The sequence below is a fragment of the Belonocnema kinseyi genome, chromosome 5, assembly GCF_010883055.1.
Source record: "Belonocnema kinseyi isolate 2016_QV_RU_SX_M_011 chromosome 5, B_treatae_v1, whole genome shotgun sequence".
NCBI lineage: Eukaryota > Metazoa > Arthropoda > Insecta > Hymenoptera > Cynipidae > Belonocnema > Belonocnema kinseyi.
The window spans coordinates 132,675,375-132,744,679 of NC_046661.1; the positions used below are offsets into that span (position 1 = coordinate 132,675,375).

Genomic DNA, 69,305 nt, shown 5'->3' on the forward strand with positions numbered 1-69,305 from the left:
ACGCTACGACTACGCATGCGCAGTAGCTTCAAGTCAAACATGTTTATTTTTCGAGGTACCTCTACACCCTCGGTTATTTTTTTTTCATATTTTGATCCTAAGACAATGAGGCCAACCATAAACTATTCATGACACTAATTGTAATAATTTAGTGATTATTGAAGAATTTATTGAATTTTTTATAAACAGATATTTAATTCATTAGTCCAAAATCCCAAAATTGTACGAAAATTTAACTTACTTATAAGTATTAGTTATCCAATCAGAATTGATGATTGTTCTATTACATTTATTTAATAAATGCACTGTTCATCTATTTGTTTATTGTTAAAAATGGCTTTTTATAACGAAATAAAGTGCGAATAACTAACTCTAAGACCTTTAACAAAATTATATAACAATAAAAAATTTGCATCATTGAAACAATTGTTTAAAATCATTCTTAGCACCTCAGGCATTTTAGACAAAATGCGTTTTCTCAAGGTATTAGCATTCTTTTATTTAGCAATCACTCTATGCTATAAATAAATAAGACTCGATAATTGCCTGCACAAACGTAATTACCAAATGCATTTTTTGGCGATTTTCCATTGTTAAAACTTGTTTTTTCAGCTAATAGCCCAAAAATAGATTTGTTAACAAAGTTTGATTAAACAATGATCAAGTATCATTCTTCGTTAGGAGAGAGCCATTACACAGGCTGACAAATTTCAAAGCCAGAGACGAGACCAAACATTGCCGAAGGATTTTGATGCGTTCAATCCGAATCCGAACTCAAAATCGCTCCTGTACGTCAGGTTTTCAAGATACCCTAACCTAAAAGTGCAAAAAACGCGTTTTCAGCTGTTTTTGAGGTGATGTAACTGAACAAGAAAAATGTCTACCACAAAAGCTAATATAGAATTTGAAAGTACTTATCTTCCCCTTTGCCGGTGTCAATTTTTTGTTATAACCCCTAGAAGATCCAATATGGCGGCCACAATTTAGGGCTTTAAAAAAGAACAAAGGATCCCGCACAAAATACCAACAAAAAAGCGTGCAGTCGTTTGGATCCAAACTTCGCACATTCATAAAACAAAAGAAGACGGTCTGCGCGGAATGTTACTGCGCACTCTGTGTGCATTCTAATGTTCACATTCGCTGTATGTGCGCGCCGTCCTACGGCGCAGGCAGTCTTCGATCCCTAGCTGGCTCACTGAGCTGCCGACGCTTTTATAACGTGTTATGCCTAGGTGATGAAATTCGTTTTTTTGCTACAAATCTTTCCGTGTTAGAGATCACGTTTTAGTGGCGGACTAACAGTTGGATGCGTAGATGATAAAATTTTTTTTGTATTTGAAATCTGTCTAGCGTTTACATTTCGTAGGATCGCGATTTTTGTATATAGTGAGTTTTAAACTTTCCACGTTACTGTTCATTATAAGAAAAAAATGAGTTCAAGAACTCCTTGCGCTAAGAAAGTTAATACGTTTTGTCACGTTTTTGAAAAGTATGAAACGGAGAAATACCGTCGATCAATTAATGATTCGACAAAAACGTCATACTTCAACTTTTATGGGACTTCAATGAAAAATTTGGATAAACCGTAGGTACCAACTTCAATTTGTCATGCCTGTAGATTAAATTTGTCAAACTGGGAAGATAAAAGTACCAAGACGCAGACTGTTATTCAACCACCTGTTTGGGGCTAGCCCAACGATCATGATACTGATTGTTACTTTTTCTTATGCAAAACAGGAGGTTTTTCTAAAAAAAATTTGGAGAAGATCGTTTACCCTGAAGTAAAAAGTGTTACACCAGCCAAGATTGGTATTAGAAATCACTCTGAAACCAAACGTGACGGATCAACTCACGAATAAATGGATAGTGGCGATTCTCATGCAACTGAAGATTCTTTTTGGGAAGAATCAGATGATGAAAGTTCTAAATTTTTTTAGCAAGACGGATTAGACGATTTTATGTGTGACCTTGATCTTCCAAAAGATAAAGCTGAGCTTTGCGCTTCAAGACTCAAAGAGAGGAAACTAATGTTACCTGGCACTAGAGTAACTGTTTACAGAAATAGGGAAAAAAAGTTTATCAAGTACTTTTCAATGGACTCATTAATTTATATAAAATAAACTTATATACGTCATAAAATTAGCTTCTTTTCATAAATTCGTCTACAGAAAGTCTTAAAGCAGTACTATTACATAATGGAAATAAGTACGCTGCAATTCCAGTAAGCCACTGAACTACACTGAAAGAATCTTATGATACATTCCAATTACTCTTTATAAAAATAAAATACAATATTCATAATTGACTTATTTGTGGTGACTTGAAAATGACAAATCTTATAATAGGTTTACAATCAGGAAATATTAAATACCCTTGTTTTCTTTGCCTTTGGAACAGTCGTACAAGGGATGAACATTAGATAACGGAGAAATGCCCAGACAGATGAGAGTGGCCAGTTGGTCAGTATAATGTTGTTTATGAAAGTCTTGTTGACAGAAAGAAAGCATCATTGCCACCACTCCATGTAAAACTAAGGTTAATGAAGCAATTTGCGAAAGCCCTAAACACCGAAGGAGAATGTTTCAATTATATCAGATTTATATTTCCGCATTTAAGTGATGGCAAACATAAGGAAGGTATTTTTGTTGGGCCTTATATAAGAAAACTTATCAAAGATGATGACTTTATCAAAACCATGACATCTATTGAAAAGGATGAATGTTTTAGTTTCAAAGATGTTGTACAGAGGTTTTTAGGGAACAATCGAGAACCAAAGTTTAGAACTATTGTATCTATTATGTTAAAGAATTTTAAAACATTAGGTTGTTTGACGAGTATGAAATTACATTTTCTCAAATCTCATTTGGATTATTTCTCAGAAAATGTTGGAGCATGCAGTGAAGAAATGAGCGAACGCTTTCATCAAGACTTTCACCAAAAAGAGCAACATTATTGAGGTCGATGCAATATAAGAATGATAGCCGACTATTGCTGGTCTCTGCAAGGAAATGATAATGACCCTGCTAGTCATAAACGAAAGTCTCTTCAATGATCGTTTGACATGAAGCGCGAACGTTTCCATACGAAAAGAAACAATTAGTTTCACCTTCATTGGACATACAATTATAAGTCTTCCCTTAACTGGCTAGGCAATCGTAAGTTTTGCCTTGACTGGCTGGACGATTCAAAGTCTTGCCTTGACTGGATAGCACAACAAAGTCTTGCCTTTATTTTGTGGGCAATTCAAAGTCTTTCATTGATTAGCTGAGCAATCTAAAGTCTTTCCTTGATTGGCTGGGCAATCTAAAGTCTTGCTTCAATTGGCTGGAAAATATTAAGTACTTCCTTGCGTAGCTGGACAATCCCAAGCGTTGCCTTCACTGGCTGGGCAATCGTAAGTCTTGCCTTGCCTCGCTGGACGATTTAAAGTCTTGTCTTGACTGGCTGGACGATACAAAGTCTTGCCTTTATGGGCTGGGAAATCCAAAGGCTTGCCATAATTGGCTGGGCAATCTAAAGTCTTGCCTTAATTCGCTGGAAAATATTAAGTACTTTTTTGCTTAGCTGGACAATCCCAAGTCCAGCCTTAAGTGGCTGGAAAATATTAAGTCTTGCCTTAGTAAGCTAGAAAATCCTGAGTAAATTTACAATAATAAATGAATCATAATAGTTAAATTTGTTTTTTTTAAAGCCCTAACTGTTTTCCATATTCGCTCTTCTAGGAGTTATAACAAAAAACTAAGCCAATCGAAAAAGAATCCCCGAAAACACCGCAGATAATATTTTCAAGGCACAATGGCATACCATCTCGGCATTTATGGGTTATACGCTAAATTGAAATTATCATTTGAAGGTTAGCCCACTTGTAGTGTGGAATTCCATTATTTTACGAAATGTAAACTACTAAATTCGCTGTTCCCAGGGTTAGGGTTAGCCTGCTTATGATTTGGTAGGGGTGATTTCTGGATTTAGGTGAATTAGCAGGTAGGTGGGAGACCCCACTTGTGGCATGGAACTTCATTATTCTATGAAAAATATGCGACTAAACTTATTGTTCCCAGAGTCAGGTGGGTTAGCATGCTTGTGGCTTGTTTCATAGAATTGGTTTCTACCCCTAGGAAACGCCTTCCGTAGTAATGAAAATACACGGGTTCCATATTTTTTGTTTTATCAATGTGCAAAGTTTAGTTCCAAACTACGGTACACTTTTTTCTTGGTATTTTGTGCGGGATCCTTTGTTCTTTTTTAAAGCTCTAAATTGTGGCCACCATATTGGATCTTCTATGGATTATAACAAGAAACTGACATCAGCAATAGAAAGGGCACCCTCGAAAACCCCTGAGATAATATTTTGAAGAATAATTCCATATTAGCTTTGTGGTAGACATTTTTCTTGCACAGTTACATAACCTCACAAACAGCTACAAAACGCGTTTTTTACTTTTAGGTTAGGATATCTTGAAAACCTGACGTACAGATGCAATTTTGAGTTCGGATTCGGATTCAGCGCATCAAAATCCTTCGGAAATGTGTGGTCTGCTTTCTGGGTTTTGACTTTTGTAAAATTTTGTCGGCCTGTGTAATTAATTTGAGCTGTCACGTGATGCGTAAGAGATAATTGCGCGGGCCTGAAATTGATATGCGACGGTTTCACGCGGCGAGAAGCTCATAAGAAAATTGAAAAGTGTCCTGATCACGGCTCTCTCAAAAAAAAATAATCTCCTTTTAATTTTTGGGAATTGTAAAACAAGGCAATTAATCGAAATACAAGACCTTTCTAGTAGTTCGCTGGTATGAGTCGAGATGAGACTAGATTTCATAAAAAAAGACGAGTGACTTTCTCGTAGTTGCTCATTTCTCGTATTCCTCGCTCAAATGCAACACAAGTTTCAAGATTGTCATTCCTGATTGTTATGCGATTGTATTTGTTGCAATTTTCCAAACAATTCAAATCAAAATATAGCTAAAAGTATGGCTCGGTACTACGTACATTGCGAGAGATAGCATTGTTATGTTTAAATGCATTTTACGTAATTGTTATTAATATATTGCAATTTTCTTTTTACGTATTTAGAGACAAAATATGAAAGAATCTGTAGCATCTACGAAAAACTCACGGTTTTCATTCTTTTGTGAAGGATATTTTCCGAACCCATTTTTTTACATAAACAAGTGGGGAATTATATCAAGCGCAATAAAGTAAGCTTTATTATAGTATCAGCTATATTTTTATGGGATTTTTTTCTTACAACTAAATCACAAAATTGTGTAGCTATTTTGGAAGGGCCTTCCTATCATGAACTGATAATAACCATGGGAAACAGATCAGAGCAAGGCTTGCGCCATGCTAGTGTTCAACCGTTAATCATGCTTCAGCCAAATATTTCCAATTGTCTTGCCATGATTGATTTATGCAAACTTCTATCAAGCGGGTTCTTAACAAAAATTGCACAATGTTCAATAAAAAAAATATTTTTCCACGAATCCTTTCTAAAGAGTAAGGAAAATTTAGTGGATTGTGTCCATCATCGAAAATGTTTCCGAAGTTTAATTTTCACCAAATCACATTCGACCGTGAGCTCAGCATGATAGAGGGGCCATCAGCCATGCTTGAACCATTGTTCATAACCATGGGACGACCATGGGTGAACATTGACCCAATCTTGAGCACTTCTTACTCCACGCTTACCCCGCGGTTAACCCACCCTCACTCCAGGGTTAACCCATGCTTATGCCACTATTGAGCCATGCTTCACCCATTTAACCTTTCCAACGTAAGCAGTCTCATCGCGTGCTACATGCTTGGCTCGCACGTTAGAGCGTATACATCTGTTACTTGGTTATTGTGAATTCTCTTTTGTTGATGCTTCTTCGGCTTTAACGAACAAATTCTCATTACGTATCTCATGCGTCCCACTTAGTTTCTTCGAATATACGAACTTTTCTACATTATGTTCAATTCTATTATATGAAGAAATTAATCAAGGATGTCGAGGTACACCAAACGATACAAAATAAATCTCTATGTCGTATTAAATCCATTTATTTCTTTAATCTACAAATAAATTTTTCTCATTACAAAAGATTATTTTTCAGGCGAATTCAAATTAAAATGTTAGAATTAATTTACAGGAAAATTGTTACAACTTGAAATTATACATTCAAAGAAAAGTCACATCTAATAAGAATTTAAGAAGTCGTTTGCACATAATTCATGGTACATATTTGTTTATATGGAAATTTATATGCACCTTCCTACTAGCACATCAGTTTTACCAATCGCTGGGACGAATGTTATGCATTCGTTTGGCATACTTGCTGCGCCGTTTAGCTATGTGATACTGAAGATGTTCCGGTGCACTACTGCGCATGCGTCAAGCAGTGCCAATAAAAGGCGTTTATTCACGCATGCTCATCAATACCCTAAAATCTAGTTGGGAGAACTAGTCTGGGGCGTCCTCTGCGCCAAAAGCGTATAACAGCTATGCGAAGCCTACTCATAATTGTTGTACCGTAGGTGGCGCTGCTGCTGTGCCGAAATTATTTCCATGAAACCAGTAAGCCGTGTAATAATTTATAAATAATTCCGTGTAAACAATAAAACCAATATATCCTGTTTTCCTACTATGAAATAATACTAACACTAGAAAATAATATTAATCAAACAGTGATTTCTCTCTCCTTGATAAAGGGCGGATGTCGGAATTAAAAAGGCTTTGCAGTCGGAAATTTAAAGTAATTTGTTATTCAAGCTCTTCGTTAAAATTGAGTTCATATAAGGCCGCATCATCGTCATCCCAATTGTAATAAAATCTGGAGTCCACCTTAACATGTTGTTTGTCTATCATTAATGGACGTACTATTTTTTTGTCCCCATCTATTTCTAATGCGCTAACCACTGTATCCCCATCTATGTCCGTAAGTACATGAGTTGGTTCTTTTTGCCCATTATTTAACTCTACCGTTCCATTATCCTTTATGTTGTACCAGACGCCAAATTCAGCTGGAAGATACCTAACGTCTTCCTTAAGTTGATCTTTATTGTACTGTGAACTTAATTCTGAAAAAAGAAAAATAATTAGATTTAGATTATAGATTTAAAATATATAGATTATAGATCTAAAAATCTATAAATCTGATCAAATTTTAAAAAAGGTGAATAGTTCAGATGCTTTTAAGTGACAAGCAACCTTACATATTACTTTATTTTCGATATTGGACTGTCATGTAGAAACCCGTTAAGTACTTGCTATGCGAGAAAGGGCATATTTATCTGGTGTTATAGAACTGATTAGTGAATGAGTTCGAAATCACTGATTAATCAGTAAAACGTCTAACTACTGTTTCAATCAGTGCATTTTTACTGGTTAATATTTCGATAGTAGATCGGGCATCTGAGTCTTTCCCCTCTTCCCCTGAGACTCCCTTTTTTGAATTTCCATGTTTTCTTTCAATAAACTAAAATTGAACATACTATATTGGAATTAAGCGGGTTGCAGACCATGAAGTTTCGAGCGGCGCTGGAAGCAATCCAAGCAAGCGCTCGAGTCTGAATCGTAACATTTTAAATTCCATTTGTAAAATCTATTGTATTTTCCATAAATCCTATGAACATTTTAAAAAACAGTAGAATTATGAATTAAATGCGTGCATTTTAAACGTAGTATGTGGATTTTTTAATAAAAAAATAAATTTTATACCAAATAGCTGGAGGTTTCGTGAAATACCAAGAACATCTAGTTTCCACAGTTTTATTTGAAGGGATGAATTTTTAACTAAAAGTATGATTGAATAATTGAAATTGTTTAATTTTCAATTAAAAATACATTAACACCAAAATGATAAAGTTTTTGTGACAAAATAGTTTATTTTTTACCAAATATATCAATTTTTAACGCAGAAAATTAAATTTCAAATTAATAGATTATTCTTAAACTATGAAAATAATAATCTTTGAACTAACAGGTACGATTTTTTTATCAAAGCAAGAAATTTAAAGTTTCAGTTAAAAAATTAATTCTCAACAAAATGCTTAACCAAATACTTATATGTTTGAACGAAAAAGATCAATTCTTAACGAAAAATGTAATACTTGCTATTTAAACCAAAAAATATTTTTATTTCACGTAAAAAACAGTGACATTGAACCGAAAATATGAATTTTTAACTAAAAAAAATAAATTTAAAACAAAAAATGATAAAAATGAATTTTTCGTAGAAAAAAAAAATATTTAAACAAATCGTAGAATTTTAGAATAAAAAGCTAAGTGCATTTGTAAATTTCCAGTTAAAAATATATTTTTAAACAAAAATAAAATTCAACAAAGTACATGAATTTTTAATCTAATATTTGAACTTTTACCAGAGAAAATAATTTTTAACAGAAAAAAAAAACAAATTTTCTACCGAAAAAAAGGAATTCTTATCAAAATATATCAATTTCCAACTCTTTGGTAGAATTTAAAACCAAAAATATTCTATTTAAAATTTAAAGAAAAAAATATTTACTAAAAAGCGAAGTTTTACTGAAATATTCAATTTTTTAATCTAAGAGGTTCATTTACAAAATTAAATTATAATAATTCAACTAGAATCTTTAAATTTCCAAACAAAAATAAATTGCTAACCAAAAACGAAAAAACTTGAATTTTTAGTTGATAAATCAATTTTCAACAAAAAAAATAAACTTTTAACAAAATACATAATATATTTATTTATTTACTTATTTATATTCACCAATAAAACTGAAGTAAATCGCTAGAGTGAGGAGAACAGCACAAACATGGATCTTCATTTTCGTTAAATCGATCATGATAAATGGAGTTAGCAGATTTTCGTATAATGAAATAAAAGCTTTCTGCAAAATAAAAAATAAAAACGAAAGTCAATGAAAATATTTTTAAAAAATTGCATTTCTTCCAACTCCATGAAAATGATTAAAACAAATAACTTTTCAAGTATTTTCAAAAACATTTTTTTATTTGATGTAATATTTACCTTGATAGTTGAAAATACATTTCTTTTTTAAAAATTTCAACTATTTTGTTGAACATTCTGTTTTTTGGTTGGTTAGAAGTGTATATTCTTATGTTGAAAATTATTATTTGTTTTAAAATTCATTGCAACAAGCCAATTTAACTGTCTGGTTAAAAATTTATATCCAATTAATTTTAAAATTGAACTATTTATTTTAAAGAACATTTTTTACTTTGCAATAATCGTATGCCGTTTCGTTGGTCTTTTTTAAATTCAAACTATTTCGTTAAAATACGTCTTGTTAATTAAAACATTATTCTCACTAATCATATGAAAATCATAAGACCATCAATAAACAATTTTAATATCGCTGGAAAAGATAAAAATTTTTTTGAGCATGCATACATTTTTCAAAAGCATCCATGGTCTTTTTTCTAAGCTTTATAGTAAGATAAAAAACTAAGATTAACATCGAATACTTACAATTAATTTAATTGGATTATATTAAAATTAAAATTATTTCAATATTTAAAGAAAACGCACCTTTTAGACTTGGGAAATTTCTTCTTTCATTTGCTGATTTTTGTTTTTTTATAGTAGGAAAATAATAAAAATAGTACTAGAACGCTCTAATAGCGTTGTAATAGATTCGTAAAATTTGCTATTACTCATATATTTTCTAGAAGTAAAAAGTTTTATTACACATAAATATTTCACAGAGATTCAGAATTTTAGAAAAAAGCGTATGTTTTCAGCACATTCGTTATTATTTTGCGTCCATTTTTTAGAATTAAACAATTTTGTCGTGTAATACAAATTTGTTTAAGAATACAAAGTATTCCGCTGCAGCAATTAAAAAAATTATCTAACTCACGACTTGGATATAGATTGGAAGAAAATTAAAGAAAATTTATTACGTACATATTTTTTTAAATTTTAACTATTTCATTGTACATTAAATTTTATTTGAAATATGTGAAGTATACGTTTGCAGGAATTTTAAAAATTGTTAACCTCAGCAAAAATTTTATTCTGCCGACAAAAATAAAGAAAAATGTTATCACGAAAATATTTTTTAGAAGTCAAAAAAATATCCTTCACAAATTTAAATTAGAACCCAGCAAATAAAATTGATAATTAAAAAAAAAATACCGAAACGTATCCATTCCTCAAGAACTGATTTTAATTGCTATTAGTCATGATGAAAAATGCAAGTTTTCTAGAAACAGATATTGCTCGTTCCGAAAACATTTTTCAAAAAAGTTCCAAAAATCGTTTTTGCAGAAACTGACCCGTTCCATTGCATTTCACAGCAATTAATTGTGAAGGGAAATGTTAAATTACAACCTGATTTGCCTGATGGTAACCATAATAATAAAATTTACCCTAATATGCAGTCTTAATTAAATTCATATTTTTCACTAAGCAATGTGTTGTTTTTCACTTTTGAACTTTGTTATTATTATTTTAAATAAACAACTTCATTTAAGATATGAGTAGGAGGGCAACAATTATTGTTTATAATTAGTAATGACAATTACAAGGGTAGGCCGTTGTCCATGTTTTTTTAAAAAAGTTTGAAAATTATTTTTTAACGGTTGGTCATGCTGAAAAAACCAAGCTTTTAACATTGAAAATGGCTGCAAAATCCATTTTCAATTAAGTTTTTAAAAATTTACTATCTTTATTATTATTAAACATATGTTTCTCTCAAATGATTGAGTAACGATCAAAAAATAGCTGATGAGTGAATTAATTAATTAAATGTATTCAAAAAAATCATTAATTCTTGTTGGATAACTAATAATTATAAGTAACTTACATTTTTGTATAACTTTTGTCTCATTCTAGAGGAAAACGAGATTTATTTTATTGTTAAATACTTCCTGCAGACTAATTCTAATAAAACAACAACTTCTTGATTATTTATCATTAATTTAAATTTTAAAAAACGGGTTTTGTCAGCAATTTCTCACATTTAGTGCGAATCAATTGACTTGCTGTTTATATAAAATTGAATTAATTTTTATATATTTACTAAGCTAATACAAATATCATCATAAATTGTTTATGGTTGGCCTTTTTTTAAGGATCAGAATGTAAAAAAATTACAAAGATTGTAGAGGTGCATCGGTAGATAAAAAATAAAGCTCTGTGTGGTATTAAATCCATTTATTTCTTTAATCCACAAATAAATTTTTATCATTACAAAATATTATTTTTCAGGTGTAGACGAATTAAAAGATCAAAATTTAAAAACTAATTTGCAGAAAAATTCTTCCTACTTGCAATTATAAACTTGAAGAAAAGTTACATCCAATCCAAATTTAAAAAGTCGCTTTTTAAATGTTTTGAAGTATAAATTTGTTTATATAAATATTAAATTTGTTAGATCGAAAAATGCTTTATTTGAAAAGAAAAGTATTTTTTATTCATGGCTAACAATAACAGTAGAATGAAAATCGACTTTTTTAAGTGCATTCAGAAATAAGCATCAATCCATAGATTTTTATTTTGTTAATCAACTTATTCTTTATTGCTTATTTTCAAATCTATTTGGTAGAGTGAAAAAAAATTTCAGAAATTCATTGGGTTCTGCAGACCAAATTATAGGCCATGCTTGATTTAAAAATAGAAAAGTCATTTAAAAGAAAACTAACTAAAGTAATGTTCGTTTGTTCTTTTTTTAAATTAATAATTGGCGGCTTAGCGAACGGAAACGATATTTCGACAGCAGACGTACATACTAGCATACCAGTTTTGCTAATCGCTGAAACGAATCTTATGTATTCGTTTGGCATACTTGCTGCGCCGGTTAGCTAAGTGATCACGAAGGTGGTCCCGTGCACTATTGCGCAGGCGTCAGGCAGAGCCAATAAACCGCTATTATTCACGCATTCGCATACACCGCCCAACACACAAACGGATGCAGAGCACTCGGTTCCCGAACATTGGCTCCCCCACCATTGACGCACAGCTTCCCCGTTATTAATTCAAATCGTTCCGATTCGAGGATACTGAATTCGTTCAAAATACAATCATTTCAATATAAAAAAGCCCAAAAAACGTAAATGTTTAATAACCCATTTAATATATTTAAGGTCGTTCCCATATAATCAAAAATATTTCCTCTTCTGAAAATTCATTAATTAATAGTAATTAAATCGTGATACAATATGTATCAAGAGATTTCGTTCTAAAACGTGTTTTCAAATAGTTTGTTCTTATTATAAGAACAAACTATTTGAAAATGCATTTTGTAACGAAATCTCTTCAAATTTTATGGATTTTGAAAAAATGACTTAAAACCTTTAGAATCGTTTTAAATCTATCGAATTCCGATATATTTCTTAAAATGACACTTTATTGACTACTTAAACTAGCTAGACATTCTAATCAGATAATTAAGGTCGTTTTGGTATTGAAATTAATTAATCTACAGGCCTCTCACTCACTTTAGAGACCAAAAATAGTATAAGCAGTATATTCGATTAACATTTGTATTTTTTTGTTAAAAATTAAATTTTCTTTAAAATTCAACAATTTTGTTAGAAAGTCATACTTCTTGTTTTAAAATTTAACAGCTTTGTGAAAATTCGTGCTTTTAACTTGCAAATTCAATGAATTTATTGAAATTTAATGAAAAAAAAACGAATTTAAAAAAAAACGAAGATTTATTGAAAAATAATGAATTTATTGTAGAAATTCCACCTTCTGTAGTAAAAATTGCAACATTTTGGTTAAAATTTTATCTTCTTTGGTAGAGAATCAATTTTTTCGCTCCAGATGCAACTGTTTATTTTACAATATCAAAAAAAAAACTATTTGAAAATGCATAATGACAAATTTTAGAATATTGAGAGTTCTAAAAATTTTTTAAACGAAACCTCTTAAAATTCTTTGGATTTTTTAAATATAACTTAAAAGTACATATAGTGAAATTGTACTTTTTAAAAATTAAAAAAGTACAATTTAAAATTTTGAATTTCAATCCATATATTTCAAATTTGCGTCGAATATTTTTTCAATATCATAAGATCTTTCTAAAAACATAAGTGTAAAGACAATTGGTCAAAATGAGTCTTGGTTTAGAAAATATATTTTTTAATATCAAAGCATATTAGTTTTTTATTACATTCTCATCATTTATGATTGAGAAAGTATTCGAATTGTCGGAAATTTAACATCACACTTTTTCAACGGATCTCCACGTTTCGAGATCGCCTGAATCCGAAAATCAGGTTTTCATGATGGCGTCTGTCTGTCTGTCTGTCCGTCCGTAAACACGATAACTCTCGAAAAAATGAACGAATCATATCCATCTTCAGCACACTTTTTCTAGGTCCTAAAAAAAGGATGAGTTCGTTCACCAGCTATTTTTGATAAAAATTCAAAAAGTGAGCGCATTTTGAACATTTTTGAGTTCACTTTTTTCTGAATTTGAAAATTCTATGTACGGATATTTATAGTATTGAAAAGAACAAACAATTTATCCTCATGACTTTTTTTGATAACAAGAAAATTCTCATAGTTATAGTGTTCTCAAAACTTTTTTAATCAACCGAAAATCAAAATTTGAAGCCGAAAAACGCACGATATGAAAAAAGTCAAGAAAAGAAAAAAATTTCTTTTTGAAATCCCTACAAGATTATCATAACCGATTTTTGGATTTTCTTCAAAAAGCGAAAATTCAAATTTTGATTGCACAAAAAATAATGAAAAATAAAAAATACCATTTGGTGGACAAACCTTTAGGATACAAAGAAGATGAATTAACAAAATTGTTTATCCCAAAAAAGATCTACAATTTCGTTAAGAACCACTTCTTGATAGGACGCGTACTTTTTCTTTTATTCGTAAAAAATAACGTTGAAAAAAGTAAAATAAAAAAAAATGTGTGGAAAGACGACGACAGTTACGAGAAAAAAATCAACCAAAACCTGTTTACAATTGTCTGTCGGAAATCGAGCGCACAGCGTGAGTGTCACGATGAGAATGCGTACCTCAAAGCCTTCAGAGCTTTGAGAAACTTAATCTTTGACTATACTTAATTAAGTAGACAATTCAGAATATGAAGATGCATATAAATACTGCCATCTAAAAGAGATCTTTTTGATAAAGTTTTTTTCAAGAATTCCAAATGCAAAGAAAAAATATCCGAGCAAGAAGCGCAAGGTAACCTATTGTCGAGCGCGAAGCGCGCGATTCTACCATCTTATATTATCTTTCTCAAAAGAACACAGAAAAAACATCAGATAAATTTTAAATCGATTTCCGACGAAAGATTCGCTGCAAAAAAAATGAACTTTACATGATAAACTTTAACGAACTATCGGTTAAACTTTCTTTTGTTTTTTCATAGCAACACATGTGTTTTGAAAAACGCGAAGTTTTCTGAATAAAACCTAATCCTTCTTAAAAATTTCCTACAACAAATTTTAACATTACTTTATTCTGTGAGAAGCGTCTAAACATTTGGTAAAAATAAGACTTGACTTACAAAATATATTTGTTAAAGTAAATATTGTTTGTAAAATATATAATTAAAAGTTTTATATAAAGAAAACCACAAGATTTCGCTGAGAGCGGGTGCTAATGTGAAGTTAAGTCCGAGTGTTTCGTCAGTCTCCTCCGCTGTTTTGTACAGAAACGTTCCTTCGCTCACTTCTTCGTGCTTTCTGAACATTTTAAGAAAAGAGTCTCTTTCATTTGTGACTGTATATGCTGTACCCAAAATAATCCTGTTGTGAAGACATTCAAGATTCAATATTCCGCGACCACCTTGACGGCGTGAGATGTCTAGTACAATAAACTAATTATTTACTGTAAAAACGGTGCTCATTGCTCAGGATCCCTTCCTTATCCTATACGTTTAAAGATTTCGGAATTTGTTACTCAATCAGCTGACTGTTACATCCTGAATGCGGCTATGTGGCACGCTAAGGTATGTATAAGTCTCTCCAGCGCGAGGTTGTCGTCTAGCGCTTCTATTAATGAGCTCAGGGTCTTCAGGGATGCCAGCAATTTTTTCCATTCCAATTTCCTTAGTATATCGTTCGGCAATCCCAAGAGCTAGATGTAGTTGCTCTTTGATTTTAGCATAGATCTTAAGATCATCTATGTAAAATACATAAGTGACCATTTACTTTCAGGCTGGACAACTCTCTTAGAAATCTTATTAGCTTTTCTTCCAATTTTCTTATGTCGAAAAATGTGAAGATTTGTGGGCTGTACGTTATTTTGATCCAAACAAGTCATCTTTTTCCCCAATGTGCGGCATCCCTTTAGGTACAAAAGCAAAAATTCTTTTTTTTGTTTTGTTTTAAATAATCGTGTAGGGGATTGAAAAATAAATATTTTTCTTGCCTTGACTTGTGTTATCTCGTGCGTTATTTGGCTTAAAATGTTGATTTGCATGTTTTTTTTTGTAATTTTGTAAATGCTATAACTCTGGTAAATTTTGGTTTTATGGCAAAAAGGGCATTAGGATAAATTTGTCCTCTGTTTGAATAATATGAATATCCGTATACAAAATTATTGAGCCTATCCAATTGGTCAATTCTTCCGAAAGTTATCGTGCTGACAATCTAAAAATCTACAGGCCCACATAGAAACACATACTCACCAACAGATAGACAGACACATTCGTAAAAACCTGTTTTCTTCAATTTCTCGACAGCAGACTTACTCCTAATATCCTAATTAATGAAGTTGCAGAATTTTGCAAATTAAAACAAAACTAAATAACCCTTTTACACGGTGTTTTCACACATATTCCTGATTCTTGAAGATTGCGGAATAAAATTCAGAAACTTTAAAACTATTTTTACATTCTTATCATTTATGGCTCAGAAAGTATTAGAATTGTCAGAAATTTGACATTACAATTTTTTAACGGATATCCACGTTTCGAAAACCCCTGAATCCGAAAATCAAGTTTTTATGATGGCGTCTGTCTGTTTGTCCGTCCGGCCGTCTGTCCGTAAACACAATAACTCTCGAAAAAAATGAACGGATCAAATCCATCTTTGGCATACTTTTTTTAGATTCTGAAACAAAGGACGAGTTCATTAACCAGCCATTTTTGATAAAAATTAAAAAAGTCCCGCGAGTAGCGCGCGATGAGAATATGCCCGCGAAACGGGCAGATGTTTAAAGGTATCAAGGTAATAAGAAATAAAATTTGAAAATCCGTGGAAAAACTTAAAATGATTTTTCATTGTGAAAAATTAATTTTAAGGCAATATTTGACAAAATCTGTGAACATTTTTAGAGTTTTGAACCTCATAAAAAAAGAATGTAAAGGACTTTAAAAAGGTTTCTTTCTGCTTACAATTTTTTTACCTTTTCATGAGTTATTCAAATTATTCAGCTTGAGATGTCTAATTATTTCGAAAAAAAATTGTGAAGGTTTTACAAAGTTTTAAAAGGTATCAAAAAAAGAATCAACTTTTCCTTCTGATTTCATGAACATTTTTAATGATTCCTTATTTCAAAAAATTAATTTTTTAAGACTTTAAAAAACTGTTAATGTGTTATAAGAATGTCGAAAAAATCTGTTATTTTCTTTTCCTAAATCAAATGATTAAGCTAGTCTCTTTAAAATCAAATAAAGAATTTCTCTCAAAGGAAATAAAGAACGTAATAGTTGATATTTTAATTTAAAATTTGTGTAATAATAAAAATCCGTTAAATTCTACCGAGAAAGGCAAATTTTCAACAAAAGAGCGGAATTATTAACGAAAAAAGGTCAATTTTCAGAAAAATCAATAAATGTTTCAGAAAATAATTAGATTTTCATCCTAAAAATTAATAGGTTTTAACAGAAATTATAAATCGTGATAAAAAAAAGTGAGCCGTTAAGGTAAACAGACTATTTTTCGACCAAACGATCAGCAATCAAAATGGGGGAGAAGGGGCTAGCGTCATTTTTCTAAAATAATTAAGTTTTTTTTAATTCATTATACCTATCTTTCATAACTTCAAATGCGCTAAAATGTGCCACCATTAAAAAATTTTGCTCTAGCTAATTAATAAAGATATCATAATATGAGAGGGGGGCAGTGTAGCGCAGATGTTAAACCTTCAACAGTGATGTGCAATATAAAGTTGCTACCGATCCACAACCCTTATGATATCTCCGAAGTACTTAAATTGCAATATAAAAATCTATAATGATCCCTTCGGATAAGATTTCAAATGCGGTCAAATGCGCCACTTTCTAAATTGGCAAACAACCATAATCAACCCCCTAATTAACACTTCTTACGATTCACTATTCGATGATATCTCCAAATAACTTGAATTACATTATAAAAATTTATAATGATCTTTTTCGATAGGATTTCAAATGCACTAATATGTGCCACTTTCGGAATTGACAAAAAACCATAATCAGCTCCCTCATTTTCAATTGTTACGATTTAATATTCGATAAAATCTCAAAATGACTTGAATTGCTGTATAAAAATTTAGATAATCATCACTTCATCATTTCGTTAAATATTGTTACCTCGATATCTTGCGCAATTTTAAAAATTTTCAAAAAAATTGATAGCTCATATGAGCGCATTTGAAGTCCAAAGAATCCATGTCGTCGACTTTATATTGCACATCACTGTTAAGGAGTAATCACCTGCGTTACACTGGCCCCTCCTCCAAACTATGATATATTTGTTAATTAGCTAGCTACACTGTTACACTATTAGATAGTGTACACACTTATTTACACTACGAGACACTATAAAAGCTTTAACTTTTAGTACACTGGGCAATTATTTAGCAAAACGCAAAAATTCTTTTTTCTCCGGGGAATTCAGTAGCGCAATCTACAATGGATTAGAGCCTGTAAGGCTTACCGCGGACCCGAAACAATCCTTTCGGACATCCTATAAGATGCATCTGAGCAAAAAGTTTAACGCATCTAAATTGGAATCCACCTTCAAGGTACGAGGTGTGTTCAAAAAATAAGGTGACTTTATGATTTTTTTAAAAAATATTCATTTATTCCTCAATATTTATGTTGTGCCCTTCAAAGTAATCCCCCTCAGATATAATACACTTGTGCCAACGCTTTTTCGAATCATCGAAGCATTTCTGATAATCATTTTAGGGTATAGCCTTGAGTTCTTTCAGCGATTCAGTTTTTATCTACTCAATCGTTGAAAATCGATGTCCTTTCATGGGTCTCTTCAGTTTTGGGAAAAGAAAAAAGTCTCTGGGGACCCAATTTGGTGAAAATGGAGGCTGAGGCATGACTGTGGTGCTGTGTTTGGTCAGAAAATCTTTCACAAGCAAGAATGAATGAGCACGTGCATTATCGTGATGCAAAAGGCACGAATTGTTTTTCCAAAGTGCCGGACGTTTTTTGCATGGCATGAGCCAACCGATATGCCAAAATCTTCAGCAACTTCTTTGGTGGTAATTCGGCGATTTTTCCATACCATTTCTTCCACTGCTTGAACGTTTTCATCTGTTGTTGACGTGCTGGGACGTCCAGGGAGAGGTTCGTCTTCGACATCCTCTCGGCCTTCTTGGAACAGCTTATACCACTTATACACATTTTTTTTACTCAGAGTAGACTCGCCGTATGCAACTGCCAACATTTCAAGAGTTTGAGAGCACTGGATTCCATTTTTCACACAAAATTTAATGCAAACTCTTTGCTCCATTTTTTTCAAAAGAAGAAAATCGCCGAGCACACCAAGCCCTTCTAACCTTTCACGCCTCTGTCAGAAAAACAAAACGAGCTATATAGTCAAAACTGTAAACATATGATCGTGACGAGTGCACCAACACATCAAAACAAAAAATTTAGAACTTGAATGTACGTAGCCAGCGAAAATTGAAAAGTCACCTTACTTTTTGAACACACCTCGTATTGCTGCTCTGTACAGTGTACGGGTCCTATATTCCATGCAACTTGAGAAGATGCTTTAGCTGCAGGACCCAATTAAACTTGAAGACTGCACTACCCGAGTGTGAAATTACCCGCAGACGTTTTAAACAAAATTCAGGAAGCCTCTCTTCTCTTTTACCTAAACTATTCAGAGCTAATTTATAGCCATCATCAGTATTTTGTATGCAAACCCAAAACTCTGTTGAAGAAACTAGTGTGGATAACCTCTATCTCCACACAATAACTCAAACTGCAGATCCCTATGGCGTAAAGAGGACGCTTGAGATAAGGTTCTGAAATGGAATTAGTTTACAGAGCCAAGATTCTGACTTGGACCCTCAAAAGACTTCCAAAGATGAACTCACGGCTATCTTAACGGCAGGAACCCTTTTTTTCAGGCCAAAGAAAAGGTACCGGAATTCCCAAATAGCTTGCAGAAGCAAGAATATTACTGGACCATCTCCAATTAAATGTTTCCAAACGTAAAATTTTCCATTAACGGTGGCCGACCCCTATGAAAAAACATGGTCTTTCTCTTGAATGTATTGACTTCCAAATAATTGAACCTTCCATATTCAGCAATAGAATTAATTTTTTACTGTAAATCAATCTTATTGTTTGGAAGTACAACTGTATCATTATCATATGCCAAAAGAGTTAAGGTAAAGAGTAACGTAAAGAGTTAATATTCTTCCACTAAAGCGGCGAATAACAAGAAAGAAAGAAAGGATCGTAACCTTAGTCTGGCTTGCTAGAATAAAGTAAAGAGTATCTTCGACATCATCCTTGTAGGATGACGAAATTGTTTCTTATTCAAAACATCCCTTGCGGTATACAAATGCCGACAATTTTGGACATAAGTCTGCGAAAATAGCGTTGTCACATTCCATATGACTTGTCACCTTAGACGCACAGATAGATAGTGGTTTTTTGCTCTTTCCACCTTCGCTCCACGTTCGTACAAAAGTGATCGAATCTTAGACCATTTGGATGTAGAATTAAAGAAAGCTGTACAGTCGTTTTACCACAATTTGATTGACGTGTTGCCAAATTAGAGGTTTTCCCCTATATTTGGGGGCTTTTCTGTCTCCCAGGGCGAATATTAGGGAAACAAAATCTTAAGGGGAAAACTTTAAAGGAAAAAGATTTTTAAGGAGACGCAAATGATACAATGTACCCTACTGCATTTTACATCATCTATTCATTCTTATGAATATTAAAGTAGTCTCGATGTACATTGAGACTCTCACTTATGTCTGAACTCACTTATGGTTTCGCCGAAAAACGTTCCATTTTTGTCCGAATTGTGCATAACAGCTCACGGTCAGCTTGTTGCCATTCAACACAACTGCTAGCTGTAATTCTTTAATATAGCGGCGTAGCTTGTATCAACGCTGATTGACTTCAATTTTTTACTTGTGCGTGGCTAGACATTGTGTAGGTTGAATCATGCTCTCACTCTCTTACAGCATTCGTTTGTTTGTCGATCTCGGTTCATGCTCGTATCCAAAGTTAAATGTGTCCGATTACCTTTTTTGTGATTCCAGCTAAAAATGGCTCCCATACAATCAAAAATGTATACTCAACATTATGTAAAAAGCTGGAAAAATGGGTAAGAATTTTTTGGTGAAGAAAATGATGCATGCAACTTTATATTTAGTTTACAGGAATCAACATAACTTTAAAATAATTGTCAAAACAATAAACAAAAATTATTTCCTGTAAAAATACATGACAAATGCTGAATTTTTTTTCTTATTGTGTTAAATCGTGTTAAATCGTTAAATCGAGTTCGTTGCCGAGAATTGCAGCATAAATGCTTTAAATCACTTGAGCGAATTGATCACTGATGTTGGTGATAGATACTATTTGCTGATCATAATAGATGAAAGCACTATGATTGATACGACGAAGGTCATTTTCTTGATAATTTACTATTTCAGCAAATCGTTTTGCAAAGTTTACACCACTTTTAATCGTTTGACTCAACTAGAGTCCGAAAAATAGAACACATCGAAACTTCTTTAAAACCCCAAATAAAACGAGACGGATTAAAAATGGAGCGCTTGCTATATATTGCAGTCGATGGGGCAAACGCAATGATTGACAAGCAGAATTCAGTATCCGCTGAACTCAAGGAAGAAGTTCCTCATTTAATAACCATAAAATATTTTTCCGAAGCGCATTAAACAATGCGCGACAATGTCGTTCATAACAAATTTAAAAATTATCTGGAATACGATGGTTGGCGCGATTACTTGAAATTGATGCGATTTTAAATAAGTGTCAAGAAAGGTCGATAAATCGGATCGCTACAAATATTAATTCAACAACTATCTAATGAGTGCTGATTGTATTAACTTTGAATAAAATTGCATCAAAGTGAGCAAGAACTGTAATTCCGAAAATTTTAACTAAGTCAAAGCTCGATGCAGAGAATTTTTGATGAAACTGTAGGAAGAATTAAAAAAAGAGTTCAGCAATATTAAAAAACTCGGAAAAGTTCGTCTCTTTTGTCCGGAAACAGCTTTGAGTCAGTTTAAAGTTGATAACTCGACGTTTATAGAACCGTAGAACAATGCAGTCTTCTTCATCGCTTTGAAATTACAGAAAAAAATCTTTAGATGAATATTGGGAAAAAGTTTTTGACGCAAAAGACACAAATAATGAATGGAGATTCAAAAATATCGATAAATTTAAGCGTCACGGGTTGTGACGATCTGAACCCACATGATATAATAATACCCAAAAATATGAATTTTCAATAAAACAGTTGAATTTAAAAAAAAGACTTCAACACGAAATTCTTTAATTTTAAACCAAACCGTTTCATTTTTATCGAAGAAAGATGCAATTTCTGGTAAAGTATATAACTTTTTGAAATAGAAGGAGAAATTTTCTAAAAATAGTTGAATTTTCAACCAAAAAAGATTTTTTTGACTTTTTAGCATTGAAATATAAGATTTAAAAAATAAGTTAATTTTCTATGAAACTAGTTGAATTTTTAACACAAAAATTCAATTTTAAACCAGAAAGGATGTATTTTCAGAAAAATTGATGAATTTTCAAACAAGTAATAAAATTTATAACTAAAAAGGTTCTGTTACCATTTAGGAGTGTTGAGAAAATATACTCAATTTTTGCAAACCGCACCTGAATTTAAATAAAAATTTAGTAAATTTACTATTAAAATTACGGAATTTCATTTTTAGCAAGCTAATTTCGTAAATTTCTCCGATTTAGTGCGAATAAATTGACTACTTGTTTATAAATATTCAATAAATTTTTTAATGACTGGACACTTATATCAGTGCTCCCAATTTTGGGAACTTTTGGAATTGCGCTTGTGTCGCGCCAGCAATATAATTGGTTGCTGTTGGCGGGCTGATTTTAAATAGTATCGATATTCGAAAATGATATTTATAATAAATAATTATTAGAAAATGCATTAACAGTAATTTCTTGATCCTAAAATAAAATTTTGAAGTAACAGATAAAAATTTAATTCGATTTTATTTAAAAAGACGTTGTGAATTCCGAGTTCAGGGAAAGAAAGCATTTTTTTAGCTCAATGATAGACCTTGTCTCTGTCGAGTTTCTCATTTTTATTTTTTTTATTCGCAACTATTTCGCCTGAAATAAAATCAATAAAGTTACTTAGAATAAATTGAAAATTTTTTTTTTCTGAAGTCAAAATTAAAAACGTTTTTTGTAATAGAATTACAATATTTTTTTCTCTGGCCCTAAAAAATTCTATTTTAGGATTAATAAATTACTTTTGAAGCATTTCCTAATAATCATTCATTATAAATATAATATTTGAATATTTATATAATTTAAAAAGCGCGCGCTAAAAGCAACAAATCGTGTTGCGGGCGTGAAGCATGCGCAGTTCAAAAAGTTTCCAAAATTGGGAGCACTGATGCATATGCCAGAAAATATTCGTCTTAAGTCATTGGTCGATAAACTTATTATGGATGCTCACATTTACAAATAAGTCATTATCAATAATATTCAATTATTAAAAAGGGAATCTTGCATTAACCCTTTTGAATTTATTTTTTTATTTCAAGAAAATACCCTAAGTATATTTTCAACATTATAAAGTCAGTATAACGAACTTAATGCATTTTGATACTGCATATGCAGTATCATTTTTCATAACTTTTGAGAGCAGGTTAAAAATGGGTTACCAGAGTAATGAATTTTCACCTAGAAACCATAAAATCGCATTACGAACCAATCCGACTTTGCATGCGGTTGGCTTGTGAATGGGCCTTGATGTTGTTGATGCTGTTCTTTTCAAGTGCGCTCTAAACGAACCCATTTAGGTCTCTACAGGTATCTATTGGAGCTCAAGTTCCAAATGACAACAACTTTCATTTGAGCCGCAACATGAATGAACCCCTAGTATTTTCTGTGTTATTAGGATCTGAATGTGAGAGGAATAACCAGGAGTGTAAGGGTACATCGGAAGATCTAAATTAAAGTTCTCAGTCATATAAAATCTGTTAATTTCTTTACTCCAAAAATACATTTTTGTCATTAGATAATATTATTTTTAGGCGAAGTCGTATTAAAATGTTAACACCAATTTAAATAATAGTTATTACTACTTGCAATTATACACTCGGAGAAATGTTACATTTAATTCAAATGCAAAAAGCGTTCAGTTTAATGCTACCGAAGATGTTCTGGTGCGCAACTGCGCATGCGTCAAGCAGACCCAATACAAAACGCTTATTAACGCTTGCGCATCAATACCCCAGACTCAAGTTGAGAGAACAAATTTGGGCGTCCGCTGCCCCAAAATCGGTATATATAACAACTGTTCCAAGCCTACGTACAACTGTCGACAGTAGTTGGCGTTGCTGCTGTGCCAAAATTCTTTCCGAGCAACCAGTAACCTTGAGCGAGGACGGGTATCGACATAAAAAAGGTGTGAAGTCAGAAATTTCAATTATTGTGTTACTGAATGGGTTGATCAAATATGAGACCATATTCGGCTGAGTCAGCTGGTGTCCATTTGATTACACGTCCAGTGGTCGCCTTAACTTGTTTGCCGCCTGCTAATAATGCACGCACATAAACAGGCGACCTAGTTGTATCTAATATGCAAACCAATACATTTTTGTCAAGTAGTCCATAAGCCGCTCGGTTTTTCCCATTCTTTACTTGTATCACTCCTCCAGCATATGTAGTGTATGAGATGTCCTTGTTATCTGGAAGAGTCAGATGGCCAGGCACAAGAACAGTCTTATTGTATTGTGAACTTAATTCTGCAAGAAGAAATAAAGATAGAATAATTTTGTTATTTGAAATACATAATCGGGCATCAATCTTTCCCCTTTTTCCCTGCCACTTCCTTTTTTGCAATTCCAATGGTTTGTTTAAATAAACTAAAACTGAAAGTACAATATTAGAATTAGGCGGACTGAACACCATAAAGTTCCGAGAGATGGCGCTGAAAGCAGTCCTCACATGCGCTCGAGTCTAAATCGCAAAATTTGAAATAGCATTTATAAGTCCTATTGTATTTTCAGAATTGATATGAACATTTAGACAAACAGTTGCATTATAAACAAAATACATGGATTTTTAACGAAGTGGGTGGATTTTAAACTAAAAAAATTAATTTTTGAATAAATAATTGGAGGTTCGCGTGAAAAAGATGCTTTTAAACAAAACTCCTTATTTTTATACAAATCAGCGAATTTTTAAGTAAATAAATTTTTAATCACATAGGTGGATTACCAACAAAAAGTATGATTAATTAACTGGAGTTATTATATTTTCAATCAAAAATACAATTTTAACCAAAAAAGAAAGTTTGTGTGACAAAATAGTTAAATTTTTACCAAATATATCAAATGAATCTGCAACTAAACAGTTTAAATTTTAAATTTTTAAAATTTTCTTTGTAAAAAGAGGAATTTATAACAAACCATTTTTATTTCCAACCATTTGGTTGAATTTTAAACTAAAAAATATTAATTTTTAATCAAAAATGTTACATTTAAAATTTTTTAAAATTTTTACTAAAAACGAATTTTTACCCAAATAGTCCGTTTGTTTAACAAATACGTCGATTTGCAACTATGATTATAATAGTTGAACTAGAATCGTTAAATTCTGATTTAAAAATAAATTTTTAACCAAAAAAGAAAGATTTTCTGAAAAAATAGTCAATTTTTTACCAAAGAAATCAATTTTTAATTAAAAAGATGATTTTTATTTAAAAAATGTATTCTTTAACACAAGAAAAATTAATTTTGATAAAATGGTTGAATTTTCAACAACTGAATATAACTGTGCAACAAAAAACGCAATATTTAATATGCAAACCAACGAATATTTCACTTTTAAATTAAGAAACTGTTGAATTTAAGCAAAAACGTGAAATTTTCACCAAAAACTAGAAAACTTTACTTTTTAGTTTTTAATTTAGTCTTCTACAAAAAAAAATTTAACAAAATACATTTAAAGTAAGGTATAATTATTATATATAGGTATATTTTTATATTTACCAATAAAACTGAAAAAAATTGCTAGAGTGAGGAGAGGAGCACCCACATTGGTTTTCATTTTCGTTAAATCGAGGATCCTGATAAATTGAGATTGCTAAATTTCGTTTAATGAAATTAAAACTTTCTGCAAGAAAAATAAAAGTCAATGAAAATATTAAAAGGAAAAAATTACCTATCTTCCAACTTAATAAAAATTCATGTTAAAAAATCCGCCGGATCGCGGGCACATTCTGATTGCGGGCTGCGCGTGTGGCGCGCTTCGCTTGCAAGTTTGAGAGCGCCGAGGGCACGTGACTATTGGTACTCGCGCTTCGCGCTCGACGATATATTTATCTCGCGCTCCGCGATCGGTCTTTGTATATTTCTTACACTTTTGCACAGATTTTTTAAAACTAAAGGTCAAACATCGCCAACAGTAATTTGGTGATAATGACTTCTTTTTCGTGAAAGCTCCTTCGGCTTTAACAAATAAAACCTACATCCCACAAATATTGAGCGATTTAAACAAAAATGTTTCAAAAAAGCTTTTAAGATTTCTAAGAGAGTTATCGAGCCTGATTTTTCAATTAGGTTTTCAATTTTTTATAAATAAACAAATATGACGAAAAAATGGCCATTTTATCTATCTGACGTTCACAGTGCTTGTCAATAACAGGAAAAGTGTTGTACTCAGGCATTTGTGGGTAGAAAAATTTGGTTTTTTCAATGCCAGTCTTTTTAGATGGGAACTTGATGAGAATTTCAGCAAGATTTATAAAAAGTTGATAAGTTTTATTATTTTTTTAAACATGTTTAATGAACAAGTGCATTAATCTGGCAGTTTTCTACAGAAAAATTCTTTTTTTTCTATGTTAGCAGTTTTAATTAGTATGTCGAAACAAAAAATTTTTTGGCATTGAAAACACCGAATTTTTCTTTCGACAAACGCCCAAATAATGCATTTGTTTTTAAATCTTTTTAAGTAATCATTAGATTAATCAACAAATTATTAATTTGGCTGAAATTATCATAAATTTCCCAATATTGGAATATCTTTAACTTTAAATACTCCGGCAAATTTTGCTTTTATAAAAAAAAGTAATTGCGATAAACTGTTTTCCTTTTCGAATGCTATGAATATCCGTAGAGAAAATTTAAAAAATTAAAAAATTAGTGATCTTCAAAATATTCAAATATGCTCATTTTTCAAATTTTTGTCCAAAATGGCTGTTTAACGAACTCGACCTTCATTTAAGATAGTAAAATAATTTGCGAAAGGAAAATCCAATCAGTCAATTTTTTCAAAAGTTATCGTGCTAACAAAAAACCATCCACGGATAGATAGACAGACAGACAAACTGACAGACTGACACATTCGTCAAAATTTTACGAAAGCTGGTGGGGGTCAAATTTTACACACATCTAATACCTTCTCTGATGAGAATTTAAAAAAGAAACAAAAAAGAGAGCCGCTTTTAAATTAGAGCAAATTTGAAAATAAAAAATTTTGTTCTTTCAGCCCAATTAAAACGTTAAAAATAAGGTTTATCCTTCATCCAATTCGTAGAAATTTGAAAACTAAAATTTGCTTCTTCCAAGCTCACTAAAAATCGTAAAAAATTCAAACTTGCTTGCCTTAAATCACTAAAAATAGAAAAAGAGAAGAAGCGTCCTCTTCCTATTTAAAGAAAACATTTTTACGATTTTTTTACATAAATTCCGGAGTATTGAATATTGGAGAATAAATTTGGAAACTTTAGAATCGGTTTGAAAGGTAGCAAGACAATAAGAACAGAATTTAAGATCCTTGGAAAAATTTTGTACGATTTATCATTTGGGAAAAATAATTTCAAGGCAGTTAATTTCAAGGCAAATATTAATATTACACGTATTACGATAGCCTAATAGTTTCACTTAAATTCAGAATATTATTAATAATTAGCATTTATATTTTCTCAAATAATTGAAATTTAAAAAAGACAATATTTATCAAATTAATTTTTGAACTAAAAATTTCATTTTATCATGCTGGTTTGAAAATCAATTTTCTTCCCTCAAAAATTCTATTATTTGTATTAAAACTTCTGTTTTTTGTTGATAACTAATTTATTCAACGAGAAAAGTAATTAACTTTGTTGTCGAATTGTATCGTTGTAATTTAATTGTTTTGTTTGAAAGTTCATTTGTTTGGCTTAAAATTGGACTATAATTTTTTTATAGAGTGTTAATCTTTTCGGTTGGAAATTAATCTGTTTAATTTAATATGTAACTGTTTCTTTGAAATGTATTTTATATTGTTGAAAACGTATGTTTCTAACTTAAAATAAAATTCCATTCTATCTATTTTGATTGTTCACCTTTCACAGTTGAAAATCATCTGTTTTCTGCAATTTGTCTTTTTTTTAAAGGAAATTAAAATTCTGGGTTGAGAATTCAATTTTTGCTTGAAATTTTTTTACTTTGAACACACATACGATTTTAATTAAAATTTAATTTGTGTGGCTGAAAATTTAAGCAATTTTATTAAAACTTCATTTTTTGTTGTTGTTCGAAACCAATTTGTTTACAAAAAGTATAGCTTTTTAATGTTTGCTCGCAAATGATAGAAAATTTACTTGTAGATTAAATTTCATATTTTGGTTAAAAATTTAACAATTTTGTCAAAAAGTCGTATTTTCTGGTTGAAAACTGAGATATTTTCTGAATGAAAATTCCATTTTTTATTGCTGGAAGCTTACCTTCTTGACGTAAAAATATATCGACTTTTTAAATGAAATTTAATCTATTTATTTTAAAAATTAGTTACATTTGTATCTTTATGTTTCAAATATCCTGTGTTTAAATATTAGAAAATTGAAATGCTGATATTTAAATGTTAATGCTCAAGAAAAATGAGAAAATCGTCTAGGAAAATTAGGTATTTTTAAAATGATGTTTGCAGCTTGCAATCTTGAGGTAAGCAAATTAACCTCAATCCAGGAATAAGTGAATTTGTAACAAATTGTTAAATTTTCGATTAAGGTCATGTGACGAAACGGTCACGTAACCAGATTCCTACATTACCGCCACTTTTTTTATTTCTTAAATTATTTTCATACGAAGCAATACATTGAGTTGAGAATTTATGAAAAAGTTATTTTTTGTAAATAATTTTTTTTGGCTTTTTTCATCATTAATAAATTTAGGACCAGACCCACCTTTCCTAGTGCTTCTGAGTTATTATCCTTGTCCGAACAGATCGTAATCTGTCTTTCAGCCGCGTGCTACTCTGATAGTGCCTCAGCACATCAAAGAACGACAAGGACCTCCGCCTGAAAGACACCATGTCTCCCAAGCGGGACCGCCACTTTCCACATCCTCGCACTTTCATACATTTCTGCTCCTCACCCCCCCCCCCCCAAAAGCCGAAAAGTTTTGTTATTCTGTCCTGCCTCATCTCACGAAACGGCAGTGAGCTGATGTCACTCGGGCGCCTAGTGTGTCTAATCCCCCGAGGCCATCTGTTTACTCTCTCCAGGTGGTCCATCATGTGCTCGTATCTCGAGGTGTAGAGGTTCTTCGCAGAGCATGACGCCCATCGCTGCTGTAAGCGTAGTCCTCAATGCTTCCGTCCTACCCCTAAACGCAAGCGTTTGCAGTCGTCGCAACCTGTCCTGCATCGTTCCCACTTTTGCCCGTGACCACCAGACCACAACCGCAATAAAAAGCCTTGGTTTGAGGGCAGCGGTGCAGAGCCATGCAAGCATTTTAGGGCCCTGTTCCCCACGTCAACCAAAAAGCTCTCCTACACATCCAGAAAGTATTTACGAATTTCCTGCTTTGGGTCTCCAGATGCTTTGCCCAGTTCAGTTTGTTATCTCGGATTACTCCCAGATATTCAACCGAGTGTGAAAACTTCAGCCTCCCGCCACAAAAAACAAGAGCGTCAACTGTCGGCATCCTGTAATTCTTCGTGAAAATCACCATACTGGTCTTTTCCGGATTTACCGAAAGCCCTAAGCTATCGCACTAGAGCTCTACGATGCGCAGCGCTGACCTTCTGAGGCCTTTCAACGTTTCCAAAGAAACCCCCCTAACTAGAATTACAAAGTCATCCGCATATCCCTGACTATAATACCCCTCTTTATTAGGCCTACGAAGGAAGCCATCTACTACTATGCACTACAGGAGGGGCGACAGGACACCCCCTGCGGACACACCCTTGGCGCTACTCCTTCAACTAAGGCTCCACTCCATCTGGTTTCGAGTCCCGTTGGCGTGACATACTTTCTATCCAGCTTACGAGCTGGTTCGTTACTCCATACCTCAAAGCCTCTCGACAGATGACTTCTGGAGGGATATTACTGAAGCGGTGAGATCAAAAGCACCTCATCCCTGAAATACCTCTCAACCAGCCTCTCCAGCGTCCTTTGGACAAAAACGTTAGGCTCATCGGTCTGAAGTATTTTGCTGCAGTTTAGACCTTCCCCGCTGGTTTGGGAATAAAGGCCACTCTATCGTTTCAGAGCGACGCTTTTTCTGAATAGCTTCGTCAGAGGAGAGATGAAAAAATCCAGGCCTTTTTGTAAAAGCATTAGGTAGGTGCCATCCGCCCCTGATGATTTAAAGTTGCAGAAAGACCCCACGGCCCATTCCACCTTTTTGCTGTCAACAACCTTTAAGGCGAAGCTCCAATCGGCCCTTCTCAACTCTTGGCCCCAGTCTTCATATTCTAGGTCGGTTTGAAATCGCTGAAAACCCGGGAAGTGAACTTCCATCAAGCGGTTCAGCATCGCCTTTTCGCTTTCGGCAAACTCGCCACTTTCGAGCCTTAAAAGCCCAAGACGAGCTTCCGGGGTTTTCGCTAGGATTTTGCGGGGCCTTGGTGTTTCAGGAATATCTTTCGAATCCTCACAGAAGTCCTTCCCGTCTCATACTGAGTCGTCTTATAGATGTCCAAGTCTAAAGGCAACTTAGTTCTATTTGCCCTATTGCTCAGCGATCTTGTCTTTTTGCGGAGATTTTCCAGGTGCGTATTCCACCATTCTGCTCCTTTCCCAGATTTAACTGTGCTTGCGGGTTAATTGCTTTCATACAATGTAGTCAGAGCTCTTCGCAGAAAATCCGCGGCGTGTTCTAACTCATCAATACTGCTGTAGTTTTTGGGAAATTCCAATACCCTAAAACAGGATATATTTGTGGTCCCAGAGATATTGGTGCTCCCCCACACCGTATGGTGAAAGTTCGCATCACATCCTAACAGCAGAGGAATCCTGTTCTTTTGGCAGTGCTGAATTAGAATCTCCACCTCTCTGGCAGGCGGGGATCCAATCGCATCGCCAGGGAAATAAGCCGATGCAATTACAACCTCTAGTCTTTCCCCGCTTCCACCCCTGAGCCTCCCTGGAGCAAAGCTTATGCACCAAAATCGCAACTATACCCTTGGCCGATATGCATACCCTTGGCGCCTTTTCGAGCGGCCCCTCATAAATGGTGCCACACCCTGACAACAACTAATCCTTTTCCAGCATAACCAAGGTTCTTGAATTAGCGCTCGCCTAAGCCAAGGCATTTCCGGACGATTCTGGCCCCCGGAGAAGACCCGGAAAAGACCCTGAGCTCCAGGTTTAGTCCCTCTTTGAGACTCAGGGAGAAAATCTCTAAGGAAGGAGTCCTCTCTTCTACCCAGTCTCTCGACTAAAAATACGCGGCCTTATCACGAGGGCCCCCGACCTGATGAAAATGTCTTTGAATCTGGGGGCGCCTCCCTCACGGGATAACGCGTTAATATCTTTAGAGATTTCCTCCCTCAGCCTGTACAGATCATTAAGAGCTAGGCACGTCTCAGGATAACCCGATGCAACGACAACTCTCAACAGGGAGTTGTTAACCATCTGCGCGAAAATAAGGCCTTGTGTTTTCAGAGCCATATGCCGTTTTCGCTCCCAATTTGTCGGGTTTTCTCTGGAGCTCTTTTTCCTCTTGCCCATAAGATGAGCCTAAGGAGTTGCTCAAAATGTAGCGTCCTCGTCTTCTGAGCACCGCTACGGTTCTTTCTCCTACTGCAGAGCTCCGTTATTTGCTCCTTTATCGTGGTAGCAGAATTGTCGCCAGCCTCATTAATTCGCACCACTTCCAGTGGATTGCCCCCTACGAAGTCTTTCGCTTTCTGCGAAGGGTTGAAAGAGGGTCCCGAAACGAGCCCCTAATGATTTTTTAATTGTTTAACTTGACTTTTTGACATGAAAGTCCCACGAAAAGCTAGGGAATTACAAAATACCCCCTGCAGAGCCCCGCATGCAGAGGGCAGATCTAAATACTATGGGATTTTACCTGGTGTCTCAAAGTCTCCGTTCAGACACCTCCTTTGTGATACCCGCCTGCTTGCCTCTGCTGAGGGGGCAGGCCGGGATGTTTAAGGATTTGTTGACCCTGATGCCATGCAGCCCTCGACACGGCGATCACACCTGGGCTTCGGAAGCATGAGAATTCGCGCCCTCGATATTCCAGAGGGTTTTGCCAGTACTCCTTGGAAGGACCGCTCCTTAGTTTAGATCCCACTGATCGGAAGTCCGTCAGATCCCCAGAGCAGCTGCACCTCGCGACGCAGTTTCTCTGGTTCACCTATTTCGAACTACAGTCCGGTGAGACCCGTAAGCCCTCCCACTAACTACAAGATCTCGTGATCTCTAGGGAAAGTAGGTGGCAATTAACTACATGCGGCGTGGCGTCAATTCTCGGAAGGGCTATAGAAGACAGGGCTGTTGAAGAATTTCACTGTAACATTTTTATATTTTCGAAACTCAAAATGAATTTAAAATTTAAATAATTTTTCAAATATTTCTCTATAAACTTCGAACTATTTGAAAGGTTATATACAATTTCTTAATAGTTGCAAATATAATTTAAAGTTTGAAAAGAATTTTAAAAAATACTGAACAAGACCTAGATTAAATAATTACATTACATTAAATAATTACATAATGTATGGACGCTCCGTCAGCTAAGCAATAACTTTAAATAAAAAATAAACGCAGGACATTTCTTTTATTTTTCATTATGTTATTAACATTTTTTACCTCAATACTATTCGTAAGCATTTTCACATTATTTAAGTGATGATAAAAATAAATTTAGTTTGAATTTTAAGCAAAATATAAATCGATTTGCTCATAGGTAGAAAGTTCATAATTTAGAGGAATCTGCATTATCTTTAGAGGTGGTTACCATCAATAAGTGCAGATATGATTCTACTAATCGCGAAAACCAGAAAAAATTCCACTTCTTTTATAGACAAGAGGGAACATAAATTTTAATAAATTTAAATTGAAATTGTTTTCAGATAAAAATTTTATTTTCAAGACTGATCATTTGTCAAATGATTCAAAAATAATTTTGAATTCTAAAAGCTTTAAAAAAATATATTGACAAAATGTGGATTTTTTCAAATTGGTGAAAATATTTTAATGCGTTTTAAGAATTTTCAAAGGTTTTAGAAAACTAAAAAATTGTTTTTTTTTTTTTGAAAATAAAAATTATATTTTACTTGAAAGAATTAATTCTGATAGAAAATTGTAAATTATTTTAATTTTGAATAGCAATTTGCTATATTTTAGAGGAAAATTTTATTAGAACTAGATTAACATGCTTATGCGTTTTTTTGATTAAGAACTCATTTCTATGATTTACAAATTCAACTATTTTTACTATTCTTCTAAAAAGTCATTGTATTTTGTTAAAAATGTAACTGGTTTGTGGAAAACTCGTATTTGCAATTTGAAAAATCAGTACTTAAATTCTTTTATTTTTGTTGGTTTAGTTGAAAAATCATTTATTTGTCTAAGAATTAAACTATTCTTCTCCGATTAAAAATTTGTGTGTTTTGTGTAAAATTTCGCATGTTGTAGAAATCATCTTATTTAATTTATAATTCAACTATTTTCCCGAAAATGCATTATTTTTCGTATGAAAATTCTACCTTTCTATTTCTTAATGATTTTTATATAGATCTATATTTTATATAGATTATTTTATATAGATAGTATAATATATATTTATTTCTTAAATTACTTCTTTGTTACCAAATCAACTGTCTGTTTCAAAATGGATAAATTTTATTGAAAATTCTTCTGTTATTGTACAAAATTAATCTTCTGGGTATACGAAGCATGGATTTCTTCACTAGAACCTGAGAAGTCATCCCCATGAATTTCCTCTAGACTAGATATTCTGATAGGGGCCCCATCAGAACCCAAATTGAAATAGGGAAAGATGGGGAAATTTTTGCACAGGAAAGTAAAAAACTAAAATTATCATCGAATCCTTACAATTACTTTAATTATGTTATATGGAAATTAAAATTATTTTAATATTTAAAGAAAACGCACCTGTTAGATTTGGGAATTTTCTTCTTTCACTTGCTGTTTTTCAATAAAAACTGAAAAAAGTGTCTTGTTCAGTGCAAAAGCACTCAAGAAAAATACTATAACTTTTTGATAGCGCTGAAATAGATGTTGCTAAGATATATTTTTTTAGTGTTAACTGTTTTATCGTATATTACATTTTATTAGAAAAATATCAAATACACTTTGCAGACTTTGAAAAAATTATCTATCTCAGTGGAACTTGTATCCTGCTAAGAGTAATAAAAAACTATTTTTATCACGAATACATTTTCTAGGAACAAACGGTTTTTTTACATACTAAATTTTATCACAAGCCTGTAAAAATATTATGTCGCAGCAAGCTTCAAAATTATCATACTCGCGAATTGGAGATAAATCAAAAATGTTTTAGAGACAACTTCCTTATTTTTTTGTACTTTTGAAATTAATCCAAAACATAAAAATGTTGACTGAAAATTTGATTTACACAGAGATAAATTAAAATAAATTTTGATCAAACTAGCCTTGCATAAAAAGTATTAGATCTAATTAATTCATTTTTTGCATTAAGATGCACATATTTTGCGTGTCTAATGCAAAGAAAAAATTGAAACTCTGAACCTTTGGTTAAACAAATTTCAAAATAGACTCATATTTGACTCAAGGCGGGCATACAGGATCGAAAATATGCATAAACTTCCAGCTCCAAAATCAATAATATCCATCACAAATTTAAATTAAAAACCAACATACGAAATTGACAATTTTTCGAAAAAAATCCTATATATTTTTCAAAAAAGTTCAAATTGCTGCAGGTGATACTTGCAATGGTTAAAAATTAAACATATTTCGGCGAAAGTTTCACCGAGGTTGTAAGAATAATTCTGATCTCGTTTTAATATTAAAAAATGAATTATAATAAAAATTTGTATTTCATACACAGTGGTTACAAAAACATTCAGGGATAATGTTCAAAATCACATGAAATCACTTGTTTGAAAGTTTTCACCAGAAAAAAGGATGGCTTAAAAAATTTGTAATCTTTATCCTCATAGATAAAGAAACTGAAAAAGGCACTAAAAGTCTTGTCGTGCTAGAATTAATCAGGTTTTGAACAACCTATCCAAGTCAAGTAATTTATCAATTCATTTTGTATTTATGATGAATTTTCAATAAGAGAAATAAAATTTAGAGAATATAGAATAATTTTTGAATAAATTGTTGAATTTTCATTCCGATGTTTAAATTTTCACAAATAATAGATTAAATTGAAGTAGAAAACAGTTGCGTTACCAACTAAATAATTGAATGTTTAACAAAGACTTTCATTTAGAATTGCTTATTTTTAATTTTAAATTTTCATCTAATTTTACATACATTTAAATTTTTCTACGGAGTGTCTATTCGAGCAGAATCGTTGGGTATACAGATTTGATATTTTTTGTCGGATATATGCACAAATTCACATACAGTCAAGAGCAAAAATTACACTAACAAGGGAAAAACGACCATTTTAAATTTTTCCGCCGTTTTCGAAAAACTCGAGTATAAAATAGTCGCTTTAGGCCATGTAGAGTTTCGTGAAAAATATGTTTTATTGTCCGATAGCTCAGGTAACAATGTTTGGGCCTTACAACCGGTAGGTCGCGCGTTCGGTTCTCAGTACCTGCAATTTTTTTATTCATTTTTCAGTTATTAACATATTTATAATTATAATTTTGTCAATCGCTGTAACTTTTAGTAACAGTAAAAAAATACGTTTTAGCGACTGGTCACAGAAGAGTGATTGGTACACATTTTAAACCCCTTGTCTAGCTCCCCCTTTACAAAATTACGTTTTAGTAACTAGTCACAAAAAAGTGATTAGTCTATTAACGAGCCCCTTTTTCAGATCATTCTTTAAAAAAATACGTTTTAGTAACTGGTCACAGAAGAGTGATTGATCCAATCTGGTACCCGTTTTCCAGCTCCTTCTCTAAAAAAATACGTTTTAGCTACTGGTCACAAAAGAGTAATTAGTCACATTTCGAATCCCTTTTCCAGCTTCCTCTCTGAACAACAGATTTTATCGGCTGGTCAAAGAGGAGTGTTGGGTCAAGTCTTGAACCCCTTTTGAGCTCCTCTTATAAAAAAAAACATTTTAACACCTATTCGCTAAAGAGTGATAGTTCGCATTAAATAAATACGTTGTAGCAATTGGTCATAAAAGAGTGATTGATCACATCTCGAGCTCCTTTTCCAGCTCCCTCTTTAGAGAAATAAGTTTAAGCGACTGGTCAGAGAATAGTGATTGATCACATCTCGAATCCCTTTTTCAGTTATCCCTATAAAAAATACGTTTTATTAAGTGGTCACAGAAGAGTGATTGGTCGCATCTCGAACCCTTTTTCCAACTCCCTCTTTGGAATAATACGTTAAAACAATTGGTCATGGAAGCGTGATTAATCACATCCTGAACCCCCTTTCCAGGCCTCCCTTCAAAGAAATACGTTTTAGCGACTAGTCACAGAACAGTGATTGACGAAATCTCGAATTCCTTTTCCAGACATCTTGCTAGCTGATGTCGCGGCATGAAATACCCTTGTGACACCGATAAAAGTTGAAAATCTCCGCTAACTTTTCTTCGGAGTCTCCGGAGTTATTAGCAGTAAACATAACCTCAACTCTCTGAAGAATTTAATAGATTTTATAAAATTATTTGACACGATGTTTTGAGTCAGACTAAGTATTTTTTGATGAAAGTTTCTGAACGAATAGGCATCCGATGTGCGTGGGCTATTCTTCCAAAATTTTGGACGCCTGGACGTCGGGAAGTTTCTAATTTTTCGTGAACTGTTTTAAAGTTAGGAAACTTCTTTAAAATATTTCTATGAAACATATTGAATATAGATTTTCCCTAATGAAATTACTAATGGCGTTTTCTCTGTGGTCGAAATTAGTTGATTAGCTATTTATATTTGTACATTAGAGCGACGGTTCCACGTGGATTATGGATGTATAATCATGGAACGGATATTTTTTATTGAACGTTTCACGAAAATTCATAATCCACGTTCAGGCCAGGATTGTACTAGCTCTTACGTCGTCAAAATAATAGTAGATTGGTGGAAATAATAGTTTTTTCTAGTCCAGTCCCGCTAGGTGGCGCGCTGCCGAGTCAAGCTCCGGGAGGTTTAGGTCAAGTTTAGGTTATCGGCGTGCTAGCGGTAAATAACCGTGTATATAGCTTGCTATTTATACACTTAGGTCATAGGTTTTTTGGGATTGGCCCTGTGAATATAGTTATTTGATTTTGACGTGATATGCTGTTCACACTTGATTTGAACTTTGCCGCGCGAAATTCTGCAAAGATTCATGAAGATTGGGATCTAGGTTTTAGTAAGGACTTTTCTTTGCTTTGTTTGATTAAATGGCATTATGTTGTCAAATATAATTTCTAGTTTAGGTAATAGATGTTTAGTAAAACTGTTATTTCAATGTCAGTTTAGGATTTAGCTCTTAAAACCCAACGATAGTGACGCTGTTACTCGGGTTTTGTCAACTTCAATGTTCAGCGAAACATAAATTCTTGAAATAAGTCAAAGATTCCTCAGTAAGCGTTAAAGTACCCAATTTAGTCTTTGTTTAATTATTTATAATTTTTGATGAACCTTCTAGTGATATACATGTAAAATTCATGTTAATTCTTTTGTAATTTCAAATTTTCCCGCCTATTGCTAAAACTCAGGAACTTTGACATATTTCAAGAATCACTTTACTTCCAGGCCGTTTTGTTTTGGAAACCAGAGAAACTCGATTACTACTAACAGTCATTGTGGATTGTACTATTATTTAACAATTTATTTGGTAAATAATTGTAGAAATGACTCTTAGATGGTAATAATCAGTAGTTCCAAGTTTCTCCGGTATTGCGTTGCGGCCTGAGGTTCTGTGAACCCGCCCTAACGCGTGTAACCCGTTGAGTTGACGGTCTAGGCGCGTTCCACGGGACCTGTCACTCTTTCACTTTCGTTCTTGGCCCGACAGGCGTCACTTGCTTCAAAGTTTTTGAGAAAAATCCTGGATGTAACTTTGTACTCTCGTGGTACTCAATTAATTCTTGTATATGATTTCGTATAATTAGAGTCAGTGTGTATCGGGTTCCTGTAAAATGTTCTGTTTCTCCTTTTGTATAGCGATGAAATCGACCACGTGGTCTCAACCTAACCTCTCCTTCAAATGTTTACATAAATTTGGCTGTTGTCCTTAAGAATGCCGTCCCTGAGATTCACCTGACCTTTCCCTGAGAACTTCCTGACTCTCTCCTAAAATTTTCCTATAATCCCCGTCCTCATTCGCCACCTGTTTTCTTCCCTCGTTTTCAAGCTACTAGTGAATCCTATTTTCTTTACATTTTGCCGGGCTAAGTCTTTTTTTTTTTTCTCTGATATTTTAGACGATTTAAAGGGCCTGTCTGGTGCCCAAAAATTATCGATTGATATACGTATATGCGCACGTACATGCGTATACATATACGTATATATTCCGCTAGTGATCTGCCATTTAGAAACGTGGAATAAGCCACTTTCAGAAACTAAAAAGACCAAAAATGCCGAAAATTTAAAATAATCTGGAACTCTTTAGCATTACTCTAAGAAAAGATATTTGTAAACATAATTCATTGTTTGAAAAACTATGCATGTATATTTTTATTGATTATTACCTCACAATTATCATGTCGCTAAGTGTAAAGTTGAAAAGAAGTTAAAAATGTGAGAAAACGTATTTTTCTAAAATTATTTGAAGTGAATATGATTTAAAATAATAATGTATTGTTTAAACAATTATTTTTGTCAATTTTCACTAATCGCTACTTCACTGTAATACAAAAATAGAAAAAAAAGGAATTTTTGAGAAAAAACTGCAATTTTCTAGCGTCATTCTAAAAATTTTCAGTAACATTTTTTCCTTAGTGGAAATACGTGTTCACCTTCATTTGGTTTGCGGAAATTTTAAGTTTCTAAAAAAATGCCGGCCCCTTTGAACTGTCGTGTTCAAAAAACGAAATTGTTTTATTACGGTAGTAATAGCTAGCCAATTCGTTGATAATATTCGATAAGCAGATTGGTAAATTCATAGAATTTAAAAACGAATAATAAAAGATACACAATAAAATGTAAGATGCAATAAGTAAATGATCAGAAATTTTAAAAATAGTATACGTTCAAATTAGTATAAATATTATTCTAAGATTTAGATATAAGTTAATTCTAATGGGAACTGTCTTGCATATTCGATTTTTTTACATTTCGATAGGAAGCGGAGACAGTTTTTTCACGCTAAGTTCGTATTCTCCTTGTGCAGTTTTCACACTCACTACACGGATAATGTCGTCTTTACCTGGGGTAGTTTTTATTACGCGGACTAACTTCCAGCGCATAGAAGGTTGATTGTCGTCGCGAATCGTGACAATCGTGCTTGTTTGAATATCGGTCAATTCATGGAGATATTCCTTGTGCCAGCGAGCCCAAAAGTGTTGCTTTAATTGTTGGACCTACTGCCACGACGATAATCTACCTTGTGATAGGTCTAACAAATTTTGCTCGGGCACGCTTTTTATTGAGTCACCTATCAAAAAGTCACCCGAAGTTAAAGTGGATAGATCGTTAAGATCAGAGGATATAGGCGTTAATGGACGTGACTTCAGGATACCCTCTATATCAGTAGCGATGGTCGTGAATTGTTCGTAAGTCAGTAATTTTTCTCCGATTTCGATATGCACGGCTTTAGTCGCGAAACACACGAAAATGGCAGCGTAGATTTTTACTTTGTTTCGATTTTGATATTTTCTTTCTGTTATCGAGAGGGGACCGCAATAATTGATTCTAGAATGCAGAAAGGCTCTTTCGAAGACGATTCGGTATTTGGAAAGCTCTCCCATTATGTAACTTGGGGTTAGAGGCTTGGCGCGGCGACAAGTGACACATCTTTGAATTGTGTTTTTTACGGTAACTCTTCCATCAATAATCCAATATTCATTTCGAATAGCGTATAATGTTCCCTGCGTACCAGCGTGGAATAATTTTATATGCTGTTCATGTATGATAAGACTCGTTACGCGGTGGTTTTTTGGTAAAAGAATGGGATGCTTTTGCGTGTACGTTAAATCGGATTATCTAAGTCTACCCCTCACTCTGAGAATGCCTTCCGAATCGGGAAAGGGAGCGAGATAAGTTAACCTTTCGTTCAGTTCCCTTTTCGTTTCCAGTATTTTAATTTCCTTGAAAAATGATTCACGTTGCAAGAGTTTTATCACACACATCTTTGTTTTCTTAAGTTCACTTGCAGAGAGATAAACCTTTAGGTTTTTCTTGTGGACCTTTACGTTAATAAAACGTAGACAATAAGCTGCTACACGTTTGAGCTTCGTAAAAGATCCCACTCTATTAAAGAGGTTGTCTGCGACTTCATTCGTATACGCTAAATTAGAAAAAAATTCCGTTTTTTGTTTCCCGGGAAGCTTGTTAGTTAGCAAAATGGATGACGGCCAATCTTCCTCATTATCGTTAATCCATGATGGGCCATGTAGCCAAAAGAGGTTATCGATAAACTCCTTCGGGGAGAGGCCCCGCGATACCATATCCGCGGGGTTGTGTTCAGTGCGTACATGGCGCCATTCACAAGAGGTTGTTAACGACTGAATTTCGAACACACGGTTTCCTTCGAAAGTTTCGAGAGTGTGTGGAGAACTTTGAATGTAGTTTAAAGTAAGAGTAGAATCAGACCAGAGGACAGTTTTCTCGATCGATAATCTGCGCAAGGCGTGAGAAATCCTTTTGAATAATTTCGCTAGTAATAGAGCAGCGCAAAGCTTGAGGCGTGGTATCGATAATTTTTTTACAGGTGCGACTCTAGACTTTGAGCATACTAATTGAGTAGAATGTATGCCGTTTTAATCAGTTGAACGAATATAAATACAAGCTCCGTACGCCTTTTCTCTAGCGTCAGAGAAGCCGTGCATTTGCAAATTAACGACTATTCATTTGCGACTATTTTTCGGCTGATATCGACTTCGTGTAAAAGAGTTAATTGAGTTCAATAATCAAGCCAGGTTGTATCAACTTCTTGTGGTACGGATTCGTCCCAATCTAGTTTTAAAACCCATAACGATTGCAATATAATTTTGGCTTTTACGTAACCGGTTCTAGCAGTCCGAGCGGATTGAAAAGCTGAACGATTTGTGAGAGCATAGTTCTCTTTGTAACGGGCAGTTCGTTATTTGTTTGATTTACGGTATAAGGGAAAGAATCTGGTTTAGGATTTCAATAAACACTGAGAGTCTTAGTCGTATCGCCAAGATTTAAACATCGATAAAGATTGTCAGACTCATTTCATAAATCAGCGATAAGATCGGGTTCATTAAAAGCCCATTGCCTTATATTCATGCCACCCTTCCGAATAGCATTAATTAATTCGTTAACTATAAGTTTTCCGTCATCGATTGTTCTTGCGCCCGTTAAAAGATCGTCCATGTAGAAATCTTCCTTTAGTGCGATAGAAGCATTGGAATATGAATCGCATTCATCGTTGGCTAATTGCTTCAATGATCGAGTAGCCAAAAAGGATGCGGATGAAGTTCCATATGTAACCGTATTCAAAGTGAAGATTTGTACAGGTTGACGATTATCCTGCCTCCATAAGATTTTTTGAATTTTGCGATCATTTTGATGAAGTTCTATTTGCCGGTACATTTTTTCAATGTCGGCCGTTACCGCGACTATGTGAGATCGAAACCGTACGTGTGAAGAGAACAACTCCCGTTAAATGTTGGGACCTATCATGAGTGTATCGTTTAGAGATATTTGGGAAGAGGTTTTTGCCGATGCATCAAAAACTACTCGTAGTTTAGTCGTTAGGCTTGATTACTTAACTACTGAATGATGGGGTAAAAAATAACCGTCGCTAGTGGACGCAGTTTTATCCTCGGTCATGTGGCCCAGTTCTTCGTACTCTTTTATAAATATATTATATTGATCTTTATGCTCGCGATTTCTTGCTAACGATCGTTCTAAAGAATAAAGTCTCCTAAGCGCTTGACTATACGACTAGCCTAGATCTCCTACGTTTTTTTTAAAGGGAAGTTTGACGGTGTAACGTCCGGTAACAGTATCGCGATTAGTGTTTTCTTGATAATGCCTTTCGCATGCATTTTCTTCGTTCAAGAAGATTTTATCGTTAGGGCCATTTTCAATTTCCCAGAATTCTGCAATTTTTGTGTGTAATCGATTTAGTGATAAGTTACAAATAGGAGTATTAGAAAATACTGCTCCATGTGTTTTTCCGCCTAAAATCCATCCAAAGTGAGTTTTTTGCAAGATTGCATTCTCGTTCGCTAAAGATATCTGACCGACACAAAGCAACTTTAAAAAGATTTTTGCACCAATAATTGCATCCATGTCTCCGGGAAAATGAAAGCCTGGATCAGCAAGATGAATATTAGCTGGAATTTTTAAATCAACTCTGTTTGTTCGCTTGGAGCATGATCATTTATTTCCGGAGTTATTAAAAAAGATAGATTCGCAGAATATTGGTTTAATCGGGATTAAACGGTTGTTCGCGTAATTTTCCCTATATTGGAACTCATTTTATTCACTCCGCCGAGAGGAATATTGCCATCGTATTCTTTTAAACCTAATTTTGTGGCCACTTTTTCAGTTAAAAAATTAACCTCTGATCCGTTATCAAGGAGAGTCCTGCATGCATGAGGGTTTCCTTTTCGGTCTAAAACGTGTACGATCGCTGCGGATAATAATAATTTGGATGGATCTGTGCTGTGTAAATTAGCAAGATTTTAGATTTTTACGTTGTGCAACCGCTCCTGTAAATTTTCTTGGACTAATTTTTCACAATTTTGTGTGAAATGTTAGTTTTTGCAAACGTGACAAAATGCTCTCGTTTGAATAGAATAAGCCGTAGCTGCTCGATTTGAATTTGGTTCTGATTGCCGCGGACTACGATTTCCATTGCGCTTATAATAGTCGTTACGTGCTATGTTCTTTTCCGTTTTATCATCTTTCGGTGCAGATTTATTCGTTTCTAGTACCTATTCTCGACAATGTAAGAACTCTAGTAGATCTTCCATTTTCGGAGAGTTATTTCCCTGAGAATACTCTTTGCATTTCAATCGCGTCTGAGGATCTAGTTTTGACGTTATCGCGTAGATTGGGAAGGCTTCCAGAAAAGGTTTGTTTAGTGCTTCTAATGCTCGATAGTGTTTCGTTATATTGTTTAAAAGATCTCCGATAGATGTAGCGGAAGCACTGTGACAAGTCGATAATTCAAAAAATGATTTTATACGATTATTTATAACCGCGTTAGGGTCGTCGTAATATTTTTCAAGAATTTTCCAAGCTACCTGGTAATTCGCATCCGTGGTTTCGAATGACTCGATTTTATCAGCTGCCTTTCCCGTTAGGCATGAGCGCAGATAGATTAATCTTTGAGAAACTGTGAATCTTTTATCATTATGAACCGAGGATATAAACGTGTCGCTAAAACCTGGCCATTTTTCGTAAGAACGACTAAAAGTTTTTAAATTTAGTGCCGGTGATTTAAGATTAATAGCATGATCATTCGTTCGATTGGATGCAATTGGAGCATCCGTCAAGGAACTTGAATCACTCGAGTTACTAAAATCGCGAGAAGACGATGGGATTTGCGGTTCTTTTTCTTTAATTAACCGCTGTGTACTTGCACAAGCGGCGGATAGCCTTTCTTCGAAATCACCTCTTTCTGCATATTCGTCATCTAGCGTTTCATCGGATACTAAACACTCGATTTCGGTTTGTTTTTCTTCAGAAGTTTCCCTTAGAGCTGCCGTTTCCGCGAGTTTGCCTTTTAATTCGATGAGATCTATTTGATCAGAAGATTTAGTTTAAAAAGTTTCAAATCGCGTAAGTTTCGACTTTAGAGCACCTCGAAGCCTGTTTAGATTTTTATTTCAGCTAAATTCGCCATTTTTCTCGATTTACGCGATTGAGAACAGGTATGCAGAATGGGGATGGTAAAAATATGCAATCACGTTATGATAAATGACTCAAAAACAAGCATGCGAGACTTACCCTTTTGTAGCACTGGCGATGGACACAAAATACACATATTGAATTGAAATTAGTCGAATACACTCAAGAAAGTTGACAATGAGAAGAAAAAAACACTTTTCATCAGTTTGAACACTGATACACACACACACACACTGACAGTCTACACGTTGATCGATGGCTTTCGTGCGATTGAGAATGAATTAAAGACTGCTACTCCAGTTCAATTCAGGATTATTGAACCAAATCTTGATCTCGTTGTGATACACGTTCTTGCTGAAATACTCGTTCTCGTTAGGATTCTCGTTCTCGTTGAAATATTTGTTCACGTTCTCGTTAAGATATTTGTTCTCGTTCAGAGGACTTTTTACACGTTTGAATGTTCGTTCCTCAGGCCTCAGATTGAAGGTAAGTCCTCGTTCATGTTTTCGTTATGAGCTTTCAATAGCCATTCTAAGGTTGTAGGCTGCTTTCTGGGTATGAATTATTCATTGTATTCACTAACAGGTTTCTATGGACCAAAAATGTTGAGCACTTGGTTTGAGCTTTTAGATGTAACGATAAGCAAGGGTTAAGGAAATGAAGATAGTTCACACGTAAGTTTAAATGTGACATTTTAATCTGAGAGAGGAGCGTAAGAGGTTTACAGTAACAAAGATTGACTTGTAATGTCGCAGGTCAGTTACAGATAGAGTTGAGAGTAGGAGGGAGACTCACAATTTTGAGGGTGGAGGCGAAAACCCAGGGTCCTTAGGTTATTTTGAGGAATTAGGATTCGGACTTTGATATTTTCGATATTTTCATCTCGAAAGCAATAACGGGTAATAATAGTCAATTTCAAAATGCTAGAGTTTGAGTGCAATGAAGATTATTCTAAATCGTAAGGGACTCGAAAAAATCACGTTTTAAAACAGACGTAAAACTTTATAAATATGAAAATCGCGCAGCCACAAGGTCTTTATATCTATTTTAATTTTTCGTATACGACGCATGCATCTTCAATTAAATAGTTTAATTTTTAAATAAACCAGATACATTTTTAATTTAAAATATCAGTTTTATTTAGATAAAAATCTATACCTACATTTCCAGTTAAAAAACCTTATTTTCTAGAAAAAAAACGTAATTAAAATAAAAAATTTTAATTTTCAACTACAATGATCAATCTTACAATAAAATAATTAGTGTTTCACAAATAATTAAACAGTCAGCCAATGCTTTTTTAACTGAAACATTAATTTTCTGAAAATGGATTAGTTACATTTTCAACCCCAGAGTTTCAATCAAGTGAATACATTTTTGACCATACAATGTAATTTTTTGATAAAAGATTAGCATTTTGAAGTAAGTAATTAAATTTCCAGGATAGTGAATAGTAAATAAGTATTTCATAGACATCAGGGTGCTTGCAAGATTATCAATAATTGGTATTACTAACACTAATTGTGCAACAAAATTTTTTTAATGATTTTTTTATTGAAATATATCTACTCACTGCCTGAAATTAGACGACATTTTCAGAAAAATATAATTAAAAAATTTTATAAGGTTATTATCCATCTAGTCAAAAATGGCGTTATGTATTTTCTGTTATTTGAAAATATTGCTTGATCGATTGTTTTAATTTATATTTACAGAGATTGTGAAATGACATCTACAGTGCTCGATATTAACTACCTCTGATGCTGGTACAGATTTCGTTTAAACAAATTTTTATAATCTAATCTAGTTAAAAATGTATTATTCGGCTATTCCTTAAGGTGAAACCTTAGGAGTATCAACGTAAAAAACTGATAATAACTAATGTTCAAACTTTTTTTTATAAATGACAACGAATTTCCTTTATTATTCTCTTTATTTACTTGACTTTCAATCCGAGTGAGAGGAAAATAATTGTTCTTTAAAATTTAGTAATGCCAATAAAAACGATAGATGGTTATCCATATTTTATAAAAAAAGTTTGAAAATTATTTTTTAACAGTTCGCTATGCTGACAAAACCAAGTTTTTAATATATAACATGGCCTCAAAATGCAATTGTTAGTTAGGTTTATTTAGACGATTATCGATTGCTATGTATCGATAGCACAGAGTGATTGCTATAAAAGAATGCTAATATCTCAAGGAAACCTATTTTTTTTATTGAAAATGCATGAGGTGATAAAAATGTGTTTGAACAATTGTTCTCAACAATGAAAACGTTTTTGTTGTTAGATCGTTTTTGTAAAGGCCTCATAATTAGTTATTTACAATTCACTGCGTAATTGAACGCTAGTTTTTAAAAATAAAAAAATAGCTGAGCTGTGAATTTATTAATTAGATGTAATCAAACAAATTATTTATTATCTTCTACGCATTCAATTAGAGAACAGTTTTTGTCTGTGAATTGCTCAAATTCAGTATGAATAAATTTACTAATTGTTTATAAAGAATTTAATAAACTTTTTATTATTCATTAAGCTATTACAATTAGCTTCATAAGTGGTTTATGTTAGGCCCCTTTTTAATAGGATCAGAATGTGAAACAATTATCAAATGTGTAGGGGTACATCGCAAGATAAACCATAAAGCTCTATGTCGCATTGAATTCGTTTATTTCTTTAATCCACAAATAGATGTTTCTCAGTAATAAATAGAATTTTTCAGGAATTTTTAATTAATGCCTAACAATATTATTAGAATGAAAAGAAATTACAATAGCTCTTAATTGTTTATGTAATTCCGCGCATAGTGTGCAATTAATTTCTAGAACAAATTTCCACCTTTTTAAAGTCATTCAGAAAAAGGCTTCAATCTATAGATTTTCATTTTTCATTAAACTTGATTTTTAGTGCTTAATCCTAAATGAGTTTGGTAAAGTGAAAACTTGCTTCAGAAATTTATTGCACGCTACACACCAAACCATAGAACATGTTTGACTTGAGAATAGAAAAGACATTCTTCCCAGCTAATCACTGAGAAGATGGTCCAGTTCACTACTGCGCATGCTTCAAGCAGACCCAATAAAAATCAATTATTCACGCATGCGTATAAATACCCCAGACGATTTTCCATCCTTTATATTGTACCAGATGCCCAGCTGATCTGAAAGCCACAAATAGCCTTCCGTAAGAATAGTTGCATTGTACTGTGAACTTAATTCTGAAAAAAGAAATAGAATTAGATTAATTTTACTACTTGAAATACTCGATCAGGCATTACAGTCTTTCCCCTGCGACTTCTTTTTTTGGAATTTATATATTTTCATAAAATGCAATAAAATATAACTTTTTTTAACAAAATGGGTGAATTTTCAACTGAAGAAATAAATTTTTTAACAAATAGTCGGAGATTCGCGTGCTTAAGATACTTTTTAACAAGGTTCTTCATTTGTATACAAAGCAGATAATTTTTAAGTATAATTGAATTCTGAACTAGAACTGTAATGAAAGAAAGAAAGAATTTTCAAACATAAATTAATTCTCACAAAGAATAACCATTTTTTACATTTTTCATAACAGAGACTATTTTTACGAAAAATAGACAGTTTGTCTGACAAAATAGTTTCATTTTTACCAAATATATCAATTTTCAACTTAGAACATCAATTTTTAAGTGAAAAAATACATGGATTTTTAACTAAATAATTAAAATTTTGACCGAATAGAATAATTTCCAACGTAAAATGTAATAGTAATAATAAATTTTAAATCAAAAAGAAGAAACCTGCTTGAATCTTCAACGCAAAAAGAAATATTTTTAACTCTTTATGTTATATTTTTAATTTAAAACAAAAGAATTTAAATATTTAACGAAAAGGATGGGCGCACAATTGAAATTATGAATATGCAACTGCAATTGTTAAATTCTCATTCAGAAATTAATTTTCTACCAAACAATAAATTTTCAACAAAATACATAAACTTTTAACTAAATAGTTTAATTTTTGACCGGAAAAATAAATTTCAACACAGAAGAACAAATTTTTTGCCAAAAAATACGAATTTTTGTACAAGTATATTGATTTTGATCCATTTGATTGAATGTTGAACTCAAAAAGGTTAATTTTTTACCAAAAATATTACATTTAAAATTTAAAAAAATTAATTTTTCACTAAAAAACTAATTTTGACTAAAGCAGTCCAATTTTTAACTAAACACGTCGATTTACAAGTGGAATCATGATAATTCAACTAGAGTCGTTGAATTTTCCATTAAAACCCAATTTTTAACCAAAAGCAAAAGAAGTTTAATTTTCCGTTTTTAATTCCATTTTTAACCCGAAAATAAAACTCTTAAAAAAATACATTTCAATTTTGTTATAATTATTAAAGATAGGTATTTTATTATATTTACCAGTGAAACTGACGAAATTCGCCAGAATGAGGAGAGCACCAACATAGGTCTTCATTTTCGTTAAATCTAAGATGCTAATAAATGGAGATTGCTGAACTTTGTATAATAATTGAGAAGCCTTCTGAAATAAAAATGAACACAAGACTGAATGAAAATATTAAAAGGAAAAAATTGTATTCCTTCCAATACAATAAAAATTATTTTAAAAAGAAAACAAGAAAAAGAGCATCTTTCAAATCAGAAAAAAAGCTTTAAAATAAATAAACTCGTTCTTTAAGGGTGTATCCTTCTTTCAATTCTCAGAAATTTGAAGACCAAAATTCTTCCTTTTAAACTCACTAAAAATCGTGAAAATTCGAAAATTTGCTCCCCTTAACCCACTTAAAATTAAGAAAAGGATATTTGGAAAAGAAATATAAAATCTGTCGAAAAATCTTGTATGATTTTTTATTTTCAAAAACTAGTTTGAAGGCAATATTAAAATTTCTAAATTATAAAATTCACGAAAAATAAGATTGCGGAAAAAAATGTAAGAAACATACAATTCCCGTGTAGGAATATTCACGGATCATAAAATTCCTGAATAAAAAAATTTCTGAATTATTATTTCCGAATGATAAAAATAAGGTAACTAATTTGTTGCTCATACATTCAATAATTAACATTTATATTTGTTATAAATAATTTAAATTGAAAAAAAGTCTTCATCAAAAGAATTTTTAACCAAAAATGTTATAATATCATGTTTTATCTTTTGTGGTGAATAATTTACTTTTTTCTTTGAAAATTCAACTATTTTGGGCCTAAACTTTGATGTAATAATAAAATATTTGGTTAAAAGTCCACTTGATTGCTAACAATTATTCATTTTTCATATAAAATAAATATTTTTTGTTGAACATTTATTGTTTCGGTTGAAAGTAAGTTTTTTCGTTGAGAATTAACCTCCATAGTTTGAGATCCATGCATGTAGAAATTCTTTTTGTCGATACTAATGGTGTAGATTTTCTTATTGTCGAGATTTAGGGTGACCTCGTTTTTGAACAAATCGAAATAAAAAAGTAGATTTCTACTTTTGTCGATCGCCGATAATGATTTCAATTTGTTTCTTTTTACTTTTACTATTAGTAAAAGCTGTTATTTTGTAATGAATTATTATTATGCATAACACGTCAATTTCTTCTCATAATACAGTGAGGAGAAGAGAAGGTCCCGCCAATTCGATGCTCAAATACGTTCGAATTGGAGTGGCTTGCAGTCAGTGTCTCCAGAACGTGGGATTTTTCGGCCCCCACCACTCTCCCATCTGGGAGCGACACATTCAAACGTAGCGTGTCGGTGAGTCGGCTCTGCTACACGTTGCGTAGGCCAGCCTTCTGTAGAGCCGAAAATGCACGGGCATGAGCCCGAGTCCCCCCGACTTCACGATTCGTTTTCGGTGGCTAACTGGCTATTTGGAGGAGTTTTTAAGTAAACTGAATTTCTCAGGGTGTCAGGAGAACGAAAGTTCAGACAATTTTTTGCGCAATTTTGTTGCAAATTTTTTAAAACTTTATTTTGGTTAAAAAAATGACCTTTCAAATTTGCCTAAGTTTAAAAGATATTCAGGAATTTTGAAACGATTAGAAAATAGTTAAAATTTGTAAAGATGTTGTTAAAGAATTTTGTAAGGTTTCACGAAAATGAAGAAAATTCTTTGAGGTTTCTACGAATAATTACTATGATTTTTTATTTTGAAAAAATAATTTTAAAAAATTCCAATACATTTTAAACTTTGTTCAAAATTATCAATCAAGAATCTGAAGATTTTAAGGCAATCTTTTTCAATTTGCCGAATTTCAAAGGAAATCAGGACAAATTTAAATAGTTTTTAATTATTAGAAGGCTTAGAAGGTCCGACAAAATTAGAAACAGAACTTTTTCACGTTTGGTAGGAAAATTTTTAATGACTTTTTATTTAAAAAAACGTACTTAATGAGAATATTAAAAAAAGGTTTTTAAATACGTGAAAGGATTTTCTAAAATTAAAAAGAAGACTGTAGAAGATTTTAAAGCAAAATCAGAAACTTAGATTTATAAAGAATTCAAACATAAACTTTAGAAAGTCTAAAAGAATTCCGAAAGATTTCAAGGAGATAAAACTGTTTTTCTTAAAATTCCTGGGAAAAATTGAGATGATTATGAGTCAATTTTTTCACATCTCGAATTAAGGAACATAATTCTTATTAGGCCTTCTCGTGAAATGTTGTTACAGAATTTTTTAAATTATATGTTGCTTTAAATTGATTTTTATTTTTAAAATTCCTGTAAATAGCTGGTGTTTTACAAATTTTACGATATTTGTGTACCATGTTTGACTTTAGGGAATATATTTCAGAAATAAAATTATAAAAATATATCCATAAGTTAGTAAAAGACTTATGAAGAATCGCCTTTCAAATTATAGTTGAAGTTGAAGAAATAGATCTCTTCCATTCTTCTAAATATTCCTTGAATTTTCTGGATTATTTACGTTTTTAAAAATCTTTAATCTTATCAAATTGAAACATTTTGCTTTAAAATCTCCTACACTCTTCTTTTAAATTTTAGGAAATCATTTGATGTGTTTCAAAATATTTTTTAATTTTTTTAAAGTACAATTTTTAAAAATAAAAATTATAAAAAATTTTCAAACGATTATTAGAAAAATATTTCTTTTTTTTTATTTTTAGACTCAAATTTGAAAGCAAATTTTACAAACCAACATAAACATAACAAAAAATGGTACAAGAAAATTCCGCAAGAAGGCTTAATAAGAATTAAATTCCTTTTTTTTTAATTATATAATATGGAAAAATTACGAAATAATGTTAAAAAATTATAATTTTTTTTTAATTTTCTCTCAGAATTCATTCCATTCCAGTTTTAGTTAAAAAATAATGTTTTAATTGAAAATCCAATTATATGTTTAAAAATTGAACTATTCTGTTGTAAATTCTATTGTGTGTGTGTGTTTTAAAACACTTTTCAGTTGAAAATTCATTTTTCCCATCAAAAGTTAAACTATTTTAAAATTAAAAATTTTTTGAATAACTGTTTTGGTTGATAATTTAACTGTTTTGTTGAAAAACCGATTTTTTTATTGTTCAAAAAACATTTTCTTATACGAAAAATGTAACTGTATCATTTTTAGTTGAATATTTTTAGTAGGAGATTTTTTTCTCAGTCAAAAATTCTTCTTTTTTGGTAAAAAATGATTCTCCTTGTTTAAAAATTAATCTATTTTAATCAAAAATTCACTTCTTTAGATGAAAATCCATTTTTTGGTGAAACTTCTTTTATTTTGGTATAAAATGGTTGAAAGTTCATCTATTTTTTTGGAAATTTATCTATTATAATAACGAAAATTTTTTTGTTTTAAAATTGATTTCGAAAATTGTGAATTTCTGTTTTCGGTAGAAAGTTATTGGGTTGAAAATTAAATTATTTGTTTGCAAATTTAATTTTTTGCTTGGAAATTTTAACATTTTGTGGAAACTATGATTTTTTGGAGTTGATAATTATTTTTCAGCTGAAAATTTATCTGTTCAATTTTTCGTTGAAACATTATAATTTAAGTTGAAAATTAATTTCTTCCGTTGAAAATTCTATTTTTTATCTGAAAATTTAACGATTTTCACAAAAAAGAAGACTAACACATCCTTCCGAGTGACTGAAAATAAATCAAGAGCCTATCAATTACAGTTTTCAGTTTGAATCGCTTTAATATCTGTATTAGAACTGAAGATAATATAGTTGCACATTTTTGTACTTTTAAGCAACAATTTTGATTATTTTTTTTATTTTTCAATTGAAACTGGTTCACAACAGTTTTCCGCATACTCATGAATTTTTTCAAAATTTTTCCATCGCCCCTTGTTTAAGAAATAATGCTCTAAACTTGACTGTTCTTAAATGTACCCAAAAAACCTTACTTTTTTCACATTTTGCAGTCTGCTAAGCACACAAATTTTTTTACATAAACGTCTTCAAGCTCATTAACGTAGAACACTTTTAGCTTTTGAATGACTGTTGTTTTGTTGCGCTAGCATTTGTTTAGACTGAGTTGTGAAGCTTCAAAGGCAGATGCCTATAGTTTTCTCGCCGATAGTAGTCCATTTTTGATCGAATACTTATTGTTTTAGTTTAAAATTCGTTTCTATAGATGAATATTAATCAATTTTGTTGACACTTTTTTCTTGAAAAATTTTCTTTTTAGTTATAAATTTATCTTCTTTGTTGGTGAATTATTCTTCTTTAAAAATTCATTTGTTTTAGATAAAAAATTGATTTCTTTTGTTGAAAATTCGCATTTATTTGGGTTTAATATTTAATTTTTTCAACTGCAAGGTTCAGTTTAAACTGCAATGTTTAAGTTAAAAAATGTATTTTTTAAATTATTTTCTTATGTTGAGAATCTAACTATTTTGTCGAAAATTTGTTTTTTATTTGTGAAAAATCAATTGTTTACTAAAATTATGACTAAGGCATGCAGAACAAAATTTAAAACATTTTAGACCCAGATTTCTTTGTCACCTATATCTATTTACATAAAGTGCATTATATTTGCCTCTTCGCAATAAGCATAATGGTTCTAAGGTAACTTAGGATTTCAAACCCTGAATAGATTTGAGGAGCAGCTAGATCGTCATTCGTGATGTCGGGAGAGTTCGGGTTCCTGCTCGTGAATTTTCGGCTTTACACGAGGCTGGGCTTCGCAGCATTTAACAGAGTCGACTCACCCACACGCTACGTTTAAGTGTGTCGCTTCCAGATGGGAGAGAGGTGGGGGCCGAAAAATTCCACGTTCTGGAGACACTGCTTGGAGTGAACCGACGCCCCCCACCATACTCACTGCATTGGCGTGAATGGAATGGGAAGCCAACTGCCACACTCAATCCAAGATGTCAGAAAGGTCGGGTGCCCTAGGATGCCGAATTTGATTGGTTCACTTTTTTTCACTTTCACCTGGCAGGACCATGCTTTGTTGGAACATGGTAACAAGGCATGATCCAACAAAGCATGTTCCTGCCAGGCGCTAGTAAAAAAGTCAACCAATCAGATTCGGCACCCTAAGGCACCCGAACTTTCTGACATCTTGGTTCGAGTGCGGCAGTTGGCTTCCCCTTCCATTTGCGCCAATCACACTAGGTACAGTCTTAAGGCTAAAATGTGAACGAGTTTTAGTGATTTCTATCTCTCCTAGGTGGCGTCCGCGTTAATGCTTGTGTGTGAGAAGCTGAAAATCAGGAATATAGGAACATGGCGGACATGTAAATAACGAGTGAGTGATTATATTAATCAGGTCTGCAAATTATTTACATTTTCTGTTTGAAACAAATTTACATTATTTTTAAATTGAAAAAGAGACCGATCTGTTCGGAGTGGTACTCAGGTGTTGAGCTTAATTTTTCTGTTTAAATATTTTTTTCATTTAGAATTATGGGCAGAATAATATACACAAGCAAACCATTTCATGCAATATCAAGAAATCTCGATTAATTTATTATCATTCGCTATTTCATGTTTTTTATATTGCATAACATGGTTTGTTTACGTAAATTATTCTTCCTGTGAATCTAAATAAAAAAATATATTATAATTTGCATGGTATGGCGGAAGAGCGGGGCGAAGGGGTTGCTGGATGAGAGCTGTAGTTTGTTCTATCTCCGATAGGTGTTCATGATGGTGTTAAATGATAATCTGAATTCAACTTTCAAAAGGTATATGTGCTTGCGTTTTAATTTTGACCAACAATTTTCTAAATTATATGTACGTATCAGTCATTTGACTGGACATTTATTGCCTAAATTTTTCTTGCGTGAAATTTTTTTCGTTTTTTGTTGAAAAAAATTTATAACGTATTTTTTTATTTCAATATGATATGCAAAATTTCTGAGAAATAAATTTTTGACAATTACCGTTTTAAAAAAGTGATTTTCTTAACTTTTTTATAACTAAAAAAGTATTGTTCCACAAAATTTTAAACATTTTATTTAATATTAGCTTGACCTTGAACTTCGAAATATTGTACGTATACTGAAAAATTTCTCCATTGAATATTCTTATATAAATTAGTCATTTTTATAAACAAAAAGAGATTGCTAAGAGAAGGAACTACCTTTTTTCACTTCAGCTAAAAATTAATCATTTAGTAACTATTAATTTCTATACTTAAAATTTTTTATTATATATTATGGAATGTGCTAGTAAAATGATCAATGAATTGTAAAATGATCAATTGATATAAGCTTAATATATTTTTTTAATATTAAATTGAATAACAAATATAATTTAGTTTCCTAAATTAAGATAGCATAAATTCATTATTTACTTGCAGGTTATATGATTCGCATAATATAAAGTTGATTTATTTTCAAGATACCTTTATTTTGATTAAGTAATTTTTCGGAATGGTGCTGCTTTTTTAATATGAATATTTCCATTTAATTTTAAAAATTATATGTAAATATATTTTAATTTATTTTCTTAAATTAATACCTTTTATGTTGTGAAGATAATAATTATGCATTAGATGATACATTTTTTTCACAATATTAATTTACACAAGTATTAAATTTTAACGTTTTTAAATTAAGTACCTAAATCGTGGATCAAATTTAAGTTTCTTAAATTGAAAATTTGCAGTAATTTGTATAATTGAAGTTTATTTGTATTTAAAATACCAATATTTTAGTTATGTTATTTTCCAAATGTTTCTGATGTAGCAAAATGAGTCTCTGAACACAATTTTTAGCATTATGTGTACCTAGGTTTTAAATTTTCTGGAATCAGTTTAAAAAGTTTTTATTAATTACAATTTTCATAAAAATATAAATGAAAATTCAAAGAATGATTCAACAAATATAATTATGGATGCTTTTTATGCTCTAAACTGATCAATTAATTATTATTAGATGTTTATTTATTTAACAATATTCAACTGGGTAAAGAATCAATTTTAATTTCTTTCAATTAGGTTGTAATATTTTGATCTAAATTTTGAGTAACGAAATAAAAACAAATTTTTAATATAAAGTAAAAATTATTCGAAAATTTCGATGAAAATAATTGTTTAAGGTTTTTTATGTTTGGAAATGATTGATCAATTATTAATTTATTATATAATTGAAAATTAAATTACCTGGCATAATTTCAAAACATAATTAATAAATCCAAATAATAAAAAAAGGTTTAAATTTAAAAAAATTTTAAATAACAATAATTTGATTGTTTCATAAAAAATAATTGTTTGGGGTTTCTTGTGTTGCGTGTATATATGCCCATATATTTTAATTCTTGTAAATTAGTTTACAAGGTAATTAATACATGAGCTGTATAAAAATTCTGATTTAACAATATAATAATTTCATTTGTTGACAGGTCACTTGGCCCAAGACGAGATTTTCTTACAAACTTTTGATTTTCATCAGTTATGGCACTTGAAATCTGGTACGATGACCCCTTTCCGATTATAATTGAGCCACACTCAGAAAAATGTTAATCAAATAAATTTTATTTGAATTAAACAAATTATTTCTTTGATATGCGGTCAAATAAATGTTTGTTTGATTCGAATAAATTTTTTGCTTGTCCTCATTTGTATTGAAAAAGACTTGCTCGCATTCGAAATCTTCAATTATATCCAAGGTAAACGCCCGACAATTCAAGTAATTCCTAAACTAGAGTTCTTTCGTCCATGTTTCAGTTAATTTAAGATTTTACAGAAAATCAGAACCTTCGGAATAATACAACACTGAAAAATTCCAATCCAATCAAATAAATCACATGATAAATTCATTCAGATTCTAGGTTAGTTACTTAGGAACCGCCGGCAGCGCTTTATCACGCCTAGCGGCACTCTGTAGTACTGCTTTGTGCTGTATTTTTTGTTAGAATCAAACAAATATTTTTATAAATTCGAGTAAACAGATTTTAAACAAATGAGTTGTTAAATAAAAGTCAATTTTCTGTTTAAATCAAACAAATTGTACTTAACAAATTATTTGTTTCAATCAGTAAGGCAAATATTTTTCATTTCTTAAAATTGAATAAACTTTTTTTTTTAATTAAAGCAAAAAATTTGTCTGATTCAATTATATAAATTCAAATACATTTTGTTGTTTGATTCAAACAAACATTTTGCTGAGTGCAAGCGCTGCTTCAGCTTCGATGATAGAACGAGAAGCCTTAAACGTTTGCATTGAAGGTCAAGAAATGCTACCTTTAATTTTAAAAATAATAATTAAGTATTGTTGTTATTTTCAGTCAGGTTTTAAACTCTTTATTTCATCATCATTTTCTTCGTTATATTTCAAGACTAGGAATCTGTGGTTTGCATAAATCGAGTCTAAAACCAATTATATTTAATAACTGTACAACAAGCTACAACAGCGGTTTCCAACAGAAGAAAATAATCGAGGTGAACAACCGAACAATAACCTAAAAAATTAATTATTACTTTACAATTTTTCTATGCAATTATCAATTGGTATTAAGTGATTCGCATCTTGTGAATCTAATGTTGCTAATTAATTGCAATCTATAAGGTTAATTGCAAGAGTTGCTTAGAGTTCTTATTAGAGGAATTTATTAGTATTAATTTATTGTTTATTAATACCCACTTTTCTAGGGTTTAAATTATTATTTTTTATTATTATTTCACTGCAGATAAGCCGACTTTCAACACAGCTTGTTTCAAAATAATTCGAGTATTTCTGAACAAAACTGATTTTTGTAACTGGAGAGTAGTTTAAATCTGAAAATGTAGCTCGGGTCCACATAACGTTTCCTAACCTCGTTGAGGATCTCGTTATATCTAACAATTTTGAAAGATTTCTTAACATTTTGAAAAGAATTTGGAACGAACTGTTTACACTTTAAGTAATTTTGCAAATATTTTGTTGTAAGCTTCGAACCATTAAGTCTCTCATCTATTTTGACAAACTGCAAACAACTGATGAGCTAGAGGCCAACATTGAATGCGTTCTTCGTGAAATTTCTCGAGTATTTCTCCAAAAAGTGACCGAAAATTGTGCTGAACGAATGAGATTTGTTAAACTTAGTAGAGCTGGACACTTTTCCGAAATTATTTTTTAAGATTAAATTGCATACCACACGCTACCAGAATAAACAAAAAAGAACGTCAAAAAACACCCTTTATATTGGTCGCAAATATTACTCTTTTGTATGCGAATATTATCACTTATTATTTTTAATGTTTGAATTAAAAAACTTTATTTATGTGTTATCAATTAAGAATTGATTAAATAATATTTATTTGTTTAACAAAAACTATTTTTAGATTTTTTCGAGAATTATCGATACACTCTAAACTATCCAAGGAAATCATTATGATCCATTCAATTTACCTAGCATTTTAACTATTCACCTCTCAATTTGCAAACAATGTCCATTTTTTTAAACAAAATTTTGTTACCTCACTACTATTTGTAAGCATTTTCATATTTTTAATGTTTATAATGTTAACTCTTCAAGTAACAGAAAAAACTTAACTTCTTTTTTGGACAACATGTAAAATAAATTTAAATAAATTATAAAATAAAACTTTCTTCGCACAAAAATGTAACTCTAAGGCTGATCATTTGTCAAATAACTCAAAAAGAATGTAAAATTCTATAGCATTAAAAACAATTTTAGACAAAATGTGGATTTTTTAGGATTTGGAAAAATATTTAAAAGCGTTTTAAGAATCTTCAAAGTTTTCAGAAAACTAACAAATTGTTATTTGAGGAAACGAAAGTGATATTTTACTTGGAAAAAATAATTCTAATCGAAAATTTTGAATTATTTAAAAGCAATTCAAAAGATTTCATAATATTTTAAATAAGAATACGAGTGATTTTAAAGAAAAATTTTAGTAGAACTATTTAAACAAGTTGAACCGTTTTTTGGTTTAGAGTTCATGTATTTGGTTTCAAATTTAACTATTTTTCTAAAAAGTCATTGTATTTAATTAAAACTTCAACTGGTTTGTCGACAACTCGTCTTTATCGTTTGAAATTCAATTATTTAATTTTTTAATCCTTTTATTGCAGTTGGAATTTCTCTAATTTTCTAAGAATCACTATTTTGTAAAAAAATTCTCTTTTTCGGTTGAAAACTCGTGTATTTTCTGTAAAATTTGTATTTTCTAGAAACTTCGTATTATTTGTAGAAAACTTATCTTATCAGTAATAAGTTGAACAATAAAAATTCATTTTTTGTTTGACAGTTAATTTTCATGTTGATTAAAATTCCTCCCTTTGAAAATAAATCGAATTTGTTTAAAATTGGTTACTTTTCTTGAAAAATTAAATAAAAAAAGCTTGTTTTGTTTTTAGTTTAAAATTAGACTAATTAAAAAAACTATCGCATTTGGCTTAAGTTTCAAATATTTTCCCGAAAATTATCCCGACCCTTGCGGAAATTGTAACATGGATCTAATCAGGGCCAGATCGGGCAGAATTTGGCCCAATTTGGAGAATACTTGGCCCAAATAGGTCTACCTAGATGGGGCCAGACTCGAAATCAAACGCGATACTTGATCGGGGCCCGAGCGTAGCGCCCAGTGGTAACCCGGTCAGGACCGGATTAGGCCCATATTGATTTATTTTTATTGTTCTTAATTAAAAAGGATTCTTAAATAAAGTAATATTGAAATCATATATATCACCTCCTAAACTGTATCAAATCAGCTAATAATAAGTGAAAATAAATATAGATTTATGAAGTAATTGTTGATTTAATCCGTTTTCACATCTAACACATTAATTTCAGCACGGGGAACGTTTTATTAGCCTTGCAATAGATTTAAAAATGTTCCGCTAACGGGTACATTTTTTAGAGGTAAACAATTTTATTGTATCATAAAAGGCTATTGAAGAAAACGAAGTATTCTATCACAGCAATTCAAAAAATGATCATCCTCACGACTTAGACAGAGATTGAAAGAAAAAAAAAGATGTTTTTATTTCCCACATATTTTTTTAAATGGCAACTGTTTTATTGTACATTTAATTTTAATAGAACAATGCAAAGTATATAATAGCAAAAATTAAAAAAAGTATCAACCTCAACGAGAAGTTTATCCTGCCGGGACGAAGAAACAAATCATTTTTATGACGCATACATTTTTAAAAAAGTAAACAACTTTATTGTAAATTAAATTTTTATTACCAAATTGTAAAATATTCTGTCAGGATGAATTAAAATCAATTTTAATTAGATTAGCCTAGCATAAGAACTATCAGGTGCAACAACTTTAGTTTTTACCCTGCCACATATTTTGCGTGTCTAATGCCAAGTAAATAATGAGACCCTCAGCTTTTGGTTTAAAAATTCTAAAAATCGAATCAAGGTTGACTCAAGGCGAGTATACAGGATCGAAAATTTGTATAAACTCCCAACTGCAACATAAAAAATATCCACCGCAAATTTAATTTAATTTAATTATTTTTTAATTTATCTTCCATATCATCAGAGATTGTACCTTACCGACAGTAGATCAACCGTCCAAACCATGAAGGCAGAAAATCGACACAATATCGATCAAGTTAAGAATCTTCAATAACAGAAAATGCTTAACGTCTTAATAAGACTAGATGGAAAATAATATTTTCAACTTACAATTATTTCTTGAAAAAAGATCCCACTTCATTTTCACTCCATTGGGAAGTAGGATCTTTTTTCAAGAAATAAATTTAATTTAATTAGTTCTTTTATAAATTGCATAATTACCGAATTAATTTTGTTAGTTACCTAATTAATTATTATTAGCTGGTTAATTATGTTGATAATAATAAATTGAATAAAGATTTAAATTAAATATTGTTTATATAAGAAAAATAATGACTTGAGCCTTTTTATGTTGTGAATTATTCAATTAATTCATAACGGATTATTTTTGAGCCGAATATTAAATTACATAAAGATTCAATTTGAGATTTTTGAAAATTAAGTAACGTGAATTGATTATTTACTTTCAGATTACGTCATTCAATATTAGCTATTACTTTTACAATAAAAGTTTGTTTTTTCTTTAGAATACCTCTATTGCAATTATATAATTTTTCTGATGTTTGTGAAAAGAAATGAGTATCTTAATTCAATTTTCAAATTTATAAGTAAATAAGTACAATTTTTCAAAATTATTTCTAAAGGTTAGTAATAAATTAAATATATAGAAATGCTGTTTCAAATTTAGAGAAAATATAACACAGACCGACAAAATTTTACAAAAGTCAAAAGCCAGAAAGCAGCGCAAACATTTTCGAAAGTTTTTGATGCGTTTTTTATCTGTTTTTCAGCTTATCTAACTGTGCAAGAAAAGTATCTACGACAAAGCTAATATGGAGTTTGAAAGTACTAATTTTCCCCTTTCAAACCTACTTGGATTTATAATATATCTTCAGTTTTCACCAAAACATTGTAATTTGAAATTTTTTATTTTAGCTTTTTAACCCATTAACGCTGAGGTGTTCAGATTTGTACAACGCATTCTCTATTTCTGACGGTACAAAATACCAACAAAAAACGTACAGTCGTTTAGAACCAAACTTTGCGCATTGATAAAACAATAAAAATTTTGGAACACGTGTCTTTTCATTTCTGCGAAAGCCGTTTACTAGGGGTAGAAACCACCCCTATCAAGCCACAAACATGCAAACCCACTTGATTCTGGGAACAATAAGTTTAGTCGCATATTTTTCTTGGAATAATGAAGTTCCATGTCACAATTGGGTTAACCCACCTACCTTCTAATCCACCTAAGCCCAGAAATCACCCCTACTAAATCATAAGCAGGCTAACCCATCTAACCCTAGGAGCAGAGAATTCAGTCATTTAGATTTCGTGAAATAATTGAATTCCACACTACAAGTGGGCTAAACTTGAAATAAAAATTTTCAATTTATTGTAAATTTACTTAGGATTTTTCAGCTTACTAAGGCAAGACTCCATATTCTCCAGATACTTAAGACTGGACTTGGGATTGTCCAGCTAAGCAAGAAAGTACTTAATATTTTCCAGCCAATTCAGGCAAGACTTTAGATTGCCCATTCAATTATGGCAAGCCTTTGGATTTCCCAGCCCATAAAGGCAAGACTTTTTATCGTCCATCCAGTCAAGACAAGACTTTGAATCGTCCAGCCAGGCAAGACAAGACTTACGATTACCCAGCTAGTTAAGGCAAAACTTTGGATTGTCCAGCTAAGCAAGGAAGTACTTGATATTTTCCAGTCAATTGATGCAAGACTTTAGATTGCCCACCCAATCAAGGAAAGACTTACGATTGTCCATTCAGTTAAAACAAGACTTGGGATTGTCCAGCTACGCAAGGAAGTACTTAATATTTTCCAGCTAATTAGGGCAAGATTTTAGATTGCCCAGCCAATCAGGGAAAGACTTTAGATTGCCCAGCCAATCAAGGAAAGACTTTAGATTGCCCATCCAATCAAGAAAAGACTTTGAATTGCCCAGTCAATAGAAGCAAGACTTTGTATCGCCCAGCCAGTCAAGGCAAGACTTTGAGTCGCCTAGTCAGTCAAGGCAAGACTGTGAATCGTCCAAACAGTCAAGGCAAGACTTACGATTATATGTCCAATGAAGGTGAAACTAATTGCTTGTTTTTTTATGGAAACGTTCGCGCTTCATGCAAAGGATCGTTGAAGAGACTTTCGTTTATGTCAAGTAGGGTCAATATCATTTGTTTGCAAAGACCAGCAATAGTCGGCCATCATTCTTACATTGCATCGACCTTGATAATGTTACTCTTTTTGGTGAAAGTCTTGATAAAAGATCGCCCATTTCTTCACTGAATGCTACAACATTTTCTGGGAAATAATCCAAATGAGATTTAAGAAAATGTAATTTCATACTCATCAAACAACCTAATCTTTTAAAATTCTTGAAAATACTAGATACAATAGTTCTAAACTTTAAATCTCGATTGTTCCCTAAAAATTTCTGTACGACATCTTGGAAACTTAACCATGCATCCTTTTCAATAGATTTCATGGTTTTGATAAAGTCATCATCTTTGATAAGTTTTCTTATATCAGGCTCAACAAAAATACCTTCCTTTACTTTGGCATCACTTAAATGCGGAAATGTAGATCTGATATAATTGAAACATTCTCATTTTTTTTTCTTATAATGAACAGTAGCGTGGAAATTCTAAAACTCACTATATACAAAAATCACAATCGACACGAAATGTAAACGCTAGACAGATTTCAAATACAAAAAGAATGTTATTACCTACGCATCTAACCGTTAGCCCGCCACTCAAACGTGATCTCTAACAAGGAAAGATTTGTAGCAAAAAACCAATTTCATCACCTACGTATAACACGTCATAACAGCGACGCCAGCTCAGTGAGCCAGCTAGGGATCGAAGACTGTCTGCGCCGTAGAACGGCGCTCACATACAGTGAATGGGAACATCAGAATGCACACAGAGTGCGCCGTAGCATTCTTTGCAGTCCGTCTCCTTATGTTTTATCAATGTGCGAAGTTTGGATCCAAACGACTGCACACTTTTTTGTTGATATTTTGTGCGGGATTCTTTGTTGTTTTTTAAAGCCCTAAATTGCGAACGCCATATTGGATCTTCTATGGGTTATAACAAAAATTGACACCGGAAATAGAAATGGCACCATCGAAAACCCCTGAGATAATATTTTGAAGTAAAAATATCGTACCGTCAGCAATGGAGAATGCGTTGTATAAATCTGAACACCTCAGCGTTAACGGTTTAAAGCGCTAAATTAAAAAATTCAAATTACAGTATTTTGGTGAAGTATAAAGAAATTCTAATAAATCCAAGTAGGTTTGAAAGAGGAAGAATAGTACTTTGATATTCCATATTAGCTTTTGTGGTAGACATTTTTCTTGTTTAGTCACATAACTTCAAAAACAGCTAAAAAACGCGTTTTTTGCACTTTAGGTTAGGATATCTTGAAAACCTGATATACAGGAGCAATTTTGAGCTCGGATTCGGATTCAGCGCATCAAAATCCTTCGGAAATGTTAGGTCTGGTCTCTGGATTTAAAATTTGTCGGCCTGTGTAATGTTGAAGGTCTTCGAGTTATTCAATTAAAATGATTGTTTAATGCATTTTTGGAGAAAAAGATTGCGATTTCTTAAGTTGTTAACAGCTTAAGATTTAGTAACAGCTCCGTCTTATTTTTAAAGGTTAAAACATGGTTTTTTCAACGTAAGAAACTGGTAACAATTAATGTATAAACTTTCTTCTAGGAATGTCGATAATGTTCTGTTATTATTCTTCTCATTAAAAACTTAATATCAGGTGCGAGTGAGAAGACAAAAATTATTAATTAAACTTAGCAATGGCAATAACAAAGGTAGACTTATATCGAGGTTTTTTTTTAAAAAGTTTGAAAATTATTTTTTGACAGTCAGTTATGCTGTAAAAACCAAGTTTTTAAAATTAAAACTAGCTGGAAAACGCATTTGTTAAATAATTTTGTTCAGAAAATTTCCAAGTACGAGTTTTTGAGTACCGTAAACAACTGAACATAGAATTTTCAAATCTTGAAAAAAATATTCTTAAATATTGTGATAATGCGCTCACGTTTTAAATTTTTATCCAAAATAGTTTGTTTACGTACTTTTTCTTTCTTTTTAGGCTTTGATAATTGTGACAACAAAGAAAAAATCTGATCAGTCTTTCGAAAGTTATCGTGCCTACACGATACAGACTAGACAGACAATTTCTTGAAAATCGTTTTTTCACGACTCTGAGGGTCTCAAAACATGCTGATTTGATGAACACCGACAAAGTAAAATTTTAAATAAAACCAATACCTTCAGATTAGAATGAGAACGTAAAAACAGCTGAGCTTTCCATGTATTAACTAAATGTAATTAAACAATCATCCATTCTTATTATATAACTAATATTCATTAGTTAGTTACATTCTCATATAATTATTGGCCGATTGAATAGAAAAAACCGGATTTATTTTATCGTTAAATACAAATTGACGATTTGTTTAAAACAAATGCGACCAATTTTGCGAAAAATCACTAAACTATCACAATAATCGTCTTGAACAGTTTATGGTTGGTCTCTCTGAATTGTGAAAGGGACGCTGAAGTCGGGATACGCCAGAATTGGGGATGAGATTAATGCTTTTTTGAGTGTCTGGAACGTCTCATCTTGTTCTTTGCCCCAGATGAACGCCTGACTTTTCTTAGTTAAGCGTGTTTAAAGGTTCGCAAATTCAAGCGTAGTCTTTAATGGAACGTCCATAACAATATTTTGCTACAATGAATCGGCAGACTTGTCGCCATCTAGTCGGTCGAGAGTAATGTAATATTGGCCGTAATTTATCCTCGTCGACGTTGAAACCAGTCTGACTCACTACAAAGGCCAGATAATAAACCTGCAGTTTACAGAAGTCGCATTTGTCAGGGTTGAGAGTCAAACCAGTTTCCTGAACCCGTTTCATGGTTTTCTCTAATCAATAGAGATGTTCTTCGAATATCTTAGTTACGACTATTATGTTGTCCAAATACGCAAACACGTGCGGCCTCATTTCCGGTGTTATAACCTTGTTCTGGTTCTCATTAGTCAAGGGAATCTGATTATATGTTTTGTTTAGATCAAGCGTCGAAATATATCGGGCTGAGATAATTTGTCTAGGATCTCAGTCATAAAGGGTAATGGATATTCATCTTTTTTACTAACTTCATAAACTTTTTTAAAGTCAATGCACATCCGATATCCTCAATCTAATTTTCGAGCCATCACAACTGTACTGCACTATTTGCTTGGTGAGGGCTCGATGATGTCATGATCGATAAGTTCCTGGGCTTCATTTAGAAGCACCTCATGAACCTTCGGTGACATGCGATAGATCCTTTGTCCAATTGGAAAACTTCCCTGATTGTCGATCGTATGCTTAACAAACTTGGCCGCGGGTGATTTCTCGGGAGACGAAGGAAGTGCCCGTTTTAAAAATAAATTGAGTTCCTTCCTCTCCTCTTCCGACAAGGCGGCAATTCCTTTGCAAGTCTCGGTCTCGTCTTCGTCCTCTGCCCCGAAAGAAAACTTTATGAGTGGCTCGTCAGCCATAAAGATTTCTCTATCTCTCGCGTGGATTATAAGCTCAAACTCCTCCGCAAAATCCATGCCTAACACGCACAGATCAGCCAGGTCTGATATTATTCTAACGGCTACCTCGCGGGTTATACCTCTCAAACCAATAGGGATTGAAGCCACAACCATGGCGGACTATAAGTTACCAATCGCCATCATGACCGCTCTCCTCCCACTCAGGTTGATTTCAATACTACCCGATTTAGCTGTTTCTAGCCCATTCGCTGCCATGAAGGTGTTCGTTGATCCTGTGTCCACCAATGAATGACAGGCTTTTCCACCTATTACGGCGTCAATATAAGGTCGTGCGGCTTTACCTTTATTTAAATTAGGGCTGAGCGGTGCACAAGAATTATAAACACTTTCCTCCAGATCGTTCACGATCTGTGATTCACTGATCTCAGATTCTACTGAGTCCTGGCTTAATTGATTGGAGTCGCTATCGACTCTTGAATTTGAATTTAATTGACACGAGTTGTCCTTAACTCGAATATTTAAGTAGAATTGATGTGAGTTGTTCGCAACTCCTGACGTCTGTATATTGAAATGGTACAGCTCATCAGTGGCAGCGTCTAGAGGAGTTCGCCCATAGGACTGGTTGTCTGAGCTGTGTTGACATTGATAGGTGATTGAATCGGTCATGCTACTCATAGCCGATGTTGACTTCATTTGATTGACGATTGTTGTAGAATTTAGTAAAGTTATTTCCGGTTGATTTGTCCAAGCTTGGGTCTGCTTAGGTATTAGTGGAGCAGCATGAACCCGAAGTTTGTTCTCCCTTATTGGTTTCCCTGGCAATACGCCGAGTCACATATGCTGGATGAGTCCTTGCTGCCGGCCGAGTCTCTCTTATCTCGAACTATTACCAAATCGAAAAGGACTCTTTGCTAGTTTATCAATAACTGATTTGGAGCTAGCCTCTCTAACTACACTTCCGCCTGAAACTTTCTTCATTAGCGTATAGGCAAACTCAGGGAAGAATGACTCTTCCCGCTCAGTACGTAGCCTATCATCGTCCATTGTACTTAGCGTTCTCTCTGCGTCAGCTGCCAGTTACGCAAATCCATTATAGTCAAAGAATTCGTGACACCTGACTAACCGTTTAATGTCGTAACATAAGTTAGTATACGCCCGATCCATTTGCTCTTGCAGAGTCACGGGCCTGGAGAACCTTCGATATAGGTCCTGGATGCAGATGAGGTAATTGGATGTGAATTCATCGTTTCCTTGATATCTTTTAGCCACCTGTTCGTCTAGCTTTCACAGATAATTTAATATTGCAAAAGTGGGCTATTTGAAATTGGGAGGCTTGCAATACCTTCTTGATAAGTGCGTGTATTCACGAAACCCGGAACTAATGGCCTATGGGCCCAACTATACCTTGCGAATTGTTCCGGCCTAGTACGCGGTACGCTCGAAACATTCGATGGCACGGTGACTTGTAGTGGCTTCCCCTCTATACGCAAGCCATCCAATTCACCCTGTTCATAGCTGGTAAAGCTATGCTTCGTTGGATTTACCACTCGTCCGTCTCCTGTAGTGTTTGGTATAGCTCCTAACCTATGTGGGGTGCCTCCGGTGCTATTTGTGCCTAAATTTTCAGCCCTAAAATTCTTAGCAGGGTCGTTTTCTATTAGGATATCATACCGAACGTTGCCTTTAAAATTCGGTGCCGCATAGCGCTGAAAATCGCACCCGCTTCCAGGGAAATTGCGGTAAAATTTCAGCCACAACCACGTCTCACGACCGTGAGATAGGTGGTACAGTCTGTAACGGAATCAATATGACGATCCGGCCAAAGTTTCGTGTACCCAGAGAACAAGGAGTGATCCAAGAACTACCGCCTTCTGCATTTTTCCCGCAAATGTTTTAGCATATTGTTGACATGCAGGGATGCTTTTCAGTCTATCAGCGAGAGAAAGCTTAAAACCTTCAAGAGCGCCGATGCTAAGGACGATTAGTTTAACAGAATATTCCGGGTACAATCATTGCAACTCCCTTGTAAGTTCTCTATATCTCTCTTTCTTTTCATTCTCTTTGGCTATGATGTTTTTGTATTTGCATTTTTCTCACCCCTAATACTGAAGTTAAGTCCGAGTGTTTCAGCAACATCCTCCGCTGCTTGACCACCTTGACGGCGTAAGATGTACAGTCAAGGAACAGAAGATTTAAGATGCATGCTTTTGTTCATGTGCATAACCTTTGTTGTCCTGATATCAAGAGATCTGAGCTCGTTCTTCGTCCATGGACCTACTCCAAATGAATAGAGTACTACCGGGACGGCAAGCATGTGCGTTGCAGTTACTTCTTTTCTGGACGACAGTTCGAAAGACCAAATCTGCCGGATGAGACGTTTGCGTCTGCTTCGGAGAGTATCCTTTATAGATGTTACATCCTGAATGCGTCTCTGTGGCACGCCCAGGTATGTATAAGTCTCTCCAGCGCAAAGGTGTCGTATATGGCTTCTATGAACGTGCTCAGGATCTTCAGGAATGTCATTAAGTTTTCCTCGCTTCAAATAAACCTTGGCGAACTTGTCTAACCCAAATTCCATTCCAATTTCCTTAGTATATCGATCGACAATCCCTATATCTAGATGTAGTTGCTTTCTGTTTTTAGCATAGATCTTAAGATCGTCCATGTAAATTACATGAGGGAACTTGTACTTTCGTTCTGCAGGTTTGCCGCACAAGTACCCGCTAGAATGGCGAAGTGCTAGAGATAGTGGCAATAATGTAAGGCAAAAGAGAACTGGGCTCACGGTGTCGCCCTGAAAGACACCTCTCTGAAAGGTGACCTTGTTAGGTATCACACGTTTTTTTCAGATAAGATGATGAATATGGTTTTTCAAAGCGGCCTCAATCTCTCTATGCACCTAACGATTTACGGATGAACCTTTCAGCTTTCCAAAAGACAGAGTTTAAATCCATGGGAGCTCGAATCGAAAGCTTTCCGATAATCAATCCAGGCCATCGATAGGTCACGCTGGTGGAATGCTGCATCTTTGCAGACACATGATTAGCTGAGCAGGTTCTCCCGCCACCCCGCTACGCAGCTTTGACTTGTTAAGTGGGTGATAATGGGTATACAGTTCATGCGCAAACTGCCGTATCTTGGGGATAAAATTACTGCCACATGTGATGTAGTCAATCACACATTGAATGCGGGATGCGTACTGTCTTGCCCGGCCTATCTTTATGGCAAGTTGATACTTTCGTCTTTTGGTCTTATGATCAACCGTTGGTTTTGTATTACGGTTCGCATCGGCCAAAGCTCTCGCTGTATTATACAAACAATAATTGATATCCCACAGGTCAGATTCTTCGGAAAAATGTCCACGAAGCTCGTCATCCATTTCAGCCAGATCTTTAGGCTTGAGAGAAACCTTGGTTTTGATGTTTTTCCGGGTCATAAAGCATCGCTCTTCCTCTATTGGATGCCTGTCCGCGGTTCGCCTTAGTGTCGCCTCTCTTTCTCTGTTGCCAGCTTGTTTTAGCTGTGGCAGAGTAGGCGTTTCGCTTACATAGGCCCTTTTTCGGAGTAATTTGGCATGGTTTTGCAGACGTTGCTGAGAAAAGTGCAATAGCTCCGGGTGTTTCTCGCACCACAGAGCATGAAGCCGTGCCATTTAACTCTGTTCAGGGGCCACACTCGCATTGTAACACTCTAGCAAGTCGTGATTCAGTCGCTTCGTCAGCTCTAGAGTGGTGGGCATTGTTAGCTGACCCATTGCCGGGAGCCCTGCGCGTTCTGTTGTTTTGAACCGCACTTAGTATAGCTACCTGGCAGTCTGATATGTACCTAAAAATTCTAAGAGATGGCATTAGTATTCACTAATGTGAACCATTTTCGTCGAGCTTGATCCTTCAAATGACGCCTGTCAAAACATCAGCTATTTATGTCTACGCATTTACAAGTTACAGGACTGAGAAGCGACTAACCTCCGAGTTTTTTTTAATATGGAAAAATCTGAGTTTCGAGTTTTGATCAAACACTACTATCTTC

At 32.9% G+C, this 69,305-nt stretch overlaps 2 protein-coding genes across 4 annotated transcripts; both read right to left on the reverse strand.

Annotated features, from left to right (window-relative positions):
- Positions 1-6,027: 6,027 nt before the first annotated feature.
- Positions 6,028-9,853, reverse strand: LOC117172973. Its single transcript, XM_033361302.1, has 3 exons — positions 9,520-9,853; positions 8,737-8,857; positions 6,028-7,060 (listed from the first exon to the last, which is right to left on the reverse strand). Exons 2-3 carry the CDS (start codon positions 8,810-8,812, stop codon positions 6,744-6,746), a joined length of 393 nt encoding a protein of 130 aa, XP_033217193.1. The 5' UTR covers positions 8,813-8,857; positions 9,520-9,853; the 3' UTR covers positions 6,028-6,743.
- Positions 9,854-23,376: 13,523 nt separating this feature from the next.
- Positions 23,377-33,867, reverse strand: LOC117173477. 3 transcript variants are annotated; one of them, XM_033362078.1, is made up of 3 exons: positions 33,747-33,818; positions 25,402-25,525; positions 23,377-24,153 (listed from the first exon to the last, which is right to left on the reverse strand). In XM_033362078.1, the coding sequence occupies exons 2-3, from the start codon at positions 25,457-25,459 to the stop codon at positions 23,843-23,845; spliced, it is 369 nt and encodes a 122-aa protein (XP_033217969.1). In that variant the 5' UTR covers positions 25,460-25,525; positions 33,747-33,818; the 3' UTR covers positions 23,377-23,842. The 3 variants fall into 3 exon arrangements, 2 of the variants coding, with proteins under 2 accessions (XP_033217969.1, XP_033217971.1); XM_033362080.1 differs by lacking the exon at positions 33,747-33,818 and adding an exon at positions 31,693-31,976; XR_004467198.1 differs by lacking the exon at positions 25,402-25,525 and having other exon boundaries at positions 33,747-33,867.
- Between the last annotated feature and the right edge of the window lie 35,438 nt (positions 33,868-69,305).

Bases quoted from the DNA above. Each gene is read 5' to 3' on its own strand.
- LOC117173477 (XM_033362078.1), bottom strand. From the start codon at position 25,459: ATGAAAACCAATGTGGGTGCTCCTCTCCTCACTCTAGCAATTTTTTTC. The intron at 24,154-25,401 runs GTAAATATAAAA...TTCTTCTTGCAG, and splicing joins AATTTTTTTCAGTTTTATTG to AATTAAGTTCACAATACAAT.
- LOC117172973 (XM_033361302.1), bottom strand. From the start codon at position 8,812: ATGATCGATTTAACGAAAATGAAGATCCATGTTTGTGCTGTTCTCCTC. The intron at 7,061-8,736 runs GTGAATATAAAT...TTCTTTTTTCAG, and splicing joins GATTTACTTCAGTTTTATTG to AATTAAGTTCACAGTACAAT.